The 72,089-nt window shown below is 33.8% G+C and overlaps 4 protein-coding genes across 4 annotated transcripts; 3 read left to right on the forward strand and 1 right to left on the reverse strand.

The window, feature by feature from the left end:
* The first annotated feature begins 9,543 nt into the window (after positions 1-9,543).
* Positions 9,544-13,694, forward strand: LOC131946571 (uncharacterized). The gene is made up of 3 exons (XM_059307467.1): positions 9,544-9,592; positions 10,850-11,022; positions 12,235-13,694. The coding sequence occupies exons 2-3, from the start codon at positions 10,859-10,861 to the stop codon at positions 13,463-13,465; spliced, it is 1,395 nt and encodes a 464-aa protein (XP_059163450.1). The 5' UTR covers positions 9,544-9,592; positions 10,850-10,858; the 3' UTR covers positions 13,466-13,694.
* Positions 13,695-24,700: 11,006 nt separating this feature from the next.
* Positions 24,701-27,983, reverse strand: LOC131947270 (uncharacterized). The gene is made up of 4 exons (XM_059308465.1): positions 27,677-27,983; positions 27,502-27,566; positions 27,128-27,297; positions 24,701-26,870 (listed from the first exon to the last, which is right to left on the reverse strand). Exons 3-4 carry the CDS (start codon positions 27,286-27,288, stop codon positions 26,006-26,008), a joined length of 1,026 nt encoding a protein of 341 aa, XP_059164448.1. The 5' UTR covers positions 27,289-27,297; positions 27,502-27,566; positions 27,677-27,983; the 3' UTR covers positions 24,701-26,005.
* Positions 27,984-37,150: 9,167 nt separating this feature from the next.
* On the forward strand, positions 37,151-39,225 carry LOC131947345 (uncharacterized). Its single transcript, XM_059308579.1, has 3 exons — positions 37,151-37,250; positions 37,484-37,652; positions 37,806-39,225. Exons 2-3 carry the CDS (start codon positions 37,492-37,494, stop codon positions 39,064-39,066), a joined length of 1,422 nt encoding a protein of 473 aa, XP_059164562.1. The 5' UTR covers positions 37,151-37,250; positions 37,484-37,491; the 3' UTR covers positions 39,067-39,225.
* Positions 39,226-65,965: 26,740 nt separating this feature from the next.
* Positions 65,966-68,319, forward strand: LOC131946446 (uncharacterized). The gene is made up of 2 exons (XM_059307253.1): positions 65,966-66,310; positions 66,867-68,319. The coding sequence occupies exon 2, from the start codon at positions 66,933-66,935 to the stop codon at positions 67,728-67,730; it is 798 nt and encodes a 265-aa protein (XP_059163236.1). The 5' UTR covers positions 65,966-66,310; positions 66,867-66,932; the 3' UTR covers positions 67,731-68,319.
* Positions 68,320-72,089: the final 3,770 nt, after the last annotated feature.

Here is a 72,089-nt window from a genome sequence, read left to right on the forward strand (position 1 = left end):
TGAACCATGGGCATTAGAATTATTCCAGTGTATGTAAACAAGCTTAAGGTATTTTTACAATCTTAATAAAAAGTATTAAACTGTTTTTAATATTATATTTACACAAGTTTCAGATTTTTTGACTGTATGCTTTATCAATACACGCGATGTGTTGCTTTCGTTTTGAACAATATATCAATTATTGTTACCTCATGGCCTAATGTAACGGGAAATATATACTATATGTGCAGCAGCGACAATTATTCAATTAACTGTAGTTATAATTATATAAATACATCAAATAATTGTTCCAATATACATTCAAGCTGCATTTCCAGTAAGACAGGCGTTGTCCTTCTAACAAAAAGCATGTTCATGTCTCATAATGACATCAGGAATTGCACATGTTCATCTGAAAGCCTAACATTTTATTATATAGTTGAAAAAACAACGACCACTACTACTGTCCAAACCACAACAATGTGGCTAACCCGTTCAGCTTTAAGTAATACATCCTCAACAACCTTAAGATTTGCAACAAGAAATACAACCCTTTTCGATATATTTTCAACAACAATATATTTGCATAGTAACATTTCAGTAAATGATTCGAAGATAATTTCTAACATGGATAAAACGGAAGTCAGTAGCAGTACAACAATAATTATTAGCATTAGTATAGTTGTTGCTGTGTTGTTGGTTCTGTTATCTGTTGTGGGAGTTTTAGTGTGGAAAAGAAAAACTGCAAACAGTTCTAATGATAAGATAGGACACAACCGTAGTTCTAATAACAACAGTACTCAAAGCTCTTCACTTAACCAGATTCTAGAGGGCGTGAGAAAAAGAAATGAAACAGATGGAAACACACAGTATGTGACTGAAACAGGATTTAGACATCGTGTTCAGGAATATTCTAATTGTGTGTTAGATTATGACTACACCACTATAGCAGAGGTTGGAAATAACAATGTTCTTCAAAGTAGTCCTGACCTGAAAAATAATTTTGGAAATCATAAAAGCTCAAAAATTAACAATGACAATTCTAGCAATGAAGAACGCAATAATAAAAAGGATTTAAATATTAAAAACAACCCGCAACATATAATTACTGAAGAAGAAACAACCAGCAGTGAGTACCAAAGACTAGGACAAGAACGACGGGATTTAAAAAACCCTTACCAACATTTACTTCAAGTAGAACAAGAACAACAACTGGTGATGTCAGATCAAGAGTTATCTCCCTATACTCTCGCTAAACATGTTGTAGGGGAGACAACTCTACAAATCATCGACGTAGGGGTATGGATAGATCACCCATATTGTACATGAGTGACTGGCGGAACTTTGCCTTATCTTCACACTCAGACTAACCGATTGATTCAAAATCTGCCTCCGTCATAGTAAAATCTAAAAAGGAAAGACAAAAAACAAACTTTAATCTGCTATGTTCTATATTTTCAACGAATGCCTCGTATACTTTTCTTATATGATGGTTTATATTCTAACACATTGGTTGTTTTAGCAAGCATTTATAGTTTTGTTATTGCCTATTACTTGAAAAATAAGCCATTGACTTCAATTTATGATCACTCTACTGTTAACTACACTATAAAAAGAAACATTTTATATACTAAATACGCCGTATATAAAGATTGTTATCTACCTATCGAAGACATACATTTGCTTTTAATTTACTTCCTTGTTGGAATAGCCTTAGGCATTGTTACGTTTGTTTTAGGATATATAATAATAGTCTTTTTAGGCAATGTATTTTTGGTCAATCATGCCATTCATGTAAATTAGCCTTTAAGTAAAGAGTTTTAGTCATGCAGACAATGTAAATTTGGTCGTTCAGGCCATGTAACTTAGTCTTTCAGTATATATATATATATATATATATATATATATATATATATATAACTAATCATGTATACAATGCAAATGTGGTCGTTCAGGTAATATAAATTCCTTGTTCAAACAATATAAATTTGGTAACATTTTAAAATGTATAGCTATACTCTTATCATATAACTGCAGAACTAATAGTTCTGTTTTTTTACTTACCAGTAGTTAACCCCCCCCCACCCCCTCCTACCATCCCCACACCAACACACCTATTTGTGAATTATGAATCCTGTAAAACATCGTAATGGTCAATTGTTAATTGTTATTTATCAAAATAAATTATACTTTTTAAAAGTTTATCTCATTGTTTATACACAACCTGTTTTGAAGAGATATTTTAGCTGCCAATAGGGGTCGTCCATAAATGACGTCACACTCGTAGGGGGAAGGGGGTGGGTTCGGATGGAGTGATGTCACTTTTTTGCACTATAAAAAAAGTAATGTTAAAAAACGAGTTTTAGCCGTTATTTCGCGTTTTAGGAAACGTTTTTAATAAATTGTTATGGAAATTGAATAAAATACGATGTGTTGACAGAGTTCAGACAAGATTTTGGAAAAATTTCGATGTTTTAAGAAATATTCATCAGCAATTTTGAGGGGGGTTGTAGGCTGAGGTGCAAAGGAGGAGAGGGGGGAGGTTAAAATCGTCAAAAAAAAAGCGTGACGCCATATATGGATGACCCCATAGTGTGCAGGAACCATCTTGTTGCGCATCCCCTTGTAAGGTACAACACACCGATTACCTCCACTACGTGACAAACTTTCACCTGAGCCTAATCTACTACCTGGTTGGTTATGTAAACAATCCTAAAAATAGATCTGGATTTCCGCGGGCTATTTTTATCTCATTAATATGTATACACCGTGACACATTTTTCGCCCGTAAACACACGTTCATCCCTAGTGCACTGAATAGTTTTATTTGTTCACCTTTTTAAATGTGGGGAATTTCCTATTACGATTTCCTCAGAGGAAAATATTTAGACTAATGTAAAAAAAAAAAATATTACTCGCATTTTATTTTTGGAATTACAGAAAAACATATCTTTTTTTTTTAAATCAAATATGTATGGGATGGCGTGGCCTAGCCGTAGAGAGCTATACTGCTAACCCGAGAGTCTCGAGTTCGAATCCGAGTCCATCCAGCGGCCGGGTAAATTGCCGAGGAAATGAACTCTACTTAATTTGCCAGATAATGAGTATCAACAAATAACATCTGTCTAAATTAACAGTCTTTGTTTTAAATTTTATCAAAATAAATCATGTTTAAAAAGTATGAAATGGTAAATCAGTAAATGAATATTTTACTGTTGTCTTTAAATGTAATTTACAAAGCAAAGTGTTTTATTAAAAAGTTTGAGTATATACTGTATCTACATTTAATGGTAGTAAAAGAGCGCTAACGAAAAATGAAAACCAGCAACGGGCATATAATTGTTACTAAACTAAATAATAATCATTAAAAAAGTTTTAAAAAACCCACGTTTTCTGATTGAACTAAAAAGTAGAAAATAAATGCTATAGGCCCTACATCACAATAATGCAAGCGATCACTCTACTATAAGCGATGAAAAACGTGGGGCGCCGAAGTAAAAGTTATATTACTATTGATTAGATAATACTATTGACTTTTATTAGGGAGCTTGTAGAGAGTCAACAGTATTAGAAACTGTAAGAAAATCACGGCGCCCCACGTTTTTGCTCGCTTATAGTAGAGTGATCGCTTGCATTATTGTGATGTAGGGCCTATAGCATTTATTTTCTACTTTTTAGTTCAATCAGAAAACGTGGGTTTTTTAAAACTTTTTTAATGATTATTATTTTCTACTTTTTAGTCTTTGTCTGTTTGTTTGCATTAAAATCTTGCTATCGATTTTATCTTTTCACTTTTTTTGGGTAAACGAAGACAACTCGTAAAAAGACAACTCGTAAAAAGACAACTCGTAAAAAGACAACTCGTAAAAAGACAACTCGTAAAAAACACGTTGTTTAAATACGTTACTGACTAGAACACATAGATTTGAACCCGTGTCGAGTGGGATAGCAATCGTGTGCCCAACCACTCGACCATATCGTCTCCCCCAAACTGGTCTACCTCCTGTAAGTTTAAACTCGGTTCAAGCTAAATTCTCTGCCCCTAAGCCTGTGGCGACATGTGATCGTTCGCTTCACTGCGCGCGAGGTACGCGTCGCTGGTTTTTTTTCTAATGGCTAGCAGAGGAGAATTATATATATAGATTATATAGCGGTCTAAAATGCTCAATAAAATGTTTCCATTGATCAATTTAGTAATAATAACAATTGAATATTCAATGGTCATCCAAAAGAAAGCTTCCCTGAAAATTTCAGCGCGCTAGCTAACTGGGAAGTGCCAGAAATTTCGATCGCAAGATTTGATTGGAAAGACAAACACACAAACAGAGAAAGCAAGTTAAAGAAAACGTGGGAAAAAACATCTTTGCAGACCAAGCAGAAGAAACAGAGTTCATATGTTTCTTGACCCAGCATACGAAAGTATGATGTTGACAGCACTATATCCAGCTGTCTTTACTTTCCCTAACGTGAGTTGGGTACCCATCAGATTTGGGTGGTCTCTGGGAAGTTCCACTGACTTGAACCCGGATTCCAACTTGAAACTTTCGGTTTAGCAGTCTAGCGCTCTATCGCGCTACTTCTACCATCACTCGAGTTGTTTCTAGATTCAGCTCTTGTCGTATTTGTAATTGGAAAACATATAATACAAATAGACTTTCCAGGAAGTTGCGACAGTTCATAGAACTGCATATTTAATTTTCAAAAGGGCGTTAAAAGCGTTTTCATCCAGGAATGAATTTTAAATTATCAAGTAATATTTAATCATCGTGACCGAGGTCTTGGTAGTTGTGTAAACATTTGAACACTTAACACGGTGAGCGCACTAAGTTAGTAGGTGTATATAAAGGATTCTAATGTAACCAGATGGGTGAGAATTGGGTAAGATCTATAAAAAAACATTCTAAGCTACAATTACAAGACAACAGTTTGAAAACAGATGCGTAAAAGTATAGGAAGAAAAGCCAAAGGTATGTGGATACTTAATGCCATTGTAGTTTCTAATTCAAACACACATCAAAACAGAATATTATAATGAGTATCAACAAGGCTACAATGATCACACATCTATACTTATATTGATTATAGAAAACGAGCCGACCCGCGGCATATTTATATACCGCTATTTAGTTGTTTTATTTTCTACTTTTTAGTAATTTATAATTTGTGAATTCGACAATACCAATGCTGCCACTGAAAATATTTGCTTTAAAACACTATCAGTAGGTCGTTAAGGACGATACTTCACCCACCCTCCTTTCCCCCAACTCCTACCTTACACCTCCCCCCCCCCACATGAAAGCAGCCTCCTCTTAATTACCTCCCATACGTTTAAAATCGTTTCAAACTAAATTATCAGCCCCTAGTAACCGTCACTAAACCCGGCTCTACGATTGTAAGCATTTAGCGTGACCACAGCTCACCAGACTACCTAGAGAGGAAGAGAGGGAACTGCAAGGCGCGCTTACAGCTTGTTTCCTAACGTCTCCAAGAAGATAATTATACATATAGATAGATGAACAAACTTACTATAATCAAACCTCTACATTTATATCGATTGTATACTATAAATAAAAGCAAAGATAAAAATACAACTAAAGTAATGTTTACTTATGTTGTAGATCTATGAAACGTGTTGTACTGCAACAGATAAACAAAATGACCAGTGAAAAACAACGGAAATTTGCCTGTTTCATCGTTTGTTTGATGTGTACCTTGATACCCGTGTCTTGTGACCGAGGCTACATGCGAGCTCTGAGCCAACTGAAACCTTACCCCAATTTTGGAGTTTTTTCTTTTGATGATGCCAAATTTGAAAAGTAAGTGTAACTATTTGAATAATCATTGTTTATTCTATAAAAAAATAGAAATATATGTTAACATAATTACTGGTTGAGAGTAAAGCTATTGAAGTCTTTTACTAGATTTTGCATTCATTCAGTGATAAACTTTTCTAAACCAGATAACAATGTAAGAGAGCAATGTAACTTTACAACAACTAATGTTGAAGTATAAATGTAATTAAATACGGACTACTTTTTGTATTGATAATGATCAATTAATATAGCCTTTCTCCCTGCCTGCCTGCTTGACAACCTGCTTGCCTTAACCTGCCTGCTTACCTGCTGCCTCTCTGCACCATCAGTCCTAGAAAAAATCTTATCCACATTTTAGCAGCTAATGCTTTTACTAAAGCAAGAATGTTTATTTTATGTCATTTGTTTCTGTCTTTTTAAGTTGGGTTTTTTTTTTTGTAAATGTTAGTATGCTTGTTTTATTTCCAGATTCTACAACTGCTTAGCGAATACTCAGCCACTCTGTCAATTCAGATACGACACGCAGACGTATACTGTCACTGATGTTTCATCGTCTGCTGGTACCTGGCCAGCCGACTTACCGACACCTGTGTACTCCTGCAGGTACAACTTCAGTGACCTGTCCATCTCCTGTACAAGGCCTGGCTTTATGCTCTGCACCTATGAGATACCACAACACGACGTCGTCATAGACTGGGACTACATAGAGGAGTACATGTCGTATCCCACCCTGACAAACACGACTCTCAGGTGTGGTAACATGCTGTTGGCGTTCTACTACAACACTACACAGACGTCTAGCCCTACACAGACGTCTAGCTCTACACAGACGTCTAGCCCTACACAGACGTCAACTCCCATTGATACGTCATCCAGTACACAGACGTCACCACCCATTTTGACGTCAAACACCAGTCAGACGTCAACCAACACATCAGAGATGTCAACCAGCATACACGCAAACATTAGCACAGCCAATGCAGCTGCTAGGATTGCTATAATCAGATCATCAACTCGCACTAGGAACAGTTCGCCCGCCCACCACTCCACTTTTCCCTTGCTCGCTAGGATATTTCTCTCCATAGCCACCACAACCACCATCTATTTCATAATTAATTTCTAGCTATTAAAAAATCAGAAATCCATAATACCCTAGTTTAACTAACGAAATAATAGTTTATTTATTGTTTGATTTGTCGTATATGAATCTTCAAATCCGTATCCAACTCCACCAGGAGCAACACTGTAAGTAATGAAATGCTTAGGTACATTAACTCTAGCTTTGTAAAAGACACGAAAAACCAAATACACAAAAGGACTATTTAATAAATAATGATGAAAGATGGATACTAACAGCGTTTGACGTTTTTAAAATTTGTTATTGTAATTAATAAAACATTTTTAAACACTTCAATCTCGATTTTTAAATGCGTATTCATTTGGATGCGAGTGCTTGTGCTTCATTTAGTATCTTTAGTATCTTTACCACTTCTTTTCAATGCTGGAGTGTCAATGACATCTAGCTATTCAGCTTGTTAGTCATATGTTGGGCCCTGTTACTCCAACTTATTACTCTTTTGGAAACTGTTTCAAAAACAAAATATGAACACAGAACAAAAAACTACAATGCCTTGGCCAAAGACAAAGCATTTTCGGTCTACAAGTTCCTCTATATGTAATACATTTCCTGTCCACAGTTTCATTGGCTAAGGATGTATTACCCCAGTGTCCTTAACTTAAGCTAAATCGCATTATGTAAATCCCCATAAATAACTTTGTTATTGAGCTAACAGAGCCACGCAAAATAAACGCGTAATAATATATATTCTAGCTCTACACTTCTGGCGATATTTACAACACTCGTAATATTAAGTAGCCAAGGGAGGAAACTCCAGCCGACAGAACGAAAACATTCAAGGGGAGATTACTACCTATACGTACAGCAACATGAGATTTTATCGCCACCCCCCCCCCCCCCACACACACACCACCCGCCCCCATTCCCTTACGCCTACCCATTCAACTAAAGTATATCTGATTTAAGGGAATGCAATGCTTATTCTATCACCCTTTGTCAAAGGAGCGTATTCGTTTTTAGTAGCCAAGGCTATCTGAAGCTATGTTTAATAATAAAAACGTTTTCACCAAAAGCGTAAAGAGAAGAAACGTTACTTCACAGTAATTCTTATCTATTATAGGTTCTTGTCTTATACACGGGTATAAGCCTACCATATCATTAACTCTATATTTCACATTGTAACGAGCGGTGGTTGTCTTATATGATCAGTTTGTATACGCTGGAAAATATGAACTAAATCTTGACCATAATCCATACATTAAAAGCTTTACCAGTGTAAAGAAAAATAAACCGGGAGTGATCTCCCCTAAACTTTCTCGAATATTCTTACATAAAACAACAGGGGATGGGAACTCGGGCTATAGACATGATTTTTAATCCATTTTAAATACTTAAAGTTTTAAAAATAGAATACAATCTCGTAGACAAATTAATTGCACACCAAGTGAACGCCAAATAAAAAAGCGCATAATAGTGCGCAACATTATTAGTACTTTTAAAATTTACATTAGTTTTTTGAGAAATCGGAAGTAGCGTAAATTACTACTTCCAGTCAACGGAAATTACTCAAAATTAAACAGAAGGTAGAGAATTAGATTTTTTACTTACATATGAAATTTCATTTATCTATCTGAAATAGTACTCAAGTTATACGCTTTTGAAACATTCAAAGTAGGAAAAGTACCACTTCCGGTTATCGGAAATCGCTCAAAAGTTGATACGGATCTACGATTTTGATAAAATACTTATATATGAAATTTCATCAACCTAGCTGTAACGGTACTCAAGTTATCGTGTTTACACACGGACAGACAGACAGACAGACAGACACACACACACACAGACATACGGACAAGATTGCAAAATTATGCTTTTCCGTATCAGTGAGGTGTAAAACGTCGAGATTCGTAAAAATCTCGATTTTTTTTTTTGCACGATTACAAGACTTTCTCTATACTACGTATATACGAGAAAGTAAAAACGGCATACTTTATATATTCATATTTAAATTAAAATAGCTGAATAATTCATTAAATCGTCTGTAAGAAACACAATTTGTATCCACATTGTAAGAAAGAACAAACATTCTCATGTCAAGACTTATGAATCGTTCCCGAGTCCAACAAGCTCAAATTAAGGAAACTTTAGGGACAAGTGCATAGTGCTGACCACACCATTCCTCCACTCGCGAATGTCAAGAAATATATAAGCCACTTCATCGACCCTACTTCAATACAATTCAATACAATATGTATCTGCCTTAATTTTTTAATATAACACACACACATGGAGAAATTCTGCAACCCATTCACTTGTATATACTTCTTCTTCTTACTATTTAACAAATAAAGTAATCGTTACAGTTTTATTATCTTAACTATTACTTATTTGAATCCAAGTTCCTAGATAAGAATGTCTAATACACCGAACATTATACAACAAATTATCCATTGACTAGATGAAATGTTTAAATGGTGACATTTCACATTCTACCTCATTGTGTAGATCCGCCTCGGTCGAGGAAATAATCTAAAGACAACAAACAACACCCCTTGACACATAGGCGACCGTGATTACATTCAGGCTAACACTGCGCATGCTCAAGTTTCAGGAAGTAAATACCTAGTCTGATACACAACGATCAAGCTTAACAGTGTAACATCATCGCACAGTGAAACAGTTTGTGAAACATCACACAACTGATGAAAAATTAATATTAAAGGTGAATGTTTTTTTTCCATTTAGATGTAGAATAATTGTGCTGAAAATTATATATTAGAACAGATATAATGTTCATATTTTTCATATTCACAATGTAAATTTTATTTTGGATTTGGCTATTTTTACTTTCTCGTAATTACGAAGTATAGAGAAAGTATTGTAATCGTACACAAAAATAACATGAAATTTTGACAGTTTTCACCGTTTTACTCCTCAGTCCTTCATCACATCCGGAGTATAAAAGACTTATTTTAATCAGGCAAAAATTATAAATACAAATATATAAACGTTTTGGCGTTTTCTGCGTTATCGAGTCGTAAAAACTGGACTTTGCAATTCTGTCCGTATGTCTGTGTGTCTGTCTGTGTGTAAACACGATAACTTGAGTACCGTTACAGCTAGGTGGATGAAATTTTATATATAAGTATTTTATCAAAATCGTAGATCCCGATCAAGTTATGAGCGATTTCCGATAACCGGAAGTGGTACTTTTTCTACTTTGAATTTTTAAAAACCCTATAAGTTGCGTACTATTTTAGATAGAAGCATGCAATTTCACACGTAAGTAACAGATCTAATTCTCTACCTTCTGTCAAATTTTGAGTAATTTCCGTTGACCGGAAGTACTAATTTACGCTTTTTTCGATTTCTCAAAAAAAACGCATGTAAATTTATAAAGTACTAATAATATCCCGCACTTTTATACACATTTTATTAGGCGTTCACTTGGTGTGGGACGGAGTGGTCTAGCGGTAGAGAGCTGGACTGCTAACCCGTTAGTCTCGAGTTCGAATCCGAGTTCAAGTCAGTAGACCGTTCCTGAGTTCACCAAACTCTGATGGGTACCTAACTCCTGTTAGGGAAAGTAAAGGCGGATGGGCATATTGCTGACCGCACTATCTCTTCATACGCCGAGGTCACAGAAACATGTGAACTTTAGTTCACTTGCCCCATAGACCGCCAGGTTTGAAAGGGAAACTTTTCACTTGGTGTGCAATACTTTTTTTACGAGATTCTATTCTATTATAAAAAGTTTAAGTAATTAAAAATGGATAACAAATATTGTCTATGTCCTGAGTTACCATCCCTCGTAATTTTATATTAGAATATTCGAGAAAGTTTAGGGGAGATCACTCCCGGTTTATTTTTCAATGCTATACTATTATATACTATTATTTTGTATATGTAAACAACAGCAAGCAAAATAACAAATATTTTGAAATAAAAAGTTGATAAAATATTTTATAATTTGTTCCAGAAAGATGACATGACGATGCTTCATAATTCGTCCTCAATTTGTTTAAAAGGAATATTTCTTTTAATATTTCTAGTACCAATAGCATGCCAATTAGCATACCTTTCTGTGAAATACGAGCCAACAAATACTAATTATTTTGTAAGATTTTCGCTCAACCAATCACTCTTTTTACAGTAAGTAACTTCTATTATTTGTCTTAAATACAAACAGAGCATTTTACGATTAGATTGAAAACAAAGGTAAATAGTTTATTTTAAATGGAAGATAAGGGTCGTATAATTTAATAAATATCAACCAATTTAGCGCTGAAAGAGATCGATACATTTATTTACAGTAAGACACTTTAACAAAAAAAAAGTAAAATAATGTGGGTAACAGATCTTTAGCATAATATAATAAACCGGGAGTGATCTCCCCTAAACTTTCTCGAATATTCTTATATAAAACAACATGGGATGGGAACTCTGGATATAGTTATGATTTTTTATCCATTTTAAATACTTAAACTTTTTAAAATAGAATAGAATCTCAAAAAAAAAAAAGAATTGCGCACCAAGCGAACGCCGAATAAAGATGTGTATAATAGTGCGGAATATTATTAGTACTTTATAAATTCACATGCGTTTTTTGAGAAATCGGAAATAGCGTAAATTAGTACTTCCAGTCAACGGAAATTACTCAAAATTTGAAAGAAGGTAGAAAATTAGATCTTTTACTTACGTGTGAAATTTCATTTATCTATCTGAAATAGTACTGAAGTTATAGGCTTTTGAAAAATTCAAAGTAGAATAAGTACCACTTCCTGTTATCGGAAATCGCTCAAAAGTTGACACGGATCAACGATTTTGATAAAATACTTTTATATGAAATTTCATCAACCTAGCTGTAACGGTACTCAAGTTATCGTGTTTACAGACACACAGACTCACACACACACACACACACACACAATACACAGACATACGGACAAGATTGCAAAAAAAATGTTTTTCCGACTCAGGGAGGTGTATAACGTCGAGATCTGTAAAACCTCGATTTTTTTTGCACGATTGATTACAAGACTTTCTCTATAGTTCGTATATACGAGAAAGTAAAAAAAGTAAAATAAAGTAGGTAACATAGGTCTCTTACAGAGATATAAAAATTATGAAACATAAACTTAAGAAAACCGAATACATTAATTCCAATGTAATGATAACAAATTATGATACGTAGGCCTCTATGTTTACTTTATGTCGAGTCAACGAGGGGACTTTTCCGTAGACCTGTAGGCACACCAAACTAGCCAACGATAGTAGATCTTGACTGTTACCTTTGCAGATACTATAATCAACATCTTTGTTGAAGCGATGATTACCACAATATATGTTTATATCTTTCAACAGATTATACAGCTGTTTCACTAGACGACATACTTCTTGTCAATTCAGATACGAATCGCTTAACAATCATATTCTAGTTTCAAACCAAACAAACAAATTAGACGGAACTGTTTACAAATGCAAAAACAATGCAAGTTCTCAGAAAGTCGTATGTAAAAAAAGTCAAAGAAACTGCACATTTGAATGGTTACAAAATAGTTTTGCCATATTGTGGAATAACACTAATGAAGAATATTTCATTCATCCTTCTATCTCTAACTTTTCCCGAAAATGTAACAATAAAAACATTACGTTTTATTACAATGTGGTAGGAACCACAACACAAAAGACAATATTAATTCATTCAACGTCAGAATTTACAACACTACTGTCTACAGTCTCAAAGTCAAGTTTATCTACAACAACAACAAACAACTCAACTAATCTCGACCCTAAAGAAAACAAGATTCCCATTATCCTAGGCACCATTGGAGGTGTTGCTTGTTTGATTCTTATTATTGTTTCTGCAGTGATAATAATTAGACGTGTGCAACACAATAAGTCATTACTTAAATCATCATCTACAGATATCAATGCACTAACAAACAGTAACCCTAACAATGACAATGTTCCGACTAATAACCCAGGACATCAATCCAGGATAAAACGTAATGAGAAAGACGCTCCAACACCAGCCATCCTAACACATAGTGAAAATGACAGTGCCAATTTGGATAATGGATTTAAATATTTCAATACTATTGTTGAAGATGACTACACAAGCATAGATGGCAACAATCATAACTCCCGTGTGATATCAACTGTGCCTAGCAAGCCAGAAACTGGTGGTGTTATCGATCGACATTACACCAACATCAAAACAAAACCTTCTGTTACAAACAATGACACATGTATTCCAGTTAATAATAAAGATGCGGCTAACTCAACTGACAACGCACAAACAAGGAAGACAAACCATGAAGACTTAATCCAAGATGATAAGAGCGACTACTCTAGATTAGGACAAGATAGCAGATATATTTCAAACCCTTACGATGGGTTATTGGAGTTAAATCAAGAACAATCACGCGTCCATCAGCACGAGTTGTCTCCCTACACTCTGGCTAAACCTATACCAGGGTCGGCAACTCTACAGGTCATAGATGTCGGTGTTTGCAACGATAATCTACAGCCACAAACAGCAGCCAGCAAACACAGCGTCAACACGGAGCATAACTACCACACTCTCGTCTAAAACTGACATTAAGAGAAATATCTTCGGCTACACAGAAGTGAAAAAAACATGTTGAACGTGAATCGTCTCTGCAAAGTTTAAAAATGTGTATAGCGTAGATGAATCGATCTAAATCAAATTTGAATGAAATAGTTCAATTCTTCATATTCTAAAATTAGAAGGTGACGCCATTAATTGTGTGTACTGTTCGTAATTTGAACAAGTTGCGTCATTGTTTTGTTGCGTTCTTATCACAATAATAAACACTTTTCCGGTTGCATAATTATAATGTGTTTCTACATTCGAATATGATTTTATTTTTACTTTCCTTCTTTAAATAAAATGTAGCTTATACATAACATCCACCATATTATTTACAACAAAAGTCGGTATATTTAAGTTCTCCATATATCGCTAAATCTACTGATCACATAGCCTAAATAATGTTGCGGAGACGGAGAGAAAGAGAAAGAGAGAGAGAAGTGCGCACTTGGACACAAAAGTATACAAAATTTGAAAAATTTAAAGCTATTTGAAATTTCATTGAATTTAGCCAGAACAAAAAGTTCCCTTGTTATAACGATCCAGTGTGGCAAGAATGATCCCGATTATTTCAGGCGTTTGGATTTCTATAAAAGACAATATCAGTCCGCCCGCCCATCGCAGACATTATTTGATTTATATATATAATATATATATATATATATATATATATATATATATATATATATATATATATATATATATATATATATATATATATATATATTATGAAGAAAGTAATATAACCTGTCACTCTGTATATTTTGCCTGCTTAGTTTTGTGTATCTGAGAAACCTAATAAGAACGGACTGAATCTTTATTTCAAACGCGGACTTGTTTGATGAGCACTGTAATATGCATTGAAGGTTTACTTAAATAATCGTCTGAGATATATTGTTTAGGTTAATAATTATATTGGAATCAACAAAACAAATTTATTTTTGACGAAATATTCAAAATTAGATGATATTACTGTTAATGTAAAATATATGGCTAGCTAACATAATTTTTGGTTTTATGCTGTTGTAATCTAAGAATCTTGAAATAGTTAATATTCTAGAAACTGTTTACTCATTGTTGCGTCCCCGTGTATAATTTCTTTTGCTGCTCACAATCCTGTTAAATTTTTGTTGTTTATTCTACAAGCTATATTTATTATGATTTTATAATAATATACAAATAAAACATGAATATAAAAATATTATTTGTTAACAACTTTTAAGAAATGGATCGATAATTCAGTATAACACAAATTAATTGTAATGCAAACATACTCAAAAGCACATTTTTAATCATTATTTTTTTTTAAATTTACAAAAAAAACGAGAAGGTAGTAAAGATAAACGAAATTGTATTAATTTGTTATGAATTTCAAAGGAAATCGTATTATGAAAATTCCGACGGATAAAAATTAGAAACAATTAAAACTAGTCTATACTAGGATATACGCGTGTTTAATAGCTCAGGGTGTGTGTGGGGGGGGGGGGTAGCTTGATCCAAATAAATCTTGTCAAGGATTAATAATATTATGTAACACTGCCTGAGTGGGGATAGGGTATGTTAGCCCATGAAAATCCCTATCTAATTTTAGGTTTGTTTACCAGGTAATAGATAAGGGACAAGGTAACGGTTCTCAGATTGGTAAACTAGGGGAGTGGTAAACCTGAAACCGGGATAGGCAAATAGTTTTTCTTGCGCACTTCAGGCACTTGATGTAATTCTACGAGGGGACTCAACAATCATACAACTGAATTTTAACCAACTTTTAATTTGTGAAGGAGATGCAATTTTCAATGATGTGTTTGTGTTTTTCATCAACCAGAATGTAAAAGTTACCAAGATTTAAAGAGGCGAAACGTATCCTATGTATGTTACTTAGCTTCTGATCAAATATTAGCCTTAAATAATAAACACGTATTCATACAATACACAAAAGGTTGTGGTTTGATAAGCATTAAAACAAAATAAGGGTACATATTGTACATATACAAAGTAATCTGTTGCATTCTTAATTTATTTGAAGTATTTTATTAAAATAAATACTTCAAACAAAAATAATCTTTAGTTGAACAAGTTGAATTTATACATCACATTGAGAAGACAACAACAATATTTTAGTCTTGTCTTTTTTCTTATTAGGTGGGTAGAGGGGTGTATACGTTTGGTACGTGAAGTGTGTGCGTGTTTATGTGTGTGAATGTAAATTGATTTATATATATTTACGTGGGGACGTGTGGTCAAGTGGTAGAGCGTTTGACTAATTAGATGTCCATGTGTCCATTCGAACTCTGTTGGGCACCTGATTAACGTTAGGACAGTTAAGGCGGTTGGTCATAGTGCCGACACACACTAGGCCGAGGTCACAAAGACAGATACATTCTATTTAAATTACACCATGGACCGTGCTTAGTTTATATTATACTCGATTGTATATGTTTATGTTTACACTTTATACTGTTTTCTGTCGTATCCGATTTCATGTGATTCATTTGTATTATTAGTGGTTTTGTAACGAAACATGAATGTTAGCGTGAATAATTGGAAAACGACTTGTCCTATGTTATTATACTTCATACAAGGATGCAACAAATTACTAGACTAAACAGTGTTAAACTTAAAACTGGTTTTGCTCATCTCTGTTTATACGATATAGTTAATACAATATTTGTAAAGACCAATTACGTTACACCCAACCAAAAGCATTTTATTTTTTATATTAACCTTCTAACAGTCATATACTCCATGAGCAGTGCTAGGGTTAGATTCTAAGATACTTTATCTCCTTATTTTTTTTATTTAGAAACGATTTATTCTTCTTTTGTATTGTTTTCTTTTGCATAGCCAAATCTATCTCTTGTAGTGTTAGTGATAGGCGTAGTTGTGTAGTCGGATGTGATATCACACCATTTTTCATCATGACTCAATATATTTCATTGATTTAAACCATTTTTTTAATGGTAATGTTATACTATTTAATGTATCGGTTATACACCTTGCTTCTGATTGGCTGGAAGTTGTTAAAGTCAAGTGTAAATCACAATCGATATTATCTAAACAACTATAGGGCTGGTAAGTAGGTCACCAACCAGTTATATGGCTCATGCAGGTTTTATTGGTTGTGACCTACTTACCAGCCCTATAATCGTGCTCAGCAGAAGTATTGAAATATGTAAATCCATGATACTAAGTATTAAATTCGTTGTAACTTTGCGTAGTTATAGACTTGATTGATCTCTTGCGTTGTCTTTAGTTGGAGCTCTGTCATTGTTATATGTTTGTTAATGAATTAATAGCTTTAGGAGATGATTTAAGACGCGTTTGATTTTTTGCACTATGTGTACGATCACTGCAGTAATGAGAGCTAAACAAGGAACGCCTCATTTTTTTCCAAGATCTATAAGCAGTTTGTTGATTTCAGATTCGATATTGGATGAGCTGAGTGGAAGTAGAAGAATGTTGATCTTATAATTGTAGACATCGTATTTGGTGAGTTTGAAGGCATTACGTGTACGCGTGCCTTCTGTGTTGCTGTTAATACATTGGATTTATTAAAGTAGAAAGTGCAACAGCGATTAACACACGTTATTGTTTTGCTGTTTAAATAACGATGAGAAAAATACTCTGCGGCATTATTCCATACAAATGCAAATTCATACGAAGCGATTGTACAGTCACATTGATCTTCCATAACGCAAAATGAAGAAGTTTTACTCTGGTTGTTTTACATGTGTAGACATGTAGTGCTGAACTATTTGGCGAAACAGATTCCACAATCCTAGTCACATTTCTCACAGGGGATTCCTATTTAATTAGACAGTTATCGTACCTCGTAACTAGACTTTCATAAAAACTGTAGAATAAACAAAATTGTATTTTTACCATACTTTGGTGTCGCGAATATTTGAAGGCTAGTTGTATTAGTACATCTACATCATAATACACTTTAATTTAGGGCATCTGTTTTAGATTTAGCTTTGTTTTAAAAGTGTTCAGATTTGGTATAATTAGTAAGTGTTGGAACAAGGGCCGGCATATAGTGGGGCGCAAAAATGTGAAATCGCCATTATTAAAAAGTATGTAATAATTGATAACTTTGATTATATTACATTATACAATAACTATATACAAAGGCGTAACGATCTATATAGGTGCCGAGGACTAACTATCAATTTTGCGCCCCATCTTTGCACGTTGGTGAAAATGCGCCCCCACCTCCCTTATTTGAAACCAGTGTTTCTTCCAATGGTGAGGTAGAGTTGCCTGGAAGAAACTATTTTTAACAGTCACTTTGCCTTTTTATGTTGGTGTCACAGAATTGATGTAGAAAAATTAAATAAGTCTGTAATGCCAAATAGCAGTCCACATTCTTTATTTCGACTGTATATAATTCAGTAAGGAACTCTTTATATTATTACCTATCTCGTTCGCGCCCTTTTGTGTCGGCGCATAACGCAGGCCGTTTAGGGGAAGGGGGGGGGAGAGACAAAATCTGACAAAAATTCAATTTTTTTTTGCACCTTGATAGAATAGTGCATAAGTTGTAGTATGAAAAATAGGCAAAACTTTAAACCACTTCCATAACTTATTCTCTTCTTTAAATAGTCGAATTGGGGTGCCGATAAAACTAATTAAAATAGTTTTTTACTAAGCGAATTAAAACAAAACAAATATTTTTTCTTAAGATTTATTAAAATTAAGCATCCTGACTAATGACTAAGCTATAACAAGGAGTTAATTCCAAATGAATAGTATAAATGCAAAATAACAACAACAACGAAAAACAACAACAGCAAAAGAAAAAAAAACAGGAAACCATCAAACATACCAAGTTTCATTGATTCGTGGTCCATGACCAGCTTGCTAAAGAAGAAGGAACACTATTCAAACTTTTCTTTGGGCGTAAATAAGAAATTTTAAAACTTGATTACTCGAGGCCAGAAATGAGTTCGAGCTTATCTCTGTGTGATTTTTGTCGCATGATGGACATACTTGGCAATGAATTTATTTAATTTAGAATTTATTGAGACAGTCTTCTAATATATATATATATATATATATATATATATATATATATATATATATATATATATATATATATAATATGGGGGCTCGAAAATATAGCCGGGGGAGGGGGGCGTTTTAATAAGTTTTGCCTAGAACGGTAGATAACCTGGCACAGGCAATGGTTGGAACAAAAGTATTTGTGGGCTGCATTTGAACAATGATGACTAATGGATGGTGCTAGAAGTGTAACTAACATTATTTTATTTAAACAAATCTTGTACAATTTTCCTCTTAGACAGCATTATCTGAAATAGGAACAAAAATTATAAAATTAGTTTAATAGATGATATGCATTTAATTGTACTAGCAAACGCTATGTCCGAACTATATCCTACTTTTATTTAAAAATTACAATTAACTGAAGTAGAAAAAAGGATATGAAGATTACCAATATTTAAATCCTTTTTAGCTGACTTTATACATGATTACAGACACTTTAACCTATACTTACTTTTTCGTATGTCTTTTTCTACTTTACAAAAATTAATATCAACTTAAAAAGATGTGTATTCAGCTCTATAGTATAAAACATAGGTTTATAATTCAAAATAAACACATTGAAGGTTCTAAACAATTAAAAAAAATCAATTGCTATACTGATTATACTCATTTCATTCATACATTGAATTTATGTAATAGCTAGGTAGACCCAAATAATAACCTTAGTAATAAAACCTTGCTATACATTATATCAAACCCTCACTATTCATCACCCTCTTATACACCTTTACAGGATTGTAAAAACACGACAGGGTTACAAGCAACAGGAAGCGAAGCAAATATATCAGTGTTACGTTTGATAATGTTATCTCTGTCTTCGCTGCATGTCAAAATCATATTGAGATTTCCTTTGCCTCAGCTGGTTTACTTCTGTTTACACTAGGATCGTAAGGTATGTTTTTTAATTTAAGTTTGAAACTCAACATGTTCATTTTAATAACACATTTTTTGTGTATGTAGAACACATAAACACACAATCTTCAGTTAATGTACTTTAAGTTGTTAGATACTGTGAAGAAAATAAATACAGCCTAACGTGGGTTTAAATATGAATTTTAAAAAAAAACTACAATATAAGCTAAATTACTTTAGAAACAGTTTTTTATTATTTCAGATACCGCCATGTTGTCTAAGAGGAAATTGTCCAGGCTTTGCTTAAATCAAGCGATGTTACTTCTAATTCTAACACCAACCCTATCTGATATAGCGTTCATGGGTGTTCAACATGGGCCTCAAGCTGATTGGGTCCCGACATTTACTTTTAACGCAACTGTATATACAGAGTAAGATCTAAGACTTAAAAATAGAAAGTTAAAACTAAAACGATTAGACCTAAATTCAGTTTTTTATGATGTAGAAAATTACATACTATTAGCCTTTGAATATTCGCGTAACAAAAAGCATTGAATCAATACAATTGTGTTTTTCCTACAGTTTTTATGAATGTCTAGTTACGAGGTACGATAGCTGCATGATTAAATACGAATCATCTGTGAAAAATGTGACCATAATTGTGAAACCAAGCTCGTCAAATATTTCAGCACTACCTGTTTACAATTGCAAAAACAACGAGAGCGCAACTTCTATATTATGCACCAGAGAAAATCAATGTAACTGTACAATCGCTGCGTATGATTTTGCATTTGTATGGAATAAAGCGACAGAATACTTCTCTCATCCTTATTTAAACAACAGAACAGTAACTTGTGTTAATCGCAGTTACACTTTATATTTCAATAAATCTGACGTATCAACAACTACAGCGTGGACAAACGTTCAAAGCACACCATTAATCCTTCAAAGTAACTTAACTACGATTCTAAAATCAACATTTTCTACGACTAATAACTACTCATCTACTTTTGAATCTAAACAATCAACGTTTTATACGACGTATAACTACTCATCTACTCTTGGATCTAAAGATAGCAAACTTCCCATAATTCTTGGAACCATTGGAGGAGTTGCTTGTTTAGCTTTCATTTTTGTTGTTGCTGTGTTTGTAGTTAGACGTGTTCAGCTAAATAGAATTTTACTAAATGCGGATAATAGTTTATTGAAAAAGAGGAACCCCCAAAACAACACTGTTCCGATTAATACCATTTCGGTAGATAAGGACAGGAAAACACCAAATGACACAGTCACTGTTACACCCAACATCTTGACACAGATTAGCAATGATACTTTAGGTCATGGATTCAAATATTTTAATACTATTGTTGAGGACGATTACACTTGTATAGATGACAACGAACGTAACTCTCGTGTGATATCGGCTAGGATACATCCAGAAACAAGCAATGAAATCGATTCATTAAAAACAGATTACACTGACATCAAAATAACAAAAGAAAAGAATGTCATTTTCTCAACCAACAAAACAGAAACAAGGAAGATTAACAATGACGAAAGCTACAACTTTATCAGTGATGCAAAGGACAACTACTCTAGATTAGGACAAGATATCAGAAATGTTAACAACCCTTACGATGGGTTACTGGAGTTAAAGGAAGAACAATTAAGTGTTCCTCAACACGAGTTAACTCCTTACACTCTGGCTAAAGCTATACCAGGGGCGGCAACTCTACAGGTCATAGATGTCGGTGTTTCCAATGACAATCTACAGCCACTAACAGCAGCCAGCAAACACAGCGTCAACACGGAGTATAAATACGACACTCTGTCTAACACTGACATTAATTGAAATGTTTTCGGCTATACAGAAGTGAAAAAAAAAGACATTTTAAAAATGCTAAGTCTAAAAATTTGAGTTATGGTGCATATGATTTAGCCCTATATTTTTTCTTCGTATCTGGGATAGCAAAGGGTATACCATTTTATTGTAATTTATGCTCTTTTTAGCTATAACGCAAGTTAAATCAATATAAATGTAGCGTTTTTATTCAGCAACAAACTGGGGTGTTATTATTGAGTTACAAACTATTTTAAAAATAGAGGCGCCAAAACTTAAAACTTTCCATTTTTACTTTCTCGTATAAGTGAAGTATTATAATCGTGCACAAAAATCACATGAAATTTTGACAGTTTTCGCCGTTTTACACCTCAGTGCTTCATCATATACGGAGTATAGGGGACTTACTTTAATAGGGCAACAATAAAAAATCCAGATTTATCAAAATGTCGGTGTTTTATGAGTAATTGAGTCAGGAAAACTGGGTTTTGCAATTATGTTCGTGCGTGTGTGTGTGTGTGTGCGTATGTCTGTGAAAAAGATAACGTGTGTACCGTTACAGCTAGGTTGTTGAAATTTCATAAATAAATACTATCACAAATTTGTAGTTCTGTTTCAACTTTTAAACGATTTACAGTAAACGGAAGGGGAACTTATTCTGCTTTCAATTTTTCAAAAGCTTATAACTTCAGAACTCATCAATAAGTAAAAGATCTAATTCTCATGTCTATATCCCGAGTTGCCATCCCCCGTTGGGTTATATAAGAATCACCGAGTACGTTAAGGGGAGATCACTCCTTCTTTATTTAAAATGCATTTGATTAATTGCCTCAGACATAAAATTTAAAGCGTCAGTTTGTTTCACCGTGTAGCCTACGCTTTTGTATTGCAGTTTTTATCATATGCTTGTGAGATTTGATTCAGACTTACAATAGTAACATTTTTGACGTGTAACTTGCGTTTATTGAAGATGGTTTGATTATACATGAAACTACTACAACAAGTATAATTACAATTTTATTTTTAAACCTAATCTTCTTCTTCTTCTTCGTTCTTAATTGAGATTATGGTGGAGGATTCAGACAACAAGTCCAACTTCGTGAACAAACCGGACTGTGGTCTCCAGTACGGCAGGTGCCCCATATAATTTTTGCCTTGGGGCGACAGAACACGGGGGCCGGTTGGACGAAAAGTCTACGATGAGGGGTTCAAAACTGACCTCGACTGACCGGCGCCTTATATGAGTTATAAATCGAACAAAAATGTCCACTTAGGAACCTCTTCATAACTCCTTAGGTCGTAGACCGACCCTCGGGCGAATTAATTAAGCATTCAATCTATAATAATAGTTTCGCTGTCTGTCTGTCTATGTATCTATCTATCTATCTGTCTATCTATCTGACAAGAACGCTCTAGAGAAAACACAAGCAAATTAAAAACTTACACAGTGAAACGAAAGTGAAATATGACGTCATGTAGTAGAAAATAATATCAAGCCGGAGAATGCACACAGTAATATGACGTCATTGATTCTCGAGTAAACATTGAATAAAAAGGCAATTTTGTCTAATCTAAGTGGTTTGCGTGAAGAGTTTCTTTCATACAATTCTTCGGGTAGGAGCGAAGCCCCACCCCCGCGTAAGAAAGTCTGAGCCCCCCCCCCTCCCCAACTCAAAAGAAATGTCTTCATCGATACTCTATAATAAAATTACCGCCTAATTAATGTGTCTAATCTAAAAAGTGGTTTTCTTGCAATTTCTTAATGCAATTCTTCGGGTAGTGGCTAAGCGCGACACCAGTGTTTATTTCAGACTTTTTCCTCCCCGTATGGGGGAACTTTTTCTAATCTAAAAAGTGTTTAGCGTGCAGTTTTTTTTTCAAGCATCTCTTCCGGTTGGGGCGAAGCCCCGCCCAGATTCTTCCTTTAGTTTGTATGATCTACAGATGCGACCAGTGTTTCTTTCAGACTTTTTCCTCCCTGGAGAGGGGTGGGGGTACTGGAAATTTTCGGGGGCGGGGGTAGAATTTTCTGGGAGGGGGCGGACACTGGAAAAAGTATATAATTATATTTCGTTGAATGGGACGGTAGACATGTTTTGGAGTGTGTGTGTGGGGGGGGGGGGGGGGAGTTGCCTGAAAGAAACTCTTAATGCGCATTGTCATGAATGAGATTAGGTGCATGGTTCAGGGATATGCCTATGACTATATTTTGTATAAATTAAAGTACCGATTCTGGATAAAAATCTGTTTTCAATGTCATTTTTTGTTTCCGGTTAAATTGAATTAAAGTGGTGATTTTGGTTTTGGTTTTGGTTTTAGTTTAGAGAAAATAGTCAGCACTATCTACCTAGCGCCCGTTGTATCCTTCCTCAACGGGCAATTTTTCTCGTTCTCAATGTTTTCGAAAGCCTAAGCTAAGCTGGGCAGCATGCCTAGTCCTATTAGAAAAAGTTTAAGTAATCAAAAATGCATTAAAAATATTGTCTATATACCGAGCTGCCCCCTCCCTTCCCGCAGTGTTATATAAGAATATTCGAAAAAGTTTAGGGGAGATCATTCCCGGTTTATTTTATATTGTGATAGTCTAACAAACTTGTTATCGTTACTAGTCTAGATCTAGAGTGATAAACAAACTATTTTTCCATTGTTGCGTCCCCTTCTACAATTACATTCTTTACCCATTGTAAACACACATAATCCTGTAAAATATTCACCGTTATTGTTCATATTACAAGCAATATTTACAATGGTTTTATCATAATTTACAAATAAAACTGGGTGCAAGATTATTATGTTTTAAAAACGTTTAAGTTTCTGATTGATAACTCAGGCATATCGTCATAACAAAATAAATTGTAATTTGAACATATATTGACACATATTTTTAAACATTTTATTACAGTAATAAAAACAACCAAAAACAACAAGATCGTAGTAAGGATATATGTTGTTTTTTCTCTAAATTGTGTTAATGTATTTCATTTAAAAAGGAAATCGAAGTATAAAAATGTCGACGGAAAAAAAAATTGGATTTAATAAAACTAGTCCGTGCACTAGGGTTATACGCGTGTTTAGTAGCTCCGGTTGTAGGTAGCTTAATCCAAAAAATCTTGTCAAGGATTAATAATATTATGTAACACTGCCTCGGTTGGGATAAAATGTTATGGTCTAGTAGGATGATATAAAAATAGCCCGCGTTAAGCCAGAACTATTTTTAGATGTGTTTACCAGGTAGTAGATAGGGGACAAGGTAACAGTTCTCATAGTGGTAGACTAAGGGGAGTGGTATACCTGAACCCGGGATACGCAAATATTTGTTCGTGCGCACTGCAGGCATTTGATGTGATTCTGCAAGGGGACACACCAATCCTAACACAAACAGTAGCATAAACAACACTTCGATTGTGTAAGATAAACACCTTTTAATGACTTGTTTTTGTTTTTCATCAACCAGGAAGTAAAAAGTTACCACGATTTGAAAGATGCGAAACTTATGCTATGTATCTTATTTACCTTCTGATCACCGATTAGCATACAAATGGTTGTGGTTTAATAAACATTAAGCGAAAAGGATTAGTTGGGTACATATTGTACATATACGAAGTAATCTGTTGTATTGTTAATTTATTGCAAATATTTTATACAAAATAAGTACGCCAGACCAAACAATCTTGAATTAAACAAAGTGAATGTATACATCTCATTGAGAATACACAAACAATATTTTAGTATGTGGTTGTTCTTGTAAAGGACATATTTATGTGCATTTATATACTGTTTGCTATTGTATGCTACTTTATTGCAAACCTTAAGTTTAAACGAATCTGATTAGTCGTTTTAAATAAAATCTCAGCGACCAAAATTGCATTTTATAATTAATACTTTTTCATGCCTCAATACATAGAATACAAGGAAAAAAAACAGTATTAGTTATGGAATATCATGCAGTTAATATATTGTTACATTCAAATCAATAAAGTGAATACATCAACATCTAGTAATATACAAGCATCCGATTATTTTGCCTTAATATTGGTTTTGCCAGAAATCTTTAACAGTTGTGGTTCTGGTCTCGCTTTTACAGGAACTAAACAATGGTGTTGCTTAAAAAATAGAAAATACAAGAAAAACACTTCATACAATTTTGCGTGAAAGATTTGCAAATTACTTCCTTTTGGCATCCTAGGTTATTATTCTTCATACAAGGGTGTTACAAATTACAAGATTAGACAGTGTTAAACATACTAATAGTTTTGCTCATGTTTGTTCATAAGGCATATTAAATATAGTATCATTTTACACATCTAACAACCCTACATATCGTGGAGAGTACTAGGGTTACATTTTATAGATGGTTAACCCATATTTTTGGATTTCACACGCGACTTTCTTTTTCAAATTTCGCATCACCAAATGTATTTTATTTAGTGTTACTGATAGGCGTAGTGTCCTGATCGCACATTGGCTTTGCCTGTTGTTGTGTATTGCTACAGAGCTTTAAAAACTCTTAGTTCTAGAGTAGCCACCCTTGGTAGAGATTTATCCCTTGTTAGGAAGCAAGTTATTGTTCTTGATTATTTTCGTTAACCCATAGTACGCGGTTTAGAAATCTCTTGTTTCGTCCCTAATTTAGAGTAGCCGTCTCGAGAGTATCCTTTTTTATCATCAATGATTAAGTTGTAACTAGCATCAATATTTTTCTTCCTTGTTATTGTGTAGTCAGTTGAGATATCACAACCTCGACCATAATGGTTGTACATCTTTCATTGATTATACAATATTTTGTTTGTTTTGATGTTAATGTAACTTGTTTGTGAAGTATCGGTTACACAATTTCCTTCTGAGTGGCTGGAAGTTGTTGGTGACACGTGCAAGTTACGATCGTTGTTGTCTAAACTACTATAATCGTGCTCAGCAGTAGTATTGAAATATGTAAATCCATTGTACAAAGTATTATAATCATTGTCACTATGTGTGCAAACGTTATGATCTCCGGCGTTGTCTTTGGATAAAGCTCTGTCAATGTTAGGATTTCTTGTTGTTGATGAATTGCCAGTTGTAGGAGATGATTTTAGAAGCGATTGATTTTTTCGCACACGTCTGTGTACGATCACAGCAGTTGCAATAATGGAAGCTAAACAAGCGATCCCTCCAATGGTACCAATAACTATAGGCAATTTGTCGTCTTCAGATTCCAGAGCAGAAGAGTTGTTAGTGGTGGAAGAAAATGTTGATTTTAAAAGCGTAGACGTCGTATGTGGAGGATTCGATTGTGTAACGTGTACGATTGTCCTCTGTGTTGTTGTTGTTAATTCATCAGATTTATTGAAGTAGAAAGTGTAATTGCGATTAACACACGTTATTGTTTTGTTGTTTAAATAAGGATGATATAAGTATTCTCCAAAATTATTCCGTACAAAAGCAAAATCATAAGAATTGATTATGCAGTTGCATTGATCTTCCCTAGAGCATAATATAGAAGCTGTGCTCTCGCTGTTTTTGCATGTGTATACAGGTAGTGCTGAAATATTTGACGAGCCTGACTCCACAATGTGGGTCACATTTTTCACAGATGATTCGTATGTAATGAGACAGCTATCGTACCTCTGAACTAGACATTTATAAAAGCTGTAAAAGAAACAAAATTGTATTAATATAATGCTTTGTTTTCAAAGATTACTCGGATCTAAAATGGCAGTTATCGTACTTTGTAACCAAACATTTATAAAAACTGTAAGTAAAACAAAATCGTATTGATAAATTGTTTTTGTGATGTGAATATTTGAAAGCTACATGGATGTGTTATTGTACTTCATAATAAACTTTAATGTAGTCCTAACTGTTTTAGTTTTAGCCTTGTATATTAAGATTGATTTAGATCTTACTTGGTATATGTAGTTTCGTTAAAAGTAAAGGTCGGAACCCAACTATATGTAGGCGCTAGTTGAACACCCATGAACGCTAGGTCGCATAATGCTGGTACCAGAATTAGAAGTAACAACATCTGAGTTAAACAAATCCAGGAAGAAATCATTCTAAACAACATGGCGGTTACCTAAAGTGGGAATACAAATTATAAAATTAGTTTAGTAGATGAAATGGATTATAATTTTAAATGCGAAGTCTATACCCACTATAACCTAATTTGATCAAAATGACAATAAAGTGAAGAAGACACAAATAATAAGTAGATTGCCAATATTCAAATCCTTTTATATGTCTATATACATTTATCTACAAACACTTAACCTATACTTACGTTTCTGTAGATCTTTTTCTACGTGACGAAAATTAAGATCAACTTGAACTGTTATGTATACGGTTCTAGATTACAAAGCACAAGTTGGTAATTTAAAAAGAACTGGTTGAAAGTTTAAACACTTTAAAAACAAACATCAACTTAGGTTATTAATGAAAAATTGATTATAACCAACCGCGAGAAGGAACTTTCAACACAGTAACAACAGGCAGAGAACACCAGGTAAACATGTTTAAGTTGAACAATGTTTTTTTTGTCCTGATCAGAATTGTGAACACACGACTTGACTGCAAGGAATATGAAGCGAAACAAAGAAACCAGTGTTAAACTTGCTAACGTTATCTCTTAAGTGGGCATAGCTAATAAAACTTTGCGAAACATTGTATCCAAACGTCACTAGTCAACCCCCTCTTACACACCTGAACAGGATTGTGACTACACGACTGGGCTACCAGGAACAGGAAGCGAAACGAATACACCAGTGTTACTGTTACGTTTGATAAAGTTATCTCTGTCTTCGCTGCATTTACATATCATGTTGACACTTATTTTTTACTCAGCTTTTTTACTTCTGTTTACACTAGAAGCCTAAGGTATGTTTTGTAAGTTATGTTTGAAATTCAAAATGTTCATTTTAAATGACACCATATTTCCATATTTTTGTATGTAGAACACATATGCACACAATAAGTTTTTTTAAGGGCAGGTTAAACCCCCAAATTGAAATTTAGGTGTTAGGACTTTTTTGAGTGATAAGGAAGTTGTAACTAGCATAGTATATGAAAAAAATGCAAAAAAATCACTAAAAAGTTATGGTTTTGAGAAAATATTTTCTAAAAAGTGTCATTTTTAGGGTAAAATAGCTCAAAATTAGCTCTCATTGAAATCAAAATAACACAGCTTCTGTTTGTCAGAATAACACAAATCTTTAATATAGTGTAATATACGCAATTACAAAAAAGATGAACTAAAACAATTAGAAAATAATAAAAAATGGATTTTAGCCAAATTTTTTAAAAGTGAGACCTAAAATTTTTCCAAAAAGTAGGGAGTAGACTTAGCTTTATTTTTATAAAATGAGAAGTTTCAAAGATATAGACATTCTTTTAGTTCAACTTTACAAGCAGTGTTTAGTAAACATGTGTGCAAAATTTCAGCTAAATATCTCAAGTAGTTTTTGAGTTATAGTGATTTAACTGGTACAATTTTGTTGAAAAGTAACATTTTGAGAAAAACGCTAAATAGTGAAAAATATACTAAATTTGAAAAAAACGAGAAAAAACGAAAACTATACCAAATAAGTCATTTTTAAAACCTCCCAGTTACATAAATTGCATCTGGAGCCTCTTACTGAGCAATAAGAACATCTATTTTAGTTAGTTTTTTATTTTTATGTTGCTAAATGTTGCTTAATATAGGTTAATTGCGTCATTAGTCTCATTAATTAAAAAATTATAAAAAATACTAGCAATACGAAATTTTGCAAAACGATTATACAAAAATGTTCAGAATTGAATGTAGTTTCAGAAACAATAGATTTTAAAAAATCAACATTTCTGACTTAAATATGTATTTTGGGGGGGTTTAACCTGCCCTTAAATCTATGTAATAATACTAAATTTAAAAAAAAAAATTTTAAAAGCGATAAAATAATATGGTTACATTATAAAAAAATTAAAGCTATCTGGTAACTATGGATTACATTTTCATATTTTGATATTGAATATAAGCCGTTGAAAAGCCGTTTACAATTAATTTATCAATTCAAATATTTTAAATAGCCGCCCTTAACCCCCTCCTTGAAGTCAACTAGAATTACTAGAGTGAGTTAAACAACGAATGTCATAACGATTTTTCCCATGATAAAATACGCATTAGTGGTTAATGGCGTATAGCCTAGTATTGTATTTATATTTACAAATTTAACATTCCCTATCATCACAACAATCCAAATATACTAATACAAGCCGACCCGCGGCGTAGCACATGCCGCTATTTAGTTAAATATGTTAAATCAGTAATTAAAACTAATTATTTGGTTTTGAAACTAAGGAAATAACAAGATTAATACCAGCGATCAATCGAGTGGTCGTCACAGTTAGTTTATTTCTAGCCTGCTTGACGAGGTATGGGCAGATAATTAATATATATATATATATATATATATATATATATATATATATATACATATATATATATATATATATATATATATATATATATATATATATATATATATATATATATATATATATATATAATTCTCTTCTGGGAGACGCTAGAAAACAAGCTTTAAACGCGCTACCTACCACCCCCACCCCTACATGGTCTGGTGAGCTGTAGTTCACTCTAAATGTTTACAAACAGAGCCGGGTTTAGTGATGACTATTAGGGGCAGATAATTTAGTTTGAAACGATTTTAAACGTAGGGGAGGGGGGGGGGGACTAAGTGGAGTTTACTTTAACGGAGGGGGGGGGGGGTTATCGTCCTTAACGAGCTACTTATAGTGTTTTAAAGAAATATTTTCAGTGGCAGCGTTGATAGTGTCGAATTCACAAATTATGAATAACTGAAAAGTAGAAAAAACAACTAAATAGCGGCGTATGATACGCCGCGGGTCGGCTCGTATATATATAATTCTCTACGTGGGGACCATACAAGACACCACCAAGTAAGGCTTGCCGTTCCTACCCCGCTCTCTAGGCTTATCGCTAGCGCCCACAGCCCACCAGTCTGGTGAGCTGTGGCTCACCCCGAATGTGTACAATGTGACGGCTATTAGGGGCAGATAATTCAGCTTTTAAACAATTTGAAACCACGTTCTCCTTGATCTGTTCATTGTCGTCTGTAAACTGTCGTCATAGACGGCCGCTTTCATGGAGGTGGAGGGGGGGTGGGTGAGGAGGGAGGGGGAAGAGAGTGGGTAGTATCGAATTAACAAATTATGAATTACTGAAAAGTAGCAAAGAATACAACTGAATAGCGGCGTATGCTTACGACGCGGGTCAGCTCGTACTTTTTACAAGCTTTTATAAAGATAACAAGCAACTGGCCGGGTTTTAATGCAAACAAGCCGACCCGCGGCGTAGCATACACCGCTATTTAGTTGTTTTATTTTTATTTTCAATAGTTCTTAATTTAAGAATTCGACACAACTTCCCCTCCCCTTACAGACGACAATGAAAAGATTAAGCAGAACTCCTTAACTCCCCCTACTTTTAAATTGGTTAAAAAACAAAATTATCTGGCCCCAATAGCCATGATTAATTCGACCCGGCTCTACGACTGTAAATATTCGGCGTGAACCACAGCTCACCAGACTGGTCAGGGGCGAGGGTGGTAGCGATTTGGTCTTTTGAGCATGCCTGGAGAGGGAGGAAGACGGCGTCCGTATACGTAGTGATGTCCCGCATGGTTGGTCGGCGTAGAGAATTATATAAATAGATAGTTGCGATATTATGCCTGTCTGTCTTTTGTCTGTTGGGAACGCTCTAAAGAAAACACAAGGACATTTAAATGATGCATTATGAAAGACCGTGACGACACAATGAACATATAGAAAGTTTTCAAAACGAAACGAAATATGTATAGTTCTAGAGCCGGAAAAGTATGCACAATAAAATGAACGTCGTTGATTCTAGAGTAAACACAATAATAATGATATCATCGATACTTGATGATAAAGACACTAAAATTACCTTCTAATTTATTTTTCTAATCTTAAATGTGGTGTGCATGCAGAGCTTCTTTCAGGCACCTCTTTGGGTAAGAAAGAGGAAGAGCCCCCCCCCCCCTCCGTCCACCCTAGCACTCCGTCCTCCTCCCCCTGCTGAATAACGTTTACACCCCCCCCCCATACACGGAATGAAATACAATTTGTACAGAAAATATATTCTTATACCAGGATCATCCTCCTCCCCCCCCCCGAAGAAAACATGTAATGCCCTCTCTCCCCCGGACAAAAAAAGTCTGAAAAAAACACTATATGCATGATTGAAAAGTAGAAGAAGAGTGTTTCTTTCATACTTGTTTCTTCGCGGAGGGCGGATGGGCATAAATTTTACTGGGAGCGGGCGGGCACTCGTAAAAGCATATTTTCTGTATAAATTATATTTTGTTATAGGGAGCAGCGGAAGTTCATCGGGGGGGGGGGGGAGGGGGGAAATGTATAGCCGAATAGTTACCTGAAAAAAAAAACTTAATTTTGTCAAGTTTGAGCTTAGGTGCAAGGTTTAGGGATATGACGACGACTATATCTAGTATCAATGTGCAGTAACTACGCATAGTTCAAAGTTAAATCCGGTTAAAATGGCGATACTGGAATAAAAAATTACGTTTTCAATTACATTTTTCGTTTCCTGTTAAATCTGAAGTTGAGGTGGTGATTTTGGTTTTAGATTCGGTTTAGAGAAAAAGACAACACTATCATCTTGGCGCCCATTGTATTTCTCCCTCAACAGGCTATTTATCTAGTTAATAGAGCGACCTGGGTCGTATTGCCAGCTATTGTTGCGAGTGTTTCTTGGAGAACTAGAGAAGAACGTGCAGAACAAAGAAGTTCCCTGGTTATAACGCACCAGTGTGGCAAAAGTGATCCCGATTCTTTCAGGCGTTTAGATTTCTATAAAAGACAATGTCAGTCCGTCCGCCCTTCGCAAACATTATTTACTTTTTAAATCTATATAACTATATACCTATCTATCTATCTATATATATATATATATATATATATATATATATATATATATATATATATATATATAATGAAGAAAGTAAAATAACCTGCAACGCCATATATTTTGCCTGCTTAGTGTGTGTATCTGAGAAGCCTAATAATAACGGACTGAATCTTTATTTTAAACGAGGATGTGTTTGTTGAGCTCAGTAATATGCAGTAAAAGTTTACTTAAATAGTCTTCTGAGATATATTATTTAGGTTAATAATTATATCAGAACCAACAAAATAAATTTATTTTTGACGGAATATTCGAATTTAGGTGATATTATCGATAACGTAAAATAACTGGCTAGCTGCTAACATATTTTTTTTTTTGTTTTATGTTTTTCTATTCTAAGAATCTTGTAATAAATAATATTCTAGAAACTGTTACTGCTTGCTCTTTTCATTGTTGCGTCCCCTTGTATAATTTCTTTTGCTGCTCATAGTGTAGCCTACACATACAATCCACCTAAATTTTTGTTGTTTATACTAAAAGCAATATGTATTATGTTTTTATAATAATATACATATAAAACATGAATTATATTTCAAAAACTTTTAAGAAATTGATCGATAATCCAGACATATCGTCATAGGTATAAATATAAGTACACAAAAGTTATTGTAATGTAAACATACACAAAAACTTTCTCGAAATTGTATTACTTTTTAGCGCAATTTCCATACTGACAATTGCGATTATTAATTCGTTATTTCTGGATGGATGGATGGATGGATGTGTGTCCGCAGCTTTAAGTCGTATCTCCTCCTCAACTAAGCAATATCGAGGACTAGTTCCAAAGCAAATATGATAAGCAAGTTCCGTGGATGATTGTGGGCCAAAAAAATTCCCGGAATTCCTTCCTGGATTTCCCGGAAAAGCCAAAAAACCTCGAAAAATGCAGTTTTTTGCCCATATCTCGGCACCCAGACTACTTAGCGACTTGAAACATTTACCAATCGATTCCTGCCATAATTTAGAACAATATTGCCGAAGAAAGTTTTCAAAAATATCCTTTCGTTCGGTCACAAAAAATTAATTAAGGAAATTGCGCTTAAATTGTCACTAGACTTTTTATTAACTTGCTTATGAATTTCAAAGTAAATCGTAATATGAAAATGCCGAAGATAAAAATTAGAAACAATTAAAACTAGTATATACTAGGAAATACGCGTGTTTAATAACTCAGGGTGTGGGGGGGGGGGGGGGGGGGGGTAGCTTGATAAAAAAAATCTTGTCAATGAGAAATAATATTATGTAACACTAACTCAGTGGGGATAGGGGATGTTAGCCCGTGAAAATCCCTATTTAATTTTGGGTTTGTTTACCAGGTAATAGATAAGGGACAAGGTAACGGTTCTCAGATTGGTAGACTAGGGGAATGGTGAACCTGAAACCGGGATAGGCAAATAGTTTTTCTTGCGCACTGCAGACACGTGATGTAATTCTAAAAGGGGGCGCAACAATAATACAACTGACACAGTGGCGGAACTAGAAAAAAGGGGCTCCCCCGCAAAGAAAAAAATAGGGCCCCCTATATATATATATATATATATATATATATATATATATATATATATATATATATATATTTATAAATCTATATCCTAACTGAGTAATTAAGTCTACTTCATTGCAATAAATAACCATTCTGAGAGAACAAACCAGACAAATTTAGTCCAAACTCATATAGGGTTAGAAATAATCATGGCCACTACTAGCATTGCTGCTCAAAAATATATAAAGACGTAAGCTTGATTCGTGAATGGTTTCTCGCGTTATGTTTATTTTTTTCATTTTTGGCTTTTATAATATCAATTTTGAAAAAAATTGATTTATATAGCTATACCATTGTTTATTATAACAAATTTAAATAACTATTCAGAGAATCAATTGCTTTTTAATATACATAGTACAAAACTATTTAAATGAGCTTCGATGGCATACCTATTTTAAAGAAGGGCAGTAAGTCATGGAAGTAGTGTGAATGTTTGCCTACCTTTCAAACTATAGCTCTTGTAGATTTTAAAATATTTTTCTACGCAACAATCTCTGCTATAGTAGACCTGTATTTTTTTTTATAAAACCACTTTCAAGATGCATGAAAAACATAATTTTTGAAAAAAAAATTCATTGTTTTTTGGTCGGAACTGGGCCCCTAAACGTCCTGGGCCCCCCGCATTGCGGGGTCTGGCGGTATGGTAGTTCCGCCCCTGAACTGACAGAATTTTAACCAACATTTAATTTGTGAAGGATATGCAATTTTCAATGATGTGTCTGTGTTTTTCATCAACAAGGATGTAAAAAGTTACCACGATTTTAAAGAGGCGAAACGTATGCTATGTATGTTATTTACCCTCTGATCAAAGATTAGTCTTAAATAATAAACACTTATTCATACAATACACAAAAAGTTGTGGTTTGATAGACATTAAAACAAAAGTAGTTTACATACTGTACACATACAAAGTAATCTGTTGCATTGTTAATTTAATGGAACTATTTTTGTATTAAAATAAATATGGCAAACAAAAACAATCTTTATTTAAACAAGTTCCATTTTAAATCTCATTGAGAAGACACAAACAATATTTTAGTCTCTCTGTGTTCTTATTAGGTGGGTAGTGGGTGTGTATGAGTTGGTTACGCGATGTGTGTGTATGTGTTTTTGTTCGTGAATGTAAATTGTTTTGTATATATTTAAGTGGGGACGCGTGCTCAAATGGTAGAGCGTTCGACCAGTAACCCAAAAATCTTGAATCGTTAGACGTCCATGCATCCACCCAACTCTGTTGGGCACCTAATTAACGTTATGACAGTTAAACCGGTTTGTCATAGTGCCGATACACACTAGGCCGAGGTCACAAAAACAGATATATTCTATTTAAATTACACCATGGACCGTGCTTATTTTATATAATACTCGATTGTATATGTTTATGTTTACACTTTTATACTGTTTTCTGTCGTATGCGATTTCATATGATTCAGACCAATTACGTTACACCCATCCAAAAGCATTATATTATTTATATTACACATCTAACAGTCATACAAACCATGGGCAGTGCCAGGGTTAGATTCTAAGATACTTTATCTCCTTGTATTTTTATTTTAGAAACGATTTATTCTTCTTTTGTATTGTTTCATTTTGCATAGCCAAATCTATCTCTGGTAGTGTTAGTGATAGGCGTAGTTGTGTATTCGTTTGTGATATCACACCATTTTTCATCATGACTCAATGTATTTCATTGATTTAAACGAAATTTTTATTTTGATGGTTATGTTATACGTATTTTATGTATCAGTTATACAACTTGCTTCTGATTGGCTTGGGGCTTTTGAGTCAAGTGCAAATCACGATCGTTGTTATCTAAACAACTATAATCGTGCTCAGCAGAAGCAGTGTTTCTTCCAGACTTTTTTCTCCAGGGGGGGGGGGGGCACTTGAAATCTTCGGGGGGGGGGGGGGCGGTAAACTTTCTTCGGGGGGGGGGCGGACACTGTTAAAAGTATATATTTTCTATATAAATTATATAAATTTCATTTCGTTCGGGGGGGGGGGCGGTAAAATTTTTTAGATGAAATATGTAAATCCATGGCACACAGTATTAAAGTCATTGTAACTCAGCGTAGTTTTAGCCTGGATTGATCTATTGCGTTGTCTTTAGTTGGAGCTCTGTCATTGTTATATGCTGGTAGATGAATTACTAGCTTTAGGAGATTATTTAAGACGCGTTTGATTTATTTACACTAATGTGTACGATCACCGCTGCAATGAGAGATAAACAAGCAACGCCTCAATTTTTTTCCAAAAACTATAGGCAGTTTGGTGTCGTCTCAGATTCGATATTTGATGAGTTGTTAGTGGAAGTAGAAAAATGTTGATTTTTTCTTCTTTGTTCTTCTTCGTTCTTAATTTTTAGTGTTGGAAGGGATCAAACCTTATCTGCCAGAGGGTTTGAACTCAAGACGATTTCGAAATTATCAACCATTAGCTTTTTACCAACTCGACCTCGTCTCCATCACAATTGAGAATACGTGTCAACTGGTTATGCGCCATTGAGGCCTTTGTCTCTGATTTCAGCCTGCTTTTCTTTTTGGATTAGCGTCCATAGCCTTTGTCCAACCAAGAACAAACTACATGACAGCAGTTGTTTGATTTTGGAGTTGTCTCTCCTAGAAGAGTGGCTGTCCCCAGCTAACGAGCCTCCTCTGCAAATATGCAAATATTTATACATATATTTGCATATACATATATATATACACACACACATATATATATATATATATATATATATATATATATATATATATATATATATATATATATATATATATATATATATATATATATATTATGTTTTATTGGAAAAATAATACATTTCTTAAACCAGGACAATATTGGGTATTTGCACACTTGCATGATTCATAGATAATTAGTGCAAAATTAGTGCAAATATACAGCGTCTCGAATAAAAAGCAACAATTCTTAATATTAAGCCCTGTAAAAATTCGAAGAGGTGAAGTTGGGAAAACGCATTAACATAGCTAAATTAAACTGAAAACTCTAAATAACTACTGATGCAGTTGGTATTTTCATTTTTAGCTGAACTCAGATTAAGTATTTAAATGAATTTTACTCCTAGACACGTGAATCGACTGGTTAGTAAAATACTGATATATTTAAAGAAATATTAATTTTTTAGCTGCGTTTCAAGTACAAATTGTACATTGAATTTATGAACTAGCTAGGAAGACCTACATAATAACCTAAGTAAAGGTTAAGTGGGCATAGCTAATAAAACTTTGCGAAACATTGAATCCTACCGTCACTAGTCAACCCCCTCTTACACACCTGAACAGGATTGTAAAAATACGATTGGGTTACAAGCAACAGGAAGCGAAACAAATGTATCAGTGTTACGTTGGGTAAGGATATTTCTGTCTTCGCTGCATATCAGTATCACATTGACAGTTTTTTTGGTCTCGGCTGGTTAAGTTTTTTTTTACACTAGTTGCATAAGGTATGTTTTATAATTTATGTTTAAAATTCAAAATGTTCATTTTTAATACCACATTTTGTTTATATTGATCACTTAAACACACAACGTTCAGTCGATGTACTTTAAGTTCTTCGATATTGTGTACAAAAATAAATATAGCCTATCTTGGGTGTGAATATGTATTTAAAAAATAATAATGCAAATTAAATCCACATAAGCTACTTACATTTATAAACACGTTTTTCCTACTTCAGATACCGACATGTTGTCTAAGAAGAAATTGTCAAGGCTTTGCTTAAATCAAACGATGTTACTTCTATTTCTAACACCAGCCCTATGTGACCTAGCGTTCATGGGCGTTCAAAGTGGGCCTCAAGCTTATTGGGTGCCGATTTTTACTTTTAACGCAACTTTATATACTAAGTAAGTTCGAAGCCTTAAAAAATAGAAAATTAAAACTAGAACAGTTAGACCTAAATTCAGTTATTTTATAATGCAGAAAAGCACATACTATTTGCCTTTGAATATTCGCGTAACAAAAAGCATTGAATTAATACAATTTTGTTTTTTCAACAGTTTTTATGAATGTCTAGTTACAAGGTACAATAACTGCCTGATTAAATACGAATTATCTGTGAAAAATGTGACCGAAATTGTGGAGTCAGGCTCGTCAAATATTTCAGCACTACCTGTTTACACATGCAAAAACAACGAGAGCACAACTTCTATATTATGCTCTAGAGAAGATCAATATAACTGTGCAATCGTTTCATTTGTTTTTGCATTTGTTTGGAATAAAGCGACAGAGTACTTCTATCATCCTTATTTAAACAACAGAACAGTAACGTGTGTTGATCGCAATTACACTTTATATTTCAATAAATCCGACGTATTAACAACTACAGAGTGGACAAACGTTCAAAGCACACCATTAATCCTTCCAAGTACCTTAACTACGATTCTAAAATCAACATTTTCTACGACTAATAACTACTCATCTACTCTTGAATCTAAAGATAGCAAACTTCCCATAATTCTTGGAACCATTGGAGGAGTTGCTTGTTTAGCTTTCATTATTGTTGTTGCTGTGTTTCTAGTTAGACGTGTTCAGCAAAATAGAATTTTACTAAATTCGGATAATAGTTTATTGAAAAAATGCAACCCCCAAAACGACACTGTTCCGACTAATACCATTTCGGTAAATAAGGACAGGACAACGCCAAATGACACAGTCACTGTTACATCCAACATCTTCACACAGACTAGCAATGATACTTTAGGTCGTGAATTAAAATATTTCAATACTATTGTTGAGGACGATTACACATGCATAGATGACAACGAACGTAACTCTCGTGTGATATCGGCTAGGACACATCCAGAAACAAGCAAAGCAATCGATTCATTAAAAACAGATTACACTGACATCAAAATAACAAAAGAAAATACTGGCCTAATCTCACCCAACAACACAGAAATAAGGAAGACAAACTATGATGATAGCTACAACTTTATCAGTGATACAAAGGACGACTACTCTAGATTAGGACAAGATATCAGAAATGTTAACAACCCTTACGATGGGTTATTGGAGTTAAAGGAAGAACAATCAAATGTTCCTCAACACGAGTTGTCTCCCTACACTCTGGCTAAACCTATACCAGGGTCGGCAACTCTACAGGTCATAGATGTCGGTGTTTGCAATGACAATCTACAGCCACTAACAGCAGCCAGCAAACACAGCGTCAACACGGAGCATGACTACGACACTCCGTCTAACACTGACATTAAGAGAAATGTTTTCGGCTACACAGAAGTGAAAAAAAGGACATTTTAAAAATGCTAAGTCTAAAAATTTGAGTTATGGTGTATAAGATTTAACCCTATGTTTTTTCTTCGTATCTGGGATAGCAAAGGGTATACCATTTAATTGTATTATGCTCTTTTAGCTATAACGCAAGATAAATCATTATAAATATAGCGTTTTTATTCAGCAACCAAAATGGGGTGTTATTATTGAATTACAAACTATTTTAAAAAATAGAAGCTCGAATCTACTCGACTTTTTAATAAAAAAAGACATCTGCCTATTTTATCAAAATAACAAAAAGTGTAAAAATGTATCAGACTACTTTGCAACTGTGAAGTATTTTGTCCAGCATTATCATTCAGGATACGATTATTTTAAACCATAGTTGAGTTTTTGTATGTGTGTATTGAGAATATCATGTTTTTACTATTCAGTGTTTATCTATTATCTAAATGTTAACAGTATACTAAAGATAAAATTCGATTAGTGTTGATTATAGGTGAAATTGTGCATCCTGGTTGAATGCACAAACAGGTCAATATAAGACGTGACATATTTATATCCGACACATTTATAGTGCTGTTTCTGTGTTTACAACTATCTACATAAACTTAAAACTTTAGTTTCCATTTTTACATTCTGGTATAAGTGAAGTATTATAATAGCGCACGAAAACCACATGAAATTTTGACAGTTTTCGCCGTTTTCGCCGTTTTACACCTCTGTATTTTATCATATACGGAGTATAGGGGACTTATTTTAATCGGGCAAAAATTAAAAATCCAGATTTATCAAAATGTCGCTGTTTTATGAGTAATCCAGTCGGGAAAACTGGGTTTTGCAATTATGTCCGTGTGTGTGTGTGTGTGTATGTATGTTTGTGAACACGATAACTTGTGTACCGTTACAGCTAGGTAGTTGAAATTTCATAAATAAATATTATCTCAAATTTGTAGTTCTGTTTCAACTTTTCAGCGATTTACAGTAAACGGAAGGGGAACTTATTCTGCTTTCAATTTTTCAAAAGCCTATAACTTGAGAACTGTTTAAGATATATGAACGAAATGTCATCTATACGTACAAGATCTAATTCTCATGTCTATATCCCGAGTTGCCATCCCTCGTATAAGAATGTTCGAGAAAGTTTAGGGGAGATCCCTCCTGTTTTATTTAAAATGTATTTGATTAATAGCCTCAGACATGAAATTTAAAGTGTCAGTTTGTTTTGTCATGTTCACTTTTGTATTACAGTTTTTATCATATGATTGTGAGATTTGATTCAGATTTTCAATAGTAACATTTTTCGACATGTAAATTTCATTCATTGGAGATGGTTAGATTATCTGTATATTACATCTATCTTAATACTACTAACACTCAAGATTGTTTACATGTTTAAATATTTATTTGTTTGGGCAGGTGAAGTAGAGTTGAGTAGGTCACCTGTGACATCAGTATATGTAGGGATAGTGTGGTCAGACCAATGCTCAGCCGAAATCGGTTTTTTTAAAAGATCAAAATAACGTCTTTTTGAAAGTGGTATCTGTTTTTTTTTGTGACGATAAGTGACAGAAGTGATGTTTTTTATGGATGACCCCAAAACCCACAGTTATCCAAGGGATGACGGGTAAGTCTAGTACATAATACTAATACAAAACGTATTATTTCAATTTTATTTTTAAACCTAATAATTTAAATGTTTTTTTTTTTGCAATAGTGTTTTAGTTTACTGTGGAGGTTAAAAAATATAGACAAAATAGAATAGAAAATAAATATTACAAGCACTCTGGAGGATATGTATAGTCCAATGAGAACCATCAAATCAGACATATTTCCTTTATAGTGGCTCCCGGTCTAAAATCCTGGACATAACCCCCTACCCCCCTGATATAAACGCCCCGATACTTAAAACCACTAGACAAAAACCCCACACACATAAACCACCTGGATAATGGCCCACTTTTTAAAAAAAATATTTTCTTTTTTTCAGTGCGTTTAAAAGCTTGGTCCAAAAAGGTTTATTTAAATGTGTTTCGTTTTCATATTTTGATAGTCTAACAAACGTTTAATCGTTACTGGTCTAGATTTATAAACAAACGGTTTTATCATTGTTGCGTCCCCTTGTATAAATATATTTCTTTGCCCATAGTGAACACACACAATCCTGTTAAATATTTACCGTTGTTTTTTATAGCACAAGAATTATTTACAGTGGTTTTATCATAATATACAAATAAAACTCGATGCTAAAATATTATGTTGTAACAACTTTGAAGTTACTGATCGCTAACTCAGACATATCGTAATATTATAACAAAATAAATTGTAATGTGAACATATATTGACACATATTTTTAAACATTATGTTACAGTAATACAAAAAGAGAAGATAGTAAGAATATATGTGTTTTTTTCTCGAAAGTGTGTGAATGTATTAAATTTAAAAGGAAACCAAAATATGAGAACACCGACGGATAAACTAGTCCGTGCACTAGGGATATACGCGTGTTTAGTAGCTCAGGGTGTGGGCGGTAGCTTGATCCAAATAAATCTTGTCAAAAAATAATAATATTATGTAACAGTGCCTCGGTGGGGATAGGATGGTGTGTTCTACTACAGAGGCCTGGTACAGGATATAGAAATAGCCCGCGTAAATCCCGAACTATTTTTAAATGTGTTTACCAGGTATTAGATAAGGGAGAAGGTAACAGTTCTCATATTGGTAGACTGAGAGGAGTGGTAAAACAACCCGGGATACGCCAATACTTATTCGTGCACACTGCAGGCATTCGATGTAATTTAACAAGAGGACGAAACTATCATAACACAAACAATATCATAAACAACACGTCAACAATTTTTAAAGACCTGTTTGTGTTTTTCATCAACCAGGATGTAAAAAGTTACCCCGATTTAAATATGCGAAACGTATCCATGCATGATATTTACCTTCAGGTGATAGATTAATCTCGAATAGCATAGTAAAAATTAATTTATACAGCATACAAATGTTTGTGGTTTTATAAACATTAAGTGAAAAAATTGGTACATACTGTACACATACAAAGTAATCTGTTACATTGTTATTTAATTGCAAATATTTAATAAAAATAAGTACGTAAAACCAAAACAATTTTTAGTTAAACAAGTACAATCTATTCATCTCAATGACAAGACACCAACAATATTTTAAGCTGTCTTTATAGGTTTAGAGTCTATAAGACGTCTATGAGTCCACCCATATCTGTTGGGCACCTGTCTAAAGTTACGGCAGTAAAGACGGTTGGGCATAGTGCTGACCACATTTTTCATACATTAAGGTGTCTGAAGCAGTTAAACTCTATTTAAACTACACCATGGGCAGTAACGTTAGAAATGGTACTTTCCATGCTAAGTTTATATTATACTTGCTTGTATAATTTTTTTTTGCATGTATTAACTATTTCCTATTGTATGCTATTTTATTCCAAACTTTAACTTTAAACTTATCCAAATGGCCGTCATTTATAAAATTTCAACGATCAACAATATGTTATCTTATTATTGATCCTTAACACGCCTTCACAAAAAAAAATACAAGAAAAAATAACAGTGATGGTAATGTAATACCATGCACATAATACGAATACATCACCATCTAGTACTATGCAAGCATCTGATTTATTTGCCTTAATGTTGGTTTTAAAGAAAAACATGTATAGCTTTGGTTGTCTTCTCCTCCTTACAGGAGCTAAAGAATGCTGTTGTTTAAAACTATAACATCTAAAACACTAATGAAATGTTAGCTTGAAAGATTGGCAAATGACTTCCTGTTGGCATCGTACGTTATTATTGTTTATACAAGGTTGTTACAAATTACACGATTAAACTGTGTTAAACTTTCAAAGGTTTTTGCTCAGCTTTGTTCATACAGTATTTTGAATACACAAAGCATTTAAAAACAATCCATTACACCTATGCAAAGCATCATATTAAATATTATACGTCCTAAAAGTCTTACATAACATGGGCAGTTCTAGTGTAAATAGATATGCATCATTAACTTTGTGTTTGGATTTCACAAACTATTTTTTTTTTAAATTCTGTAAAGCCAAATCTATTTCTGGTAGTGTTAGTGACAGGTGGTTGTTGTGATCGTGCTACGTGCTAACACGGACTTTCCCAGTTGTTGTGTGTTTCTATTGGGTAGAGCTTCTAAAACTATCACTACTAGAGTAGCCGACCTTTTTAGAGGTTTATCCAGTGTTTGGACAGCGGGTTATTGTTCAGTTAAACCCATTGTACGCAGTATAGAAACCTCTTGTTTCAAGTCGTAATCTAGGGTAGCCGTTCCCTAGGCTAGCCGTTCTCAGGGATAGCTTTTCTCTAGGATAGTTGTTCCCTAGTGTAGCCGTTCTCTAGGGTACCCGTTTTTATCATAACTGATTAAGTTGTATCAGGTATCAATGTTTATCGTCCTTGTTATTGTATAGTCAATTGAGATATCAATACCTTGTCCATGATGGTTGAACATCTTTCATTGATTAAAATCATTTTTCGCTTTGATGTTGATATAATTTATATGTAATGTATCGGTTACACAACTTGCTTCTGGTTGGCTGGAAGCTGTTGGTATTACGTGTAAGTTACGATCGTTGTTGTCTAAGCTACTATAATCGTGCTCAGCAGCAGTATTGAAATCTGTAAATCCATGGTACAATTTATTATAGTCATTGTCACTAAGTGTGAAAACATTAGCCAATGTTTCGACTGTGTCATTAGGTTTTATCCTGGATTGATCACCGGCGTTGTCTTTTGATAAAGCACTGTTTCCGTTATGATTTCTTGTTGTTGAATTTAGAACGGTTTGATTTTTTGCACACGTCTGTGTACGATCACCGCAGTAACAATGATGAGAATTAAACAAGCAACTCCTCCAATGCTTCCATAAATTATTGGCAGTTTGTTGTCTTCAGATTCAAGAGCAGATGAGTTGTTAATGGTCGTAGAAAATGTTGATTTTAAAATCGGTGACGTTGTATGTGGAGGGTTTGATGCAACTCCTCCAATGGTTCCAAGAACTATTGGCAGTTTGTTGTCTTCAGATTCCAGAGTAGATAAGATGTTAGTGGTCGTAGAAAATGTTGATTTTAAAATCTCAGATGTCGTAATTTTAGGGTTTGATAGTGTATTGTTTACATTTGTCTTCTGTGTTGTTGTTGATGCGTAATATTTTTGGAATAGAAAGTGCAACTGCGATAATCACACGTTATTGTGTTGTTGTTTAAATCAGGATGAGATAAGTACTCTGTCGCATTATTCCATACAATTGCAAAATCATACGAAGGGATTATGTAGTTGAGTTGGTTTTCCCGAGAGCATAATATGAAATTTGTATTCTGGTTGTTTTTGCATGTGTATATAGGTAGTGCTGCATTACTTGATGAGCCGGATTCAACAACTTGGGTCACATTGAACACAGATAATTCGTATTTAATGAGGCAGCTATCGTACCTTGTAACTGGACATTTATAAAAACTGTAAAAGAAACAAAATCGTTTTGAAAAAATGCTTTTGTGACGCCTATTTGTATGTGTAATTCTACATCATTTTAAACTTTAATATAGATCTAGCAGTTTTAATTTAGGTTTGTATTAAAAATGTTAAGATTTAGATCTTACTTGGTATATGTAGTTTTGCTAAATGTAATTGTTAGAACCAAAGTAGCTCTAGGCTCTATCTCAACTCCCATGAACGCTAGTTCGCATAATGCTGGTACCAGAAATAGAAGTAACGACATCGTAGTTAAACACATTCATGAGAAAATCCTTCTAAACAACATGGCGTATTTCTGAAGTAGGGTCAAAAATATATATAATCAGTTTAGTAGATAATATGGATTACATTTTTTTATAGCAAACTCTATACATGTTTACACCCACTATAACCTACGTAGATCAGAATGATAATACAGTAAGGTGGACAAAAATAATAAGTAGATTACTAATATTTAAATCATTATTTTAACTGTCTTTATACTTTTATCTACAGACACTTTAGCCTATACTTACGTTTCCGTAGATCTTTTTCTACATGACGAAAATAAAGATTAACTTGAAATGTTGTGTATACGGTTCTAGAGTACAAAACATAAATTGGTAATTTAAAATGATTAGGCCTACGTAGAAGGTTTTATACAATTTAAAAACGAGCATCTACTTAGGCTCCTGGTTCAGCACTGATCTCAACCAGCCGCGAGAATGACCATTTCAACACAGTATTGCTATGCCCAGAACACAAGGTAAACATTGTTCACATTTCACAATGTTTTGTTTCATACGCTTTACCTTCCTGCGTCCCCCGCTATTGCCAAATCGTATGTTTACTATTTTGTCGAAGCCTCAGAGAGAGATTGAGAGAGGTTATAGTTTTATCAGGTTTACGGCAAGTATAAACTAATATATATAAATTAGGGACAGTTGGATAGTAGTCCATTTCATTGGCTGGCCTAAAATAGATGCAACTTACGAACCAACTATGCGTTTAGTTTTCTGTGTTCTGTAGGCTGCAGAAAAACGTAGTAATTTAGGGGTTGGCATTTTAAAAACATAAATTTATGCATAGTTAAACATTGCAAAACAAATATCTTGTCAATGCGATTGCGAAAATATTAAACAGCATCTCGTTCATTAATGAAATACATTTGCAAAGACAATTTTGAAATCTTTTATTCTCTTTAAAATGAGAAGGAACTTATACCGAATTAAAAGATACTTTAGATAAGTGGAACATCGAATCGACATATTTACAAAACATATTTTTTTGTAAAAATTGAAACACATTGATTTTCTCCCTTGCATGATTTAGGGATTTGCAGTGTAAAGTATATGTTGATTAAATTCTAAATATTGAGGCCATTAAAATATGTCTAGTATGAAAGAAGAAATAGGAAGAATGCAAAACATCATATCAAAACAGAACTAATAGGCTTAATAACCAGTGCTACAATTTTTAAGTTAATATTTAGCTAAATTTAGTTTAAGTGTCAAACATATTTGCTCATATAAATGTAAATCAACTTGTCATTACACTCCTGATATAATGGTATTAGCAACAAGCTGCAATGGCGTCGCTAGGTCGGGTATCACCGACATATATATATATATATATATATATATATATATATATATATATATATATATATATATATATATATATATATATATAATATATATATATATATATATATATATATTTATTTATTTATTTATTTATTTATTTATTTATTTATATATATATATATATAAACGTGTGCGTGTGTTTGTGTCGGCCTATGTAATTTAAATATATGCCGCATACGCGTACATGCAGCCTATTTATATAAACGTTTTTTGCCTTGATAAGTCCTTATATTTTTTTAAAAAGTAACTTTTGGTTATGACAAAGTGACAAATCATACAGTAGCTTAAAATAACAATGTTTATATTAAGATGAAAGATCCAAAGACAAGAGCTCAGTAAACTACAAATTTAGGGACATAATTGAAATTCAAAATGAAATGTATACATTCTTGAATGTTACAAAATGAAAAGTGACTTGGAATGATAATAACAGACAAAATGCTCAGCACAAAACCAATGGGGCAGTTTAATAAAGAGCTGTAATGTTTTTGAGCGTTAACTGCTGTTTTCAATTTCCTTGCTGAAGTCTTTACATCATCATTAACCATAATTAACATGCAATAAAAAAATTTTTCTTCCTGGCTTGGATGTGAGAAAATCTTCACACTGTACAACACACTTTCCCAGTTTAATCAGTAATTTAACTTCCATTCCAATGTCATGTAGTGTTGCAAGCTTTCTTCTACCATGTCGAAGTCAAGCAACCACCCGTCTGTTGTTGAAAAACATCGATTGTATCTCCATCTTCCATTTCCAGAATAGCTGGAGTGTCCTTATTATTTATAGGATTTCCATCATAGTTGTATATATGTATTTAAAAAAAAATTATAATACAAAAATAATCATTAAAATAAACTGTACTTTTTAGATAGTTTTTGTTCCTACTACAGTTGACCGCCATGTTGACCTGGAAGAATGCGTCCTGGATTTGTTTAAATCAAATGACATTGTTTCTACTTCTGGTACCAGCATTATGCGACCTAGCGTTGATGTGTGTTAAACTTGAGCCTCTTGCGACATGGGTCAAGACATTTAATTTTGACGAATCAATGTATACCAAGTAAGAACTAATTGTTAAAAATAAACTTATAAAACTAAAAACAACAATTAGACTCAATGTAAAGTGTATTCATTTGTAAAAATAAAAAAGAAAAAAAAACAACGAACTAATAATTTTATTTCATGTATTTGCTTTAGCAAAAGCATTGCATTTATATTTAATACATGCTTTTCTTCTACAGTTTTTATAATTGTCTGGTTACAAGGTACGATCACTGCCTCATTAAATACGAATCGTTTATGTTAAACGTGACCCAAATTGAGAAATCGGGCCCGTCAAATTTTTCAACACTAACTGTATACACATGTAAAAACAACCAGAGTGCAAATTCCATATTATGCTCTAGAGAAGATCAATGCAACTACACAATCGATTCCTATGATTTTGCTTTTGTGTGGAATAATTCGGCAGAGTACTTCTATCATCCTTATTTAAACAACAAAACAATAACATGTGAAAATCGCCATTACTCTTTCTACTTCAGTAAATCTGACGAATCAACAATAACACAATTAAACCCTCAAAATACGATGTCTACGATTTTAAAATCAACATTTTCTACGACAACCAACAACACAACTTCTTTCAACTCTGAAGACAACAAACTGCCTTTGGTTCTTGGCATCATTGGAGGAATCGCTTGTTTAGCTCTTATTATTGCTGCTACAGTGTTTATAATAAGACGTGTTCAAAAAAATCAAACTCTACTAGGATTATCTCCTACAGATAGCAATTCATTAACCAACAGAAATCTTACCGTTGACAGAGTCACTAATTCTTACAACAACGGAAATCAATGCAGTATAAAACCTAATGACCAAGTCACTGTATCGCCTAACGTTTGCGCACAGAGTTACAATGACACAGATAGCTTGGACCAGGGGTTTAAATATTTCAATACAATTGTTGAGGACGATTACACGTGTATAGATGACAACAAACGTAACTCTCATGTGATATCAACAGCGGCTGTTTCGGCTAGGATACATCCAGAATCTAATGATTTAATCGATTCATTAAAAACAGATTACACTGACATCAAAATAACAAAAGAAAATAACGACCTAATCTCAACCAACAAAACAGAAACAAGAAAGGTAATCCAAGATGATGGATTTAACTTGATCAGTGATACAAAGGGCGACTACTCTAGATTAGGACAAGATATCAGAAATGTTAACAACCCTTATGATGGGTTACTGGAGTTAAAGGAAGAACAATTAAGTGTTCCTCAACACGAGTTGTCTCCCTACACTCTGGCTAAACCTATACCAGGGGCAGCAACTCTAGAGGTAATAGAAGTCAGTGTTTGCAATAACAATCTACAGCTACAAACAGCAGCCAGCAAACACAGCGTCAACACGGAGTATAACTACGACACACCTCCTAACACTGACATTAAGAGAAATGTTTTTGGCTACACAGAAGTGAAAAAACATTTCTTAAAATAAAGTGTCTGCTTCATCGAAAGTTATTATGTATATTACATAATGCTCGTAATTTCCATATGCTGGTTAGGCCTTTAATATATTATTATATATTTCTATATAGCCTTAATGTAAATAATTTAAAATTTAATTAGAGCTGTAAATGTGTTGCTTTTATTAATGTACAAACTCCACACACACACACACACACACAGACAAACACACACGCACACAGATATATATGGTTAAAGTTTAGTCTAATCTTGTTTATGTGAAGAAAAATACCTTAAACTGTCAGCAACAATAATGTTACAAGCTTGTATTGCACTAGCTGTTAATGTTTTTTATCAAGAATTCACTAAATCGAATGTAAGCGTAAAATATGTTGATTAAGTAAATGATACTAAATTACAGTAACCGCAGTTGTCTGCATTTCGTGTGTTTGTCATGACTTGTATAGAGTAAGTTTTTCGGTCAGCTGATACAATCAGTAATTAAATGTGTGAATTTAAAGTTATTTATACCTACAGGCAATAACAAGGTGTACGGTTACAATGATATATTTGCTTTTCTCTGTCAGCATTCTTTTCTCTAGAACTTTACTGTTTTACGCTTTAGGATTTTTCAAAAAAGACGGTGTTTATAATTTATTATGTTACTACTAGCTAAAGTATGTTTCAGACGTCTCTTAAAGTCAAAACAAATATGTTATTGTTAGAAAACATTTGGACCAACGATATTTATGGCAACATAAATGTACTTGACACATTTGTTTATGATACAGGCCCTACATATTTTTAAAATTTAAATGTAATTTTAACTTATATTTCAGGAAGTTAAAATAATAAAAGAGTATAAAAGATCAAACTTGAAATATTTTTGTATATTTGTGAATCTTATTTCTGAGCGTACCATGGCTATACAGAGTCTTTGTTGCTTTAAACTTTGTAATTTATACAGAATTCCACATCGACATTTGTAAAGTTTTGCTCGTAATTGAGTATGTTATTTATACAGATGCTGTTTAAAAGAAAACGTTGAAGGTGAACCTTGAAAGTTATACAGTGGATAAAGCAGTTATATCTTCAAAATAATTAAAATAAAGACAAAATAGTTTACAAATTCATTAGATGAATTTAGTAAATGCGTGTTTAAATTATACAAGTGCGCAAGAGAGAGGATATGTCTAAATATAGACTTTACTGTCTCTACCGATGTTTTATTCTGTAGCCAACAAATAAAAGTTACAGCTTATTTGCCTAGGATGTGTTTAAGTGCAATATGTTTCTTGTTGCTCCTTGTACCAGTATCATGTGATGTCGCGTTTATGACTCTACCATCCGAACCTGTCTCAAGAAGGTCCTTTGTTACATTTTCGTTTAACGAAACCTACTTTATCAGGTAGGTTGAGATTTTCCTAGGCATGTATTAATAAAAATGATTGCAATTGGTTTTTTATCAACCTTAAATATGATTATGAATAATAGTTATACATGATATATGACTGTTGAGGAAAGATTATTTTGTTGGGAAAGTTAAATATTCTTTCGTTAAAGCAAACATATACACAATCGTGATGTCTATTTTTTTTTTTAGATTAAGCCATTTGTAAGTGACTTTATTGATTTATATAACTTGGCGACGCAAAATGCAAACATGTTATTTTTAGCTAATCTCAAATATTTCAAAGTTAGTATTAATTCTCCTAATTAACTCCAAAAAAGCTATTTTAGCAAAACATTTGGACGACATGGTTTAGCGGTCGACCGCTCAACGTCTATCTTGACGCTCTTGAGTTCGGATTTCGGTCCAGACTCAAGACTGTATGACGTCATAGAGTCCACCCAGCTCTTATGGGTTCCTGGCTTACATTAAAGAAATTAAAAGCGGATGGGGATTGTGATTACGGCACTATTCCTATATTAGCCGAAGTGAAGCAACTATTTCATTTGCCTTTGAATCATCCAGATAAAAAGATAAAACTACATATTCTATTTTAACTGATTCAATTATGGTGCTCTGCAAATCCCGAAATAAATATTGGTTTAATATTGAACAAGCTAATTTGTAACTCACTCGTAATACAAACTTAATAACATTTGTAACTCCACAGATGTTACAAGTGTTTAGTAAACAGATACAACACCTGTAAATTCAGATACGAACCAGTCAACCACCAGGTAACCAGTGTTCAAGGAACCAGTAACATGGACAGTCCCGCACCATTATACACCTGCACCAACAATGCTAGCATTCAGACTGTCCTATGTTCAATAGAACAGCAGGCCAATTGCACATTTGAATGGCTTGAGAATACGTTTGCTATATTGTGGAATAATACCAACGAGGAGTATTTCGAGCACCCCGATGTGATGAACACTACAAAGTTATGTGTAAATAAACTTTTCACATTATATCAAAACAAAAACCAATTATCAACAATAGCATCAACAACGTTGACAACAGAACAATATACAACCTCAACTTCTTCAGTATATTTGTCTACAACACCACAATCAACGTTGCATACAACTACAACGAAGAATGCAGCATCTTTGATATTTGATAATACTCAGCTTCTTATCATTCTTGTTGCAACAGCAGGAATTGCTTTTTTAGCCCTCTTAATTGTTACGGTATTGATCGTAAAAAGTAGTGTTCAGAAAATAAGATCTAAAAAGAAACTACTATTTGACAGCATATCATTGACTAACAAAACTCCTAGCAGTAGCTTCAGACATATTGTTGTATATCCTGACTCGTGCGATCAAACCAACAATAGCCTTAAAGGTATCTATAGCAATATTGTTGTACACCGTAACTCATCTGATGAAATCAACAGCAGTGCTATCAGTGGTTGCAGCAATATTGTTGTACATTCTGACTCAAGCCATCAAACCAACACTATTCCTAAAAGTGGATACAGCAATGTTGTTGTACACTCTGACTTATGCCCTCATACCAACAACAGCCTTAAAGGTAGCTATAGCAATATTGTTGTCCAACCTAACTCATGTGCTGAAACCAACACTATTCCTAAAAGTGGATACAGCAATATTGATGTACACTCTAACTCATCTGATGAAATCAACAATAGTTCTATCAGTGCCTACAACAATATTGTTGTACATCCTGACTCATGCCATCAAACCAAAAATAGCCTTAAAGGTAGTTATAGCAATATTATTTTCCATCCTAATGTACGTGCTGAAACCAACAATATACCTAAAAGCGAATACAGCAATGTTGTTGTACAACCTAACTCATCGGATGAATTCAACAGTATACCTACAGTCGAATTTACTTTGGCAACAACCAATATGTAGAGTAACAAAGCTTCTACCTGAAATCCCAATCAAGATTGTATCTGCCTTAATAATATTGTTGAGAAAAACTACTTCAATTTACAATTGGAATACCGAAGCAATCTCAAATGTGGTCTGACACGCACCCAGATTACGAAAAACAAAAAAGACGACGGATTTTACAAATTAACACGCAAGAAACAACACATTATCTTTAGACTCCAGGCCACACTACCCAATGTTTAAAAAGAAACTAAAACTGGGTTCTAGCTAAACTTGCCCTTGCGGCATGGCCCCGGAGAATACAGAGCACGTCCTTCGGGACTGCTCCTTATACAACCAGGCGCGATTTAGAGATCACAGTCCAACTACAAAGTTGGACTTGTTGCTTAAATCATCCAACATAATCCAATTAAGAATGTAGAAGGAGAAAAAAATAATACCTAAGCGAAGTTGACTGCATTTCTGGTATTACCAGCAAGACTACGCATCAGATACTAAATTGTTTACAAATGTTTAACTCGTGTGGTGGTGTTTACTATTTATTTTACATAAATTTCACATACCAATGTAAATAATCCAGCAACCACCTAACATGTTTTTCCTCATGTCATTAGCTAGACTAACTTGCTTAATTACGTAATATATGTTGGGTTTTAAGTATTTATTTTTTCATAAATATTTATGAAATATATTACATTAAATAAAACTTCAACAATGTAGCATAATACTAATAATGTGTAATCTTTTTTAACCCTCCCTATTACTTTGCTTTAATGTTAATAAAACCATAACCACTTGTATTGCGTACGAGTATGTGTTTACTATTCAAGAATGATCTGTCATATGTAGGTAAACAACATACGTGCGAGAAGGTAAGGTTTGGTTCGTATCAAATGATGGTAACTTATTACATCCTGGTTGATGAAAGACAAAAAGAAGTAAATACAACGACCGAAACATGTAGGCCTATATCCTACACATGTATAATGTTGCATATGTGTTTAGAACTAACTGCACATACTCAAAACATGACTTGTATATTACAATATAATAAAACAAAGTTGTAACCAACAGTGACATTAAAGTTGAATTTATGTCATAAGTTGTCTACACTGAACAACAATTGGGGAATACTTTTTCATGGTTAATTAAACTGTGAGCGATACAATATTCAAATACAATAGATATCATAGTTTATTATTGAAATGTGGTTAGAAACTCCCAACAAACAACTTGAAGGTGGTCTTTATATTAAATAGATATGTGTAATGCAACTGATTGGGTATAGAGGCTTAAATAATTACTCAAATGTTTCAGACACATAGCGATCATCCATAAATGACGTAACGCTGTTTTTTACGATTTTTATACCTCCCCCCCCCCTCCCCGCCGCCACAAAAAGCCAGACCATCCACTAAAATGACGTTACATCTCAGCCTACAACCCACCAGCATCGGAATTGCTGGTGAATTTTTCTTAGAACATCGATATAGTTTTCAAAATCTTGTCAGAACTCTGTCAACATAGAGTATTTTGATCAATTCCTTTTACAATATAATAAAACCGTTTTCTAAAACTTGAAATAATGGCTAAAACACGTTTTCTAACATTGCTTTTTCATAATATTGCTTTTTCATAATGCAAAAGTGTGACGTCACACCATCTGAACATCCCTCCCCCTCCTCATCACGCACCATCACATAATTACGGACCCCACTCCCCCTACAAGTGTGACATCATTTATGGACGACCCCATACACACATATGAACACGGGTCATATAGTCTCACATCTACACATACTTTTCAAACGAATACCAACATGGGTTTATTAATATCTGAAACAGGAACTTATTTTTCGGTGCTACTCCTTTTTAAAGAAAGGCTATGTGATGATACGTGTGTTTTAAGAAAGGAAGAGGACATAACAGGTGAAATATTTATAGACAAGCATTCTTCAGAACAGCGGTTCACAAAATGTTGTACATGGGACCAGCTTCAGTGTTACGGTAGGTTTATAGGTATACCATAAAGATATGTCACGTTTAGGTAAACATTAATGTTACAAATGTAAAGATACGTAACCATTTGACTAGTATAATCAACATAAACTATTCCTGTCGAAACCTAAGAATATTTTATTACTGTAAGTAATAGCTGTTTTGTACATTCTGTTTCACAAGAGACATGTTGCAATATAGTATTATTTAAAGTTTGTAAAATAATATTTTTGTTGTCGGATTGGTCGGGCGGTAGCCACATAGATGCTAACACGAAAGTATCGAATTCGAACCGTCAACCAATATCACCAGGCAGGCAGTGATGTGGAACCTACAGGTAAAACACAGGTAGGACACACACTGAGTAGACCTTCAACCAACATCACCAGGCAGGCAGTGAGATGGAACCTACAGGTAAAGCACAACAGAGGTCGACCAAAGCAACACGTGGCTGTGAGACCTTGAGGCTGAAACCACAAAAATAGGCTTCACCTGGAGTCAGGTTGTAAAAATGGCACAAGGCAGAGGCTTTTGGGATCGTTGATTGGCGGCCCATACCCCAGTAGGGGGCACAGTCAGTGTTTTTGATGATGTTGATAAATAGTCATGAAATCAGTGCTTTGTATACTCACGCATAATATTGTCATTGAGTAGCAGCGACTACTGTTTTATACTCACTGTTGTTTGAAATAGAGCAGTTCTCTTACACTAGCACACACACACACACTGTGACCTACTTAGGTCTTTATTTTTTATTATTTAGTTTTACATTTATATAATCGACCTTGAGTGGTCTGTGGTGCAATTCAGAGGAAATTTCCATCACGCTATATGGTGAAATTTACCAATAATTTCGATTGGTTGATTCGTACTTTGGCGACTTCCTACCCAATAATCTTTTGACTCTGAGATGGGCATCCCATAATTCTGGGGTGACATAAATACCAGGAACGTTCTTCTCTCGTGGCAGTTGACCAGACATACCGAGAGAGAATGCCATGTACGACGCCATGTTGTATTTCTTAAGTTAAGAAGCATTTTCCCCTAATTACCCGTGTTTAAAGTATTTTTATGTGCCTCAATTTAAATTCTAGTAGGTTGTTTTAATTACCTAAGTGCCATATCCTGTGTTAATAGTTATCTTTGTGTTATTTTTCAACTCGTAAGTTGGGTTTTGCATTAATTGTATATTTATAATATTTTACATGGAATCTAAAGGTTTTTATTTAGACTTGAATACATTTTAAAAGGTTGTAAATTGATTAAAAGTGTTATTTTTTACAGGAGTTCTTCGTGTTTTTCCCCTAGACGTTAGATACGTGTTCACGGAGAGTTTTTGTTGTCTGGTACTCTTTTATTTTCGTATGTCATCTGTTTATAACCATCCAAAAGAATTCGGTACGTGCGTTTACTTTACCAGTGGTAGAGTAGCGCCGTAATAACACATACACACACAAACATACACACACACACTTTCACAACCAAATAGTTTTACATTCAAAAAGTAAAAACTCCCAAGTCACACTATCCCCCTTCCCCCCCGCCCCCCAATACCACACAGTATTGTTTAGAGAATACAACGCTTCGATTCAAGTCTTTGTCTCAACACGGCAAACCCCGGCACACCGGCTTAAACAGGTATCAGTTTGATCGTCGTGTATTGGTCGCTCCAGTAAGTCGTTTCTCACCAGGCTTAAACTCGTTCCCCACCATCCTGTACCCGGCTCGACCTTGGGGTAGTTGGTAAACAGGACGACTTCTCAGTACACCTACACATCAACAAAGTCTAGCCCGCATACTGTAAACACTCCTATCACCGACTTACAGCGCGTGTTGCTATTATGTTCCACAAGCTAAACGTGAAGAAAATCGATGTCTAAAAATGTCTTGATATCCTGGTGTTACCAGTTCTGCCGCGTCGTCGTCATGTTACATTAGGTAACAGCTTACAGTTGAGTTTTGACGCAAGTATTTTACTGTTTAAACCGTCAGACTTATATTTGGATATTCATTCACATTTAGTGCTAATGTTCTGTGTCAGAGTTGCATATTGCTGCCTATTTTAATACATTATATTTTAAAAATAGGATACATTTTGCAAACAAAAATTGGTCATTCGACTTCATCAACGAGATTCTAAACATATAGGGCTTTAGCAAAGGCAGATTGTTTAAAAGAACATTTACAATCACGAAGATAGATTAGTTTAAAAAGCAAAAGAAGAGTGAGTTTACAAGAGAAAAGAAACACTTGAACCACAAGTTGTGTGCGTTATTCTAGTACTTAGTCTATGCAGGTAGGCTGAATCTAAGTTTATGTTTATTTTTAAATCAGTCAATTTTAAGTCGATAAGGCTTAGAAAGCATGATTGCCTCTCACATATAAATTGGTCTTGTTTCCTTTTTACTTTAAGGTTGGGTTTTCGTGTTGTGGTTTTCTCTCTCTCTCTCTCTCTCTCTCTCTCTCTCTCTCTCTCTCTCTCTCTCTCTCTCTCTCTCTCTATATATATATATATATATATATATATATATATATATATATATATATATATAAATATACACACATAAACAGTTGTTTTTTATTTCCCGTTTGTGTTTGTTTACACACGTTTTTTTGTGATTTTATGATATGTATTTGTTTATTTTTAACAAATTTTATGGATACATTTGTTAAATCTGACTCATTCATAACATGTTGATTATGCTTTAAACTATTGCATATTACAAATAAAATTATTTCATTATTTAAAAATACTTACTTGTTTAATCAAAGAGCAAATATACTCCTATATAAAGTTAAGCACTTTACAATGATTAATAAGCTAATAATATAGTACATCCAATCATTCTTCTTTCTTCTCTTCGTTCTTAATTTTAGTGTTGGTAGGGATCCCCTCCAACACAATTTTATATACTGATCCTACAATTGCTTTCATTACAGTCTATTACCGAACAATAATTTAAAAATTCAATACACCCAAAATATTAGAATTTAGTTTTATTTTATTTTATTTTTGCAGGCGTGTAACATCTGAATTCGTTATATAAGTAAGACACATAGCGTAAGGAGTTTAGTCGTGTCCATACATTAGAGTATCTGGTGCAACTCTCGATACTTCAGAAACTCAAATATAATGCCAGGAAGAGGAGGAAGAGGTGGGGGTGGTAGAGGTGGGGGAGGTAGAGGTGGGGGAGGAAGAGGTGGGGGTGGAAGGAGAGGAGGAGGTAGCAGGTCTGGTGGCGGGGGTAGTATTTCAAAATCATCAAGTGGGGGCAGAAATGGTCCGTCCAACAAGCAGGCTACAACAACGACCACTACCACCACCAGATGGCCTTATTTCTGGCCATTCGCCAACGTCAAATTTATTCTTTCGCCGACCAAGAAAGTGTTTATGACTCCAGCGCCTTTTCGAGAAACCACTCCACCAGCTTTCCCACCCACGCCACGATTCCCACCCACGCCAGGATTCCCGCCCACACCCGACTTCCAACCAACACCAGACGAGATTTGGATTAACAAACTTTTTCTAAATATGAAAAACATAACCACGGAGACACCAGTAATGACGTCGATGACTTCAACAAACACTTACGGAGGAAACGGTATTTCGTCTATCGGAAACAGTTTTAAAAACGAATCTACAGATATCTCTTCATTACAGAAAGAGTCTCAATATTTCTCTATTAATAACACGGCGGTGATAGCAGCAATTGGCGTAATAGCAGCGTTGATCATTGTATGTATCTTTATTGCAATCTACCTATGGAGAAGGCAGAAAGTAGCCAAATCCGAATCAAAAGAAAATTCATTCTCGTATCAGGCAGATTTAGCTTACTCTACACCCGATAAACATCTGCAAACAATTTCTGGTCTTGTCGGAGCCTGTTATGCTAAGGAGAACGACTACTGCCGACTTGAGAACAACGCCAATAAGAAAATTGAGAAAGAAAATAGCTATAAACCAAAGATAGTTTGGTCTAGGTCCAAACAGTCTGAAACAGAGGCAGATCCACCATATGCGGACTACAGTACTGTATACAGTGGAAAAATATAATTAAAAGATTGTTTTGCACAATAAAAATAATCGATTTTCATCTTTGGTTTAAAAAAAAAATCTACAAGTTGTATGATTAGAAAATAAAAGAAACCTTGCAATTATGCTAGCAATAGTAAAGAAGCGGAAACATGTGTGTATAACTAACATATTCACATTCGACTTCATCAAAACTAAAATTTCAACAGAAACAACAAAGCAGAGACACATTTTCTCATTGCCTATTAACCCTTAATGTAAAAAAAAAAACATTACTCTTGGCTCAGTTGTATACTGATCATCTGCCTACTTTGTTTACTGATCATCTTTACACGAACCTTGAAACTAGAACAGAATCTGCCTACTTTGATCTGATTTCTGTTACTGCACTAATCACAACCACCATTGTTGAAATAGCTAATACACAATGAATCTACTCATATAACTGTTCACCAACCAAGCGATGATTTCTACAAACGCATTGAACACCCTAACTCTTGCGATTGAACCCACAATACATCTACATAGGAACGTATTTACTTAACAAATAGTAGTTCGAGTAACTGTTATGATATTCTAGCTCATGAAAGTGAAAAACAAATGAAACAAATATATAGAGACCAATAAATCATAGTCACAATTTTATTTATTGCCTTAAGATCATCGTTCTGTACACTCACAGAAACATTTTTTAAGGCCGTTACGCGGTTATACTGTATTATTGTTTGAAATAGAGAATATCTTTTACACTCGCACACATATAAGTCCACAGCATATAATAAATTGCGGCGTCTTGTTTATTTTATACAACGCCACATTTAAACTGCTAAATTTAAATATGTTTGGGTTTTTTGCGTAGTTATTTGTGTACATTTTTAAAGTTAAAGTTGGTTTAAAACAATGCCAACTTAATTTCTGTAAAAAATGTCGTGTGATAATATGATTAACAGTTATTTAAACAGTCAAATAAACTGTTACTACATTTCATGTGGCAAATAATGCCTATTATAGAAATTGTAATTATGTTCTTAAAGTAAACAATTGTTCTAGTATAATCGTAAAGTGGGGGGCATACTAATATGAATAGGGTGTGTTAACAACAGCACATACATTTTAATTTGTTTTTTACTGTACAGTATTTAACTTTCATTTTTCTGTTATTGTAACTGACAAGACTTTTAATGCTTATGTATCAGGTGGTTAATTATAAAAAAAAAAATGTTATATTGTCCAATTTGACGATACAGTTTTGTGGTATAATTTGTTCTTCACTAAAATAATTTTATTTTCTTTATTTGTAGTACAATTGAAAGCTTTTTATTATAAAGTTTTTTATATTGGTTTTTTTTCGGTAGTTAAATATTTTAAAGATGTAAGTGTACATTGATATTTACTGATTTTAAATCTTTATAAGCATCATTTTTATATTTGAAAAAAAAATCCGGTTATTTTCGTTAAGACCATAAAAAAATAACTAAAGATACCTGCTTTAAAACACGTTCAGTAATTCTAAGGGGCCTTTATATTCTTACTAAAGTCCCTGAATTGTGTTCACGTATGAGATTATTCATTAGTACAGTTGATCCAATTCATCGAAAATTTCTACAAATGTACCTTGTTACCTACCCTTTAGTGATTAAAAACAGCAATCTTTGCATCAATTTATTTTTTTATTATTTTTTAAATAATAAATTAGTTTAAAAAAGAGATATTCCAGCGTTATATTTTCTTTACGAATGTGTTTGTATAGTTTTAAAGAAATATTTAAATAGGGAGTGGGTTAAAATGTGCTACAAATCAAATCTACAGACAGACAGAGGGAACTAAATGTAAGGTTATAATAAAAACAACAAAAATAGAACCACTGCTACAGTCAATCAACCATCAAAAACTCTTCGCCACAACTTTGTTGTCAACAGACAAATTGTTGACCAGTAGAGCGTGCCGTCTTTATATCCTAGCATCGAAGCATGAAAAAAACCAATGGTTTGAAATGGCGCTATACTCCGACGTTAGCTGTTATAGAGCTTCGTCGTCTTGCAGCCTGACGTAACTGGTTTGGTTTGGTTAACAACACTTTAAACATATAAATACATCAACAGTTTAGATAAGCTGGTTACGATTCACTGTTAACTTCATGGCATTTTAACTGAAGACATTCATTATTATTTGTTATTAGACACAAGTAAGTTTAATCATTATATTTAGTGGAGTTTTTTTAAATAATTGATTTAAATAATATTTGATCTGCATTGGCGTTTTAAGTAGTGTAATAAATCGACCTTTATTAACGTTTTTCTGGGTTATTTTTTTCTGATTTTCTAAAATTAGAAATCTCCGACTAACAGATTTGATTACCGTGTATCAATCACTTCTATCCTTCGGTTCTCACCTGGCTTATCTTCAACCCCACTGATCGCAGGGTAAATTCCTACCCCACCGTTCAGTTCTCGGCTCGACCATAGGTGTAGTTCGGAATAAAAACATGACCACTTCTCAATACAACTACACATAAACACAGTCTAGCCTATACACTGGTAAAACATTGACCAGCAGAGCATGACGCGATTATTTTGCACCAGCCAAACGTGAAGAAAATCGATGTCTAAAAATGTCTTGACACTCTGCTGTTACCAGTCCAGCCGCTTCGTCGACAAGTGAGATTAGGTAACAGGTTGCAGTTGAATTTTGACGCAAGTGTTTTACTGTTAAAACCCTACGTTGTGACATTAGGTAACAGGCTAAGTTAAATTTCAACGCAAGTCTTTTACTGAATACATTCTACGAGTTTTATCTGGATGTCCATTCAAATTTGTGTCAATTCATTGCTTTACTTTGCATGCTGTTGCCTATTTTAATAAAATTTGAATAGTTTAAACTACATACAAGACTAAATTCGACTTCATCAACCTGGTATTAAACGTGTAGGGCTTCACCTGAGACAATGTGTGTGGCCACACATCAACAATAACAACGATAGCTTAGTGTCACAAGCACATTATGTGTGAGTTTAATGCATGTAAAACAGACGAGAGATAAAATTTAGAAGGAAGATATTATTCTTGTACCTGGTCTGTCTTTACAGATAGGCTGAGATAAGTTAGTGCTTATTTTTAAATGATTTGAATAAGTCGATAGCAACAGCGTATTATAAATTATGATTCTCGTGGATTAGTTTGTCTTTTTACTGCGAATTTGTGACTTCGTATTTTGATTCAATATACGTAACTGGATGTGTATTAGTTCATTATTTATTTATCAAGTTTGTTAGCAAACTTATTGATCTACCAAAAACATGTAGTTGTTTAGATTTACACAATCCTTTAACATTTAATAACAACCGACTGGCTAGTCATTTGTCGATTAGTGTTTGAAAAAAAATATTTTAATAAAATAACTTCGTTATTTAAAAAGAATACGTGTTCAATCTAGAAGCAAATGGGAGGTAAATATACGTATAATATTCTACTTCGATAAATCAGTTTCTGGGAAAATGTAAATAACGATTCTTAAATTAAGTTGTAGTACCGTACAATATTTTAGAACATAATACAGATTAAGACATGTTTATTTTATTTTTCACGTTCACAAAAACAACGTGTATCCTCCTCATGAACACTTTACATTTCAAACTCCACTCCCCTACACCAGTGCATCCCACCTTTACCTAAGCTCACCACTTAATTACACCAACCCACTACATCACTACACACACTCCCCCCCACCACTTCCTAACACATCCCATCCTTCACCCACCTTCCCAGTGTCCAAGTCCTTGTATTACCACCCACACTCCGGCCGTACAAAACCTGACATAAGAACACCGAACTCTTATAAGCTTTTGGCTGGTATTTCAGCACCTACAATCTCAACCTTTTAACAAACATATTGATTAGCAAAAAAAACAAAACAACAACAACAAATTTACGCAAATTTTAAACTGTGCATGTATACCTGAGTTATTAAAAAAAAAAACACCTTGTCAATACAATTTACCTTTTGCATTAAAAACGGTATGCACGTACTTTTTACACGTCTTTGTATGCCATTTTTAGAACAACTATTTGTTGGAACTAAAAGCTGTCTTTTCATTTCAGGATTTTGAAGTAAACTAAAGTTTTATCAAAATCGGCGTCATATTTCTAAATAAGTTTGACAGAACGTATCCTTAAAAATGGCCCCAAACGGTAAAAGTAGACCGACGAAGAACCACAACAAACCAACAACCAAGAAACCCATTTCATGGGGGGTTCCTTGGGATCCGTGGAAATCGAATATTAAAAAAACGTATATCAACGAGAATCCAGTTATACAAACCACGACAACAGCAACAGTAACGACCACCCTGTCAGGAGCTGGGTTAAAAGATAACTCCTCACACAACAAACAACAACCCTTTACGTCTTCTAACGAGATACCTATAATAGGAGCAGCTATCGGATCTGTAGCGTTTATCTTCTTGTGCGTCGGCATTGGAGTACTGATTTGGAGGAGGAGGAAAACAGCAAAGCCAAAACAATCACCCGCAAACGATGTTGACGCCTCGCATCCGTACTATCCAGATAGCTATGTGCGGGATGATAAACTTAAAACTATTTCTGCTCTTAATACAGTATGGTATACTAAAGTGAATGATTACTGCTATCTTAAAAGCAATACGAGAAAGAAAACTGTTAAAGAAAACATGTATACACTGCAGATAGTTTGGTCTCAGACCAAACTATCACACAATAACGTCGATCCACCATTTGCTGACTACAGTACTATATTCAGCGGTAAAGTTTAATGCACGCATTAATTTTTGCTTTCAATAATACCATGATGATGTTTTCTTTAACGTTTCTGCATGTAAAATAATTTGATTTTATAATAACCTATTTTAAAATAATACTAGCAATAGTACACTGGTCATGATTGTTGACATTGGTTGTTGGTAAAACTTAAAACTTTCACATTTTTACTAATATATATATATATATATATATATATATATATATATATATATATATATATATATATATATATATATATGTATATATATATATATATATATATATATATATATATATATATATATATATATATATATAATTATATGAAGGGAGAACAGAAATGCAGAATAAAATAAAAACTGACTGTAACGGCGGTACCTTGATTCTATGTAAACCTACGGAGTTATAGTACATCTACTGAAATGTAAATAATTTACCTAGAAATCATCAAATTGTCCAGTATGTTCCGCTTTTGTTTCCCTCACATGAGTCAGGTACCCACCAGGGCTGTGTCGACTCAGCGTGGTTCTACTGATTTAAAAGTGGATTCGAACTCGATATTTTGGGGTTAGGAGTCTTGCTCTATAGACTCTAGGTCATGCGATTATCTATAAATAGAGAATAACAAAATATAATCTTCCTTACTCAGTAACCAAAATACAGATGTAGAATTATATAATAGTTTGAGTGTACAATAATAAATCAATGTGTATATTACCATATTGTTAGTTATAATTTTATATGCACTCATATTATAAACAAAAAAAAACAATTAACTGTAACAGATTGGCTACATATGTTAAGATATTTTTTAGAACCTCTACAACATAATATTGAATACATATGTAACATTTTTTGTAGAACCACACATGTAAAAAAACTACATAGTACTCAATTACTTTTGTTTTTACTGTAAATGAAATTTGTTACAAGAAAACATTTTGACAACAATTTCCTTTCCGCCTTTTAAGTACTTCTCATGAAGTGTTACATCGGGTGGTGATGTTGGGTTCGCCTGATGACTGCGATTAATATAAAAATAAACACCCAATAGTAAAAAAAAATGTCATAACAGCACAGTGCCACTGGGTAGATTAACCATTTTAACATGTGTTGTGTTATACTGTACGTGGAAACCAACTCTCACAAAAGGGTAGTTATCGGCTCAAGAACAATCGTTCATTAGGATCCCCCGCCACATCGTTATTGAGGGGAAGATGCATTTGATAAGGAACCGAAACTTTGCAGCAGTTTTAGATTTTTACGTGTTTATATATACATATATACATATATACATATATATATATATATATATATATATATATATATATATATATATATATATATATAACCGCTCCTTCCCCGCTCCAAAATAATGCAAATAAATTCCTGGAAAAGCCCAAAGAAGTTTTATTTTTAACTTGAATGCTTTCATTGTGTGATATTTATGGGTCTTTCTCCCCTGTCAAACCGGTTTCTAGGTTTTAAAATCACCTGTAAGGTTCTCCAGTCTGTACATGGGGGTGTAAGTATTACCAGTCGGTTTTGTGGGGGTTTAAGTATTACCAGTCGGTTTTGTGGGGTTCCACAGTCTGTACATGGGGGTGTAAGTATTACCAGTCGGTTTTGTGGGGGTGTAAGTATTACCAGTCGGTTTTGTGGGGGTGTAAGTATTACCAGTCGGTTTTGTGGGGTTCCCCAGGCTGTACATGGGGGTGTAAGTATTACCAGTCGGTTTTGTGGGGTTGTAAGTATTACCAGTCGGTTTTGTGGGGGTGAAATGGTTCCCATCTTGTAATATACGAGGTAAGTGTTCACACCCAGTAATTTGGGGTGTTAAGGTGTTTAAATGACGTCATGTCTATAGAAGTATTCTTCCAGTAACAAGACTGGTTTTATAAAAAAGGCTTACAATTATTTATTGGAATGATTAATTTTAGGCCAAAGGTCTCGTGTCTAATCTAAATCAATACATGAATTGGTTTTTAAAGGCCGGCAACTGCTCTGATCGATTGGAGTAATTACAAGCAACAAATTACAGAAAGCTATGAGAAGTGTTTATTCCAGACTTTTTTCTTAAGGGGGGGGGGTTACTTGACTTTTTCGGGGAGGGGGGACGGATATAATTTTCCGGGGGGGGGGGTGGCGAACACTGGTAAAAGTATAAATTCCATTTTGTTCGGGGGGTGGAGGTGTAGCCCCATCTCACGTCGTAGATCTATACTCTTCTAGCCAGCATCCGAACCACTTGTATTCAAACATTCATCCTAAGGAGAAACTATATAATTACATAGGAATAAACGAAACTCATAAACTCATAAACACATGAGAAAAAACTTTTTCTACTGCTAAAAGTAATACTATACAGCAATACATTTTGTTTAATTAGGTCTTTTGATGTATAAACTGCTATGCTGTGATTTTATTTGTTTAAACTAGTAACTCATGAATTCAGTAACAGCATGTATTAGTAGTAAAGATAACGATGTGGCACAGCGGTAGAGCGCTAAACTACTAACACTAAAGCCTCGAGTTCGGATCCCGGGATCTAGTCTGTATGACTTTATGAAAACAATGGTGTCTGGGCAAAGTGCCAACCACACTGAAACAGATTAACTCTACTTCACCTGGGGAAATATATGATGAGCAGTAAAGTTCATTTTCGAAACTTAATTGCGAGCCACCGATTTATATAAATCCAATTATTTTCTACTCGAGCAGCGTATACATGTAAAGCATCCGTATTCGTAGCTAGGTTAAACTATTCATCTATGACATTAAACAGATCATTACATTATTGACTGAATTGATGATATAAAATGAAATAACATTTATACATTTTATAAGCAGCGTATACATGGAAAACATCTGTATTCGTAGGTAGGTTAATGTATTCTTCTTTGACATCATACAGATCATGATATTATTGACTGAATTGGTGAGATTACATGTCAATACACATGTGTTATATGGGTACATGACAGCAACCATATAAAGAACTGACGCTCAAGACACCCACAGAGTCTAGGCAGCTGAGTTTTACACCTTTAAATCATGAACCAGCAGAGTATGACGTGTCTATATTTGTGCATCAAACCGTATCGAATCCAGCGGTCTTATCTTACTACCCAGTGTGTTACATGATCATAGCTTAGTGGCCTTGTCCTGATACGTAACGTGTTCATCACATATTTGTTCAGTATATTTTATAGCGTATAATACATATACTGCTGTTTTAATGGTGTTTATAGCTTACTACCAATTTCGTTTATTGATTTTGGATTACATATTTTGACATTTCATATTCAGCATAATATTTAGACTACGGTAATTGATTCATAAAGTTAAGTGTTAACGTTTAAAATTACCAGCAACCACGACAAATTCTTTGAATATAACTTGCTCTGACAACATTGAATTGGTTTAACAAGCACAACGAGTGTCAAGTTAACAAGACAGTTGTGATAGTTTAGCAACAAGGAAGTTGTTGTTCAAGGACCTGTTGTATACAAGGTAAGCTAAGTCCTGGTTGGTGTTTATTTTTAAACCAGTCAATTTAAAGAGACGGACGCTTCACCTTAGCTTGGATATACTAATTCAAAAAGAAACCTCTAGTTACTTATTCAATTTTTAAAGTATTATCACTTTTTAATATTGAATGAAGTAAAAAAAAATGAATTTATTTTAAGCAGAAAAAGCTTTTATGCTATCCAGATAGTCATAAATGATACATCAACATGTCTCTATGACTTATTTACATAATTTATTTTACAATAACTATTAATTCAAACGAGCACATACATTAATCAAAGAAATATATACGAAGGTTGTAGAAAAAACGAGAATCGTACAAATAGGTCCATTATTAGAATATACCGTAAAGTTTTGACTCTCTTAGAGTATTGTCAATAATAATTTATAGAAATTTCTCTTTGTTTATAGATGTAGAACGTTTTTTATTTATAGATTAATGGCTAGTACAAATGTGTCCATTTTTTTCTTATCCTATTATGTAGAAAAGTAGATCTCTTTGATAGTTAACGTCTGGTTTTACATTAATTCCTTACAGGTGTGAAACTTTGGTTGGTGCATAAAACCCTACATTCTCGAGAATCAAACTGAGATCTCATTAAAAATGCCAGGAGGTCATGGGGGTCATGGAGGTCATAGTGGTCATGGTGGTTATAGTAGAAATGGTCCAGGTAAAATGCCGGTTACAACCATGAGACCCACTAGCCCGACCAGAAAGTACAAGATACCCTATGTCTGGCCATTTGTCCCATGGCAACTCAACCCTTGGTCCACTAGGAAACAGATCCCCACTGAGGCACCTGTTACAGAAACGACGCCTTTAGCACTGGAAGATACACCAAAATATTTCCGAGCAACGACAGAAGACAATACGATTCTCAACCAGTTTACAGAAATGAAAGACACGACCACTGATAAATCTGCTGTGACGGAGATGACATGGACCCCGTATCTTGACAATGGAATGTCATCTTTCAACGAAGGCTTTAAAAATGATTCTACTGATTTCTCTACATTTACAAGGGAATCACAGTATGCATCTGTCAACAACACGGCAGTGATAGCAGCATTCAGCGTAGTAGCAGCGTTGATCATTGTGTGCTTCATTGTTGCTGTCATCCTCTGCAGAAGGCAGAGAAAGGCTAAAGCAAACTTCAAACAAAATGTATGCCCCTATAAATCAGATCCAGGTTACTCTACACGGGATCAAAACCTAATCACAATTTCCGGTATGGTTGGAACACAATATGCCAAAGAGAACGAATACTGCCAACTTGGGAACAACTTTGATAAGAAAATTGATAAAAACGATAAGAAAAGCCAGGAACAGTTTGATCCAAGTCCCGGAGATCACATGAAGATGCCGATTGATCCTAGTTCGAAAATCAGCGGGAAATCTTAATTACATAATTACAATTTATTTGGTAGAAACTAAACACAAATATATTGTTATATTAGAAATAATAATTTTAACAAAAATAAGTAGACATGAAAAGAAATAAAATTAAGATAAAAGTAATTGAATTTAAGAAAACAAAGAAGTAAATAGATTATTGTAATTTTATTGATACTGTTAGTTAGAAACCAAGATTTACAAAAGAGTTTTAAAAACACGAACATATTTTAATGTATTATTATTACATTTGTATGAAAGCATGTGAACAATCCTAAACTTCTATACTATAATTCAAAGAACACGATCTTGTTTTAGAATCATTTCTTACTTATTAACAACGAGCATCAACTCATGTTTTAAATAATTCCTATATTGTTTTCTCAGTGTATAAAATGTTTTATGAATTTTTCAAATAAAATTATTCAAATTCAATATAACCAGGTGGTGGATATACTTCAATTACTTACATGTATTTTTTATTGTAATTATATGCCTTTCCCTATACCATCTAAGTTTACTTCAGTCTAATCTACACCAAATATTTGCGATAATTAATATGATTGAATTGTATGAATCGTAACTACGTTTTTATTCTTCTCGGCGCTTACAAATGTTATGTATTGTTTAAATTTCATTTGAAGAGTTTCATAATAATAGAAAATAACATGTAGTTATACAATAGTGTATTATGTGATACATAAACAACATATGTATTCAAATGTGTAATATTATATCAAGTTTCTATCAATCGCTTCATTTTGTTTTGCTTTATATTTGAGGGAAATTAAAAATAAAAATGTAAACGTTTTTCAGACTTTAAATTTATTTGCACGCTTTATATTAAAGTTTAATTTTCTGTACAGCGAATCGTTTTGTCTGACATTACAATGGTTAGAGTGTTAATTGAGTTAAGTAATGTATTAGTCATGAGTCACTTCTTAGTGTTAAAAATAAAAATGTAAAAACAAATTTAAAAAAATCATATAATACACAATACACATTAATCATTTAGCTTCGTAAAGCTAGTAATACATATGTAATCTTTATATACATTAAAATAAAAAAAAATACAAATTAGGTATATTTTTTGTTTACTTTCCATAATGCTTAGCAGAGATCACAATCTGATTTGTATTAGCTTGTACAATGTGTTATCATCTACATAGCTACGCGTCGTATAAAGAAGCTACAGAGTAGCCTACGTAAAATAAACAATTCAAGTAAATAGCTTTTGAATTACTGTTTTAGGCATCGTGGTATTGTGCTTAGAATGAGATAGAGTTGTAGGAAATAAAGCAGCAGAATGCTAAATTTAAACAATGTAAACTTCCTATAGTAAACGGTACACATTTTCTGTAAATATTGGCTTTACCTGCAGCTTAGTATAATGCACTAGAATATTCAATAGAAAATAGTACAGACAGTTGTTTTTTTTTCTTATAATCATATGTTAATATGTTAATGCATGGGAACATGTTTTACGTAAGTTTAATTAAGGATACAATGTGGTTGGGCATGGGCACGCTCGACCACTAACTTGAAAAACTCGAGTTTGGGTCTCGATCCGTAATTGAGTCTGCCGGACATTCCAGAGCCCACTCAGCTCTAATGGATACCTGACTCGCGTTAGTTAAACTATAGGAGGCTGGGAATAATGCTGGGCCCTACTAAGCCGAGGTCGAGAATCCTATAAACTCTACTTAGTCCGGAAAGATAAATTATTTTAGTTGCACAATGTTTCATATTTTACATATTGATACATAGAAAAGGTTACATACAGTATAACACAGGATATGCAGTGCAAAAAATAAAAACAGTTTTTAACCCGTGAAGCTAATCAATAAACACAGCGTTTAAACTAACACTATGTGAACGTAATTTATTCAAGATCAACTTAATAGTTTGTGAGCAGAAACGAGAACTAAAGAATGTTGTACCACGTGTGTAGAATTTTATTGGGAATTTTCACAAGTCTCAGCAACTTCACTGTTTCGTTTAGTGAACAGTGTAAAAGAAAAACTGTTGGTTGTGACCAGATGTTAGCAACTACTAGCAGTTATAACACTACAGCTGCATGGAAAGGCAACACATCATCTACAACTATTCAAAAAACACATCATCCAATGCCCACAACTATATTGATAAATTTGACAACTACTGATATTGATATTTATAATGTCGATATATATAGTTGTTGTTGTTGTCGTGATTACGGTTGTGTATAACATTGTAGGTGTTTTTATTTGTAGGCTTCACAAGAATCGTAAACTTGCGGGATCTTCTTTAAGTACAGTAAATTATACCGCGTCAGAAAATATATTTTGCCTTAAAGACAACAAAAATGTATTTTAGAAAACCATTTGTGATTGAAAACCCACCTTATAAATGATTATATAACATTTCAAATAATTATATTAGAAGTATAATAATACCTACAGTTATTCTACACTTAGAACTTAATTCTGCGAGTTACACCGAGCTAGAAATCGTCGGGCCAAGTCAAACATCCTGTGATAAAACAACCAGTCGTATTGTATACATAGAAGACAACCTTTCAGATAACGCTAACCACCAAGAGAGTCGTGATTGTATAAACCAGTCGGACATCAGTACAATATACATACGACTTGGAGAAGGAAGTGAACGAGTTACACACATTTACAATGACTTATATGTTGATTTGAACTAGCTCGTGTCAGGCTACCCCCAACTATCTGGACAGGAACATTTCATGTAACACTCATAAACATCGATCTTGCTCTTAACGATAAAAACTTTTATTTTTCTACCTAAAGTAAATTAAGGCACCACGACTGGATAGACTTGCCTAAATTAATCATTTTCCTGATGATGTACTAATGTGCAAATGTATATTTACACCGTGTGAATAATGGCTAGACAACAACATGTGTTTTAAAAGAAAATATGCATATTAACAAATAGATAAATCTCAAAATTAGAATAAAATCGATTATATTTCGAAAACAGAACGTTCCGGAATGATTTTTCATAGTGTATCAAAGATTATTGTTTAGATAAATTATATCAAACAGGCAAGCTTTTTTACTTCATCTTCATTATGGCAAGCCAAGATCGAGTGTTGCTTTACTTTACTTATACTTATCTCTAAATAACACTTCCAACAGACGGTGATTCTACCTAATACCTTCGTTTAAAACTAAACACCGAATTTTTTACCTTTGTTTATTAATCACATCTATAAACCTCATGGGATTATGCTTATCGTCATATAAATTTGTATTCATAAATCGAGATACTGTAAAGTAGACAACCATTTAATAGCGTTTTTTCTTAAGACAGGCTGATATCAAAAGAATGTACGGCCTTTGAGAAAGCATTTCTTTCAACCATAATGCCTGCCACCATACAATCCGTTGGGCTTGTTTTTCTTTCTCTACGCTGAATTCGCTTATTTGATGCGAAAAGAAAATAGAAGGACGCGGTATGTGGGAGGGGATGGGAAAGGAGAAGAAGGAAGAATCGGTTGACTGGCATTTTACGTACACAAGTGCTGGCATGGGTTTTTCTAAAGAACAGATAGAGGTCAGAACATATTTTTTAACTCTGTAAGGTTATGTTCACAAATAAAAGGGTAGTATTTTAAGCCGGATATTGTGCCGCTATGGACCAGAGTTATCGTAACCCTACATGGCACAGTTGAGAACATAATTTAATAAAAATGTTAACATCTTTTATATTTTTAAATTATTGCTATTTACCTAGTGAATGTAGCCTACTACTTACCAAACAATCATCATTGTACTGTAAAAACAATAAACATCATTCCAGTTATAGAATAAACTTTTTAGTGTCCCGAGTGTACCATTTAATATATTTTTTCTTTGAATTAATAATCAAAATGTTTATGTAAATGATCTACTTTATACATGATGTTGACATGTCTGTTTAACGTGTTTCTCTTACTAAAAGTATAGAAGCGGAGAAAACAGTTCTAGTACTTACATACTGTTTTTTTTTATGTAAAACGCTTGAGGTGAGGTCGTGATTATAGTTATGATGGCAGTGATGCTGAGAGTGATGGTTACACATCGGGTTTTGCTTATTCAAATACTACGACAATGAGTTACACGATCGCTGTTAGGTACCTATTTACGTGGAATTAAAACTATAGGAACCATTTCTGACAGGCAGTTTCGTTGATATTTTAGGTAAAAGAAACAATGTTACATCGGGTTGAAAAATGGTACTTTTCTATTATTTTTTATTAAAAGTTGTACTGAATAGTTGCTTGCTAGTTTTAATATAAGTGTATAGAATTACAATAAAAGATTATTTTTTTCTTTCCGAAAAAAAAGGTGTCGTTTTGAATTATAATCGCAATCG

This window comes from Physella acuta, unplaced genomic scaffold, assembly GCF_028476545.2.
Source record: "Physella acuta isolate Inbredline_101_S28 unplaced genomic scaffold, ASM2847654v3 ptg000007l, whole genome shotgun sequence".
Lineage (NCBI taxonomy): Eukaryota > Metazoa > Mollusca > Gastropoda > Physidae > Physella > Physella acuta.

Bases quoted from the DNA above. Each gene is read 5' to 3' on its own strand.
- LOC131947270 (XM_059308465.1), bottom strand. From the start codon at position 27,288: ATGTTGTTTAGAATGATTTCTTCCTGGATTTGTTTAACTCAGATGTTG. The intron at 26,871-27,127 runs GTAAGATCTAAA...TTTCTTTTACAG, and splicing joins AACGAAACTACATATACCAA to CTTTTATAAATGTCTAGTTC.
- LOC131947345 (XM_059308579.1), top strand. From the start codon at position 37,492: ATGTTGTCTAAGAAGAAATTGTCAAGGCTTTGCTTAAATCAAACGATG. The intron at 37,653-37,805 runs GTAAGTTCGAAG...TTTTTTCAACAG, and splicing joins AACGCAACTTTATATACTAA to TTTTTATGAATGTCTAGTTA.
- LOC131946571 (XM_059307467.1), top strand. From the start codon at position 10,859: ATGACGATGCTTCATAATTCGTCCTCAATTTGTTTAAAAGGAATATTT. The intron at 11,023-12,234 runs GTAAGTAACTTC...ATCTTTCAACAG, and splicing joins AACCAATCACTCTTTTTACA to ATTATACAGCTGTTTCACTA.
- LOC131946446 (XM_059307253.1), top strand. From the start codon at position 66,933: ATGCCAGGAGGTCATGGGGGTCATGGAGGTCATAGTGGTCATGGTGGT.